At 39.7% G+C, this 72089-nt stretch overlaps 1 protein-coding gene across 1 annotated transcript; it reads left to right on the top strand.

Moving 5' to 3' along the window:
* The first annotated feature begins 46557 nt into the window (after positions 1-46557).
* On the top strand, positions 46558-69351 carry CDKN1A (cyclin dependent kinase inhibitor 1A). Its single transcript, XM_072137723.1, has 3 exons — positions 46558-46717; positions 63001-63330; positions 64845-69351. The coding sequence occupies exons 2-3, from the start codon at positions 63006-63008 to the stop codon at positions 64904-64906; spliced, it is 387 nt and encodes a 128-aa protein (XP_071993824.1). The 5' UTR covers positions 46558-46717; positions 63001-63005; the 3' UTR covers positions 64907-69351.
* Positions 69352-72089: the final 2738 nt, after the last annotated feature.

Raw genomic sequence — 72089 nt, 5'->3', positions numbered from 1 at the left:
TAACTATTTTATGCTAAAACTCACCTTTTTATCTAAAAATAATCACCTCAGCCTTCATGTTAACTAAGCGGTTGTCCCATCCGGACAGTCCCTTTTCTTATGGCAACAGCCTTTGATAAATGTTTGTAATCCGTATGGTAATCATCCAGGAGCTGGACAGCTGTAGAATAAATGGTATCCAAAATACCGCCAGAGATGGAGAACCATAGTTTGTAGCAGTGTTCTGTGTCCTAATAGGAGCTCAATGAGTCCCAAAATAATCATTATGTCATGTACACAATGGAAAACAAATGTTTATGTCATCATAATGACATTCTGTGTAACAGGGAGGGTATGTATTAACTATAAGGCCTCTAGAGGTCACTGCTGTGTGCATGATGATTCAAAGAGAGTTTCTTCTGAAAAGATGGACACAGCATCCGTTTATCCATTTATCGGTAGCGGTATATTTGAAAAATGATGTGCACCATCTAAATCTTTCTCTGTAACCTACACTATATATATATATATATATATATATATATATATATATATATATATATATATTAGGCAGTCCCCGGGTTACGTACAAGATAGGGTCTGGAGGTTTGTTCTTAAGTTGAATTTGTATGTAAGTCGAAACTGTATATTTTATAATTGTAGATCCAGACAAAAAAAATTTTGGCCCCAGTGACAATTGGAGTTTAAAATTTTTTTGCTGTAATGGGACCAAGGATTATCAATAAAGCTTCATTACAGACACCTTACAGCTGATCATTACAGTCTGGGACTATAGTAAAGCATTCAGAGAGCTTCACCAGAGGTCAGAGGGGTCTGTCTGTAACTATGGGTTGTCTGTAAGTTGGGTATCCTTAAGTAGGGGACCGCCTATACAAGCGGTCCCCTACTTGAGAACACCCGACTTACAGACGACTCCTAGTAACAAACGGACTTCTGGTAATTGGTAATTTACTGTACTTTAGCCCTAGGCTACATTAAACAGCTATAACAGTTATTAAAGGTGTTATTGTTAATCCTGGTTTTTATGACAGCCCAACATTTTTAAAATCCAATTGTCACAATAATAAAATATACAGTTTTGACTTACATACAAATTCAACTTAAGAACAAACTTACAGAGCCTTGGATGTAACCCGGGTATATACAGGGTAAAACAGCGGAATATTTCTCAAAATATACATCGGATCGAAAAACTAAAAGTATATGTGTCAAATATTTTTCAAAAATCTGTCCAATGATAACAAACTCATCCTCCTACCCCCAACCCCTGCGGATAGGGAAGGAGGTCAACTTTAAAATGTTAAATGGGAACCCCCATTTTTTATTTCAGATTCCCCAAGAAAAATTACATTTGATCTACAATTCAAGTTATTTTCATTGACAGATGGGAATGTAATCTCCAAAAATCAAAATGATTAAAAATTATCAAAAATGGAGAGATAATGGGGATTAATGCATTGATACTAAAGTTGACCCTGTATTTTAACCCCCTGGGGGTAAGGTGGAGGGAATCACTTTTTTTGGTAGAAACTACATTCAACGTAATCCAGGAACAACTGCGTGGAGTGGAGTGGTTTTCTCTTCTCTTTCGCTAACTGGTATAATGGGGCACATTTACTAAGGGTCCGTTGGATGAATTTCTCCATTTTGCACAGAATTGCCCCGGGTATTTGGCGCACGCGATTGGATTGTGGCTCATCGGCGCCGGCATTCATGCATTCTGACAAACCACGGAATTTAAAAATCAAATTGTGTCGCAAGATCACATGCATCGGGAAGAAGAAGGTGAACTCCGGCGGACCTCAGCGGGGAAGCGACACATGCAGGAAATTGGACGTACAATCTTAGTGAATCGCGACAGCTCTGAATCCTCATCGGACATCCCGGGTCGCCGGTGTCAACGGGACGGGTAAGTAAATGTGCCCCAATGTGTGTCCCCTGGATCTGATGTGTATTTATCGAAATATCCTCCTTTTCAACACTTTTGCACACATTTAGATTTTAGGAAATTACAGCGACAGCTGTCACCAGAATTGTCACTTTTTCAGGGGAATTTAAATCTGCAAATAAAAAAATGGGAGTTCCCATTTATACCCAATATTTTTCTAAACATATATACACACACAAATACACAACTGCCATGAAATATATCGGTATTATACAGTATACTGTATGTCTAGGGATTTAGGAATAGAAGATCACAATTTGCTTCAGGACTTTTTTACCAATCCAGTACCTTTTTCATTTTTGCATTTTTTTCTGTGGTAAAGATTTTTATCAAACACTTTCAGAACAGAAAATCCAATAACTTTGAAATGAAAAGGGTGAGCAGCAAAATAAGGGCATAATTCTGTTTGTTTTTAAAGGATGAATCACATATGTGGTAAAATCATTATAATTTTACAGTTATTATACTGGGAAGCTGTAAAGAAATTCCAAATGACCCCATAAGACGTCCCTCATGCTCTCTTATCAGCCACCTTCTTTTGGCGACCAAGATGCCGCGGTTGTGGAAGTTTCCCACACCCCATCCATTCCTGGTTTGCTGAAATAGAACTCATTTGGAGAATACAGTAGCTCCACTATTGATTCTTATTTTACATCAACGCTCTCCCGGATATATATGATTTCCTGAACACATAACCACTATTGTTACTTTATTCTGCTGAGTTACTGGCAATGTGTTATTACATTTGCTTATATGATAACTATCATTCTCGGACACAGCATTGGACTATTTTTGCATTGATATGTTTATTGGCATATTGAGTTGTCATTTTATCCCCCTTCCTAATCCCCTTAACGATGCGTGACGTATTACTATGTCACACGTCAGCTGGGGCTAATTGGAGAGGACTCATGGGCTGAGCCCTCTCCATAGCCAGTCAGCGTTTGCAGCATATTGCAGCAAACACCCACCAGTTAGCAAAGCATATGGTCACCGTCATGTTGACTGAGATCGACGTTTCCTGTGAGGTCTGACGTCTTCCCTTCTCTGAAGCTAGAAAAGAGTCAAATCACATTATTTATCAAATAATATAATCCCCTTTATTCACCATCACATGGCCAGTTACCAACTTATTTTTACTAAGATATTTAGGCCCAAGATATTTTGACCTTATCACTTACTTGTGTCTCACTCCTATGCCAATTCAATAAAACAGGATCATACATCATATATTCTCAGGGGTTGGTGTGATTGTTATGTGTTATATGAGGATTTAGAGGTATGACACTTTCAATGTGTAAACCAGAAATGTAACAGTTCTCTGCAAAATTTTACACAAAGTATTAAATGAAGTTCAACGTAGATTTAACATGTCTGTCATTAATTCTACATGTCCTTTCATGGAGTTATGGCTTTATAACTCAAGTGCTGTCTTTCGTAGTGGAATTATGTAATGTTACTCTCAATATTTTACCTTGATCACATTTTACAATTTGTCAGAAACTAAATAAGAAATGCTTGAATCAACATTAGAAAGGTCACCTAAAAATACAGTGGAGGATTCCTGTAAAGTAAGGATTGCTTAACTCATTAACACCTCTGAGGTGTGTCTTATTGGTGTGCAAACAATTAATTTCTTTACCAATTTGCAAGCACATGGTGATTTCCATTAACTACACAAGGTAAAGGAGCAGTCAATTAATGCACAAAGCTCATTTCAAGGAATTTGTTACATTTTAAGTGCTTCTGCAGGATGCTGCAACAAGTAGACTTATTAAACAGGCTTTTCTGTGCATTTTATACAAGGCCTGTAAAAATCTTCTTCCCAACTCCTCTGGTGATCCTTTTCTCCCAGTTGTCTCCCGTCATTGCCAACGCTCCTGTCTCGATCTCAGTCGTGCACCTGCTACTGCAGGTTTCAATGTGTAGAAGAGGAGCACCAACCTCTACAAACAAGCAGAGGTTGGCAGTGACAGGTGGACCTGTGGGTCACTAGGATCACCTTTTGAGGTAAAGCTATGGTAACATGCTGCTGCCAGACTGCCCACATGCACTGTGATTGTTTCAGACTGTGTAAAAAAATCAGCTGTGTGAACTATCAATAGGGTTGTAGAATGTGTAGAAACTTTATATGGCAATGAGGCAAACCTATGGCAGCCGGGGATGTGTTATTGCAATGCGGTACATGTTGACAGTGCTGAATTATGATTAAAGCTTCTGCTTCTCTTTCTGTTGAGGGTACGGCATACATGGCGTTTGTTTTGCATTTAGAAACACAATGCAAACACCCAGGGACGGGCTTGGCCCAATCTCATATGCGTTTCCATTGAAATGCATGTGATTGGTAACCAGCACCCTGTGTATTGTACAGTCAAGGCCAGAAATATTATATTTTCGCATGATCTGTTGCCCTGGGGTTTTTATGTGTGTCAGATGTTTTTATCACATACAGAAATACAAGTGCAATAATATTATGAGTAACAAAAACTTTTATTGATAGTTAGAATGAGTTAATGCAGCAAGTCAACATTTGCAGTGTTGACCCTTCTTCTTCAGGACCTCTGCAATTATCCCTGGCAGCTCTCAATCAACTTCTGGACCAAATCCTGACTGATAGTCGTCCATTCTTGCACAATCAATGCTTGCATTTTGTCACAATTTCTTGGTTTTTGTTTGTCCACCCATCTCTTGATGATTGACCACAATTTCTCAATGGGATTAAGATCTGGGGAGTTTCCAGGCCATGGATCCACAATCTCTATGTTTTGTTCCCTGGGCCATTTAGTTATCACCTTTCCTTTATGGCAAGGTGCTCCATCATGCTGGAAAAGGCATTGTTGATCACCAAACTGCTCTTGGATGGTTGGGAGAAGTTGCTCCTGGAGGACATTCTGGTACCATTCTTTATTCATGGATGTGTTTTTAGGCAAGACTGTGAGAGAGCCGATTCCCTTGGCTGAGAAGCAACCCCACACATGAATGGTTGCAGGATTCTTTACAGTTGGCATGAGATAAGACTGGTGGTATCGCTCACCTTGTCTTCTCCGAACAAGCTGTTTTCCAGATGTTCCAAACAATCGGAAAGGGGATTCATCAGAGAAAATGACTCAGTCCTCAGTCCTCAGCAGTCCACTCCCTGTACCTTTTGCAGAATATCAGTCTGTCCCTTATGTTTTTTTTCTGGAGAGAAGTGGCTTCTTTGCTGGCCTCCTTGACACCAGGCCTTGCTCCAAGAGTCTCCGCCTCACAGTGCGTGCAGACGCAGTCACACCTGCCTGCTGCCATTCCTGAGCAAGCTCTGCACTGATGAAAGCCCAATCCCGAAGCTGAAACACTTTTAAGAGACGGTCCTGGCACTTGCTGGTCCTTCTTGGGCGCCCTGGAGCCTTTTTGGCAACAATGGAACCTCTCTCCTTGAATCCCTTGTTGATGCAATAGATTGTTGACTGAGGTGAAATCTTTCTAGCTGCGATACTCTTCCCTGTTAGGCCAGTTTTAGAGATAACCATGGTTAACAGAAGTGAAACAACGATGCCAAGCACCAGCCTCTTTTTAAAGTGTCATCAACACCCACACCTGTGTAAATGGAGCAATCACTGAAACAATTGAAAAGTGTTAAGGGAAAAAGTTCATTTTCTAGGCAAATATTGACTTTGCAATTAATTGCTGTTAAGCTGATCACTCTTTATAACATTATGAAGTAAATTGCCATGATAAAACCTGACGCAGTAGACTTTGTAAAAATTAACATTTGTATCTTTCTCAAAACTTTTGGCTATGACTGTATTTAAACAATGCAAATAACCATGTGCACCACAATAATAAGCATTTGTCCTCTTTCTTTCGAATGTAGACTCCAATATAATTGTAAGCTGTAGCAGAGCAGTGTGTTGGCACTTTGTGATAAATAAGTAGGTTTTGGTTGTAGTTTGGGCTCTACAGTGTCTAAACAGTTTGCTATTAATGCTATATGGGCAGAGGGCAGCTTGGTGATGATTCTTCCTGCCTTTTGATATCAATGGAAAGCATTTACCTGTAATCAACACTAGGTGGAGCTCAGTGGAAAGACGTTTTAAGACAAAAAAATTCTCAATTTAATTTAAAAAAATTGTAGTTTTGGTTAATTTTCCGTTCATATTAAGTTCCATGGTATCTTTATATACCCACGCCACCTACATTCATAACCACTTAAGGTTTACATTAATTTCCAATTCGAAAAGTTTAAAGAACTCTTTCAGGTGCCACCCTGGGTTCGGCAATTGCTCCAACAAACAGTCCATGTTCTATGCACCACTAGGTAAATTCATACATATGATGCCTTACCTCTAATACTTTTATGAACATCAGCTTTACTACATGTTTAAACAGATCAACAGAAATAAAAAGAATAGGCAATGAATGGTTCCTTATTTTGTGGCATATCTGCACAAGTCCAGGCTAAAAATATAGACACTGTGACATTTTATCAGGGCAAGTCCCAGCATGTAATACTCATTGCTATTCACTCTGCCCGAGCCTACAAGTTCAGGCATGTCAGGATGCAGCTTAGACTTGATGCCTTTGCTCACAATCCCAGGACTGATATCATCATTTCACATGACCAGCTGTGAAATACTTGAGTATCAAAGTACAAATAATAAAGAATAATTTATGAATATTATTCTTAACCACTGTTGTGCATAAGTTTAATGGTGACTCTAAAATTACGTTCCATGCAGTGAAATGCCACACAAAGTTATTTTGTCTAACAATGCAGGTAGAATAAACAAACGCGCCACAAGAATGTTGCACACAAAAAAGACGCAGGATGTGCTAATAACAACACAATGGGGCACATTTACTAAGAACAGTGCAAACTGCTCTATGAGCAGGACTTTGCATGATAAATCTGGAAAATGGTCCGACTGAGCACCAGAACGCCTCCTTTAGTGCAGAAATTTGTGTCGGATGAAGCATAGTGCAGCCGTGGCACAAAACAGTCATGTGTGACACAATTGTGGCGCAGACACTTCTTAAATACCTGTGAAAGCAGTTTGCACCTAAAATAGCATGCAAAGTCCGACAGAAAACTGGCGCAAGCACCTTAGTAGTTTTCTATATTATGGGAGCACGATAGTCATAGGCATTAATATACATCATTAGTTGGAGTTCTCACATATTGTTCAGCTAGTTACAGTGCAGTGTAGAGACTACAGGGCTTGAAGCAGACACGGATAGGTTATTAAGTGTCAATCTTGGATAACTCCTCAATTATAATAGTGAGAACTCCTGATCTTGAAAAGAAATTTTTTACACTATAAATTTCTCAATCAGTTTACACTCCCAGTGCATATAGTAAACTGATCAATAAACCCTTATCTACCCGATGGAGGTCAAAAGAACCTCTGTTTCGGTGGTATTGAATGGAATACGTGACATTTGATCAGTTTAACATGTTCTTTGAAACTTTCCCTGTACATATGTTAAACTGAAAAAATCTTAGTGTAAAAAAATATGAGATTTAGCTCCACAGAGAAAGAAATGATTTATTTGCACCATAAAATACACAGAGCGCTGTCCAGAAAACAGAGGCAATGGCAGATGAAACGTCAGTAGAGCCGACAGCTGGGTCTCTCCCCAGCACAGCTAAGTCAGTTACACAGCAGCCCCATTTACAGTGGAAAAGGTAAACATATAGGAAAAAAATATAAGTATAGTACGGCGCGCGCCGGGTCCCGGTGCATGGAGAGGGCTCCCGGGCCGAGCCTTCTCCATAGCCGATAAGTCTTTGCTGCATATTGCTAGCACCGATCGTGGGTGCTTTCATGTCGATCGCCGCCGGCAATGCTGCCGGCGACTTCAAAAAGATGGCGGCGCATGGGCACCGCCATCATTGCCGCGGATCGTCGCTCCCTGATGACGTCACAGGAGTCTGAAAAATAGTAAAAGTAAAAAAAAAAATTATAATAAAAAACCTAAAAATTCAAATCACCCCCCTTTCCCTAGAACTGATGTAAATATTAATAAACAGTAAAAATCATAAACACATTAGGTATTGCCACGTCCGAAAATGCCCGATCTATCAAAATATAATAATGGTTTTTCACTGCGTTTAACCCCGTAATGGAAAATAGCGTCCAAAGTCGAAAATGGAATTTTTTTGCCATTTTGAAAAATATAAAAAAATTAATAAAAAGTGATCAAAACGTTGCACAGTCCTAAAACAGTCCTAAAAATTATAGCAATGAAAACACCATCAAAAGTCACAAAAAATTACACCACCCACAGCTCTGTACACTAAAGTATGAAAAAGTAATAGGCGCCAGAAGATGGCAAAATCCTCCAGGAGGTTTTAATTTTTGTAAATGTATGAAAACATTATAAAACCTATACAAATTTGGTATCGCGGTAATCGTACCGACCAAAAGAATAAAGTAGACATGTCATTTGGGGCGCACAGTGAAAGCTGTAAAATCCAAGCCCACAAGAAAACGTCGCAAATGTGTTTTTTCACCATTTTCACTGCATTTGGAATGTTTTTCCCACTTCCCAGTACACAGCATGAAATATTAAATACTGTCACTATGAAATGCAATTTGCTACGCAGAAAATAAGCCATCACAGAGCTCTTTATGTAGAAAAATAAAAAAGTTATAGATTTTTGAAGGTGGTGAGTGAAAATGGAAGTGAAAAAACTAAAAAAGTCGTTAAGGGGTTAAAAAGAATCGTGCAATTCTCTACAAAAACAATCTGCATAAATCACATCACTACCCCAAGCAATAAAAAGTAAGAGCCATTAGAAGACCATAGACAGAAAATGGTCAGGAAGATGCAAATTGCTTTGAGCATGTACTGAATGAATGTATAATACAGTATAAATATTCTTTTGTTTTACTTTATAAAAACAAGATGGCATCAAATTAAATTATATGCTTAGTTTTAACTTGACTAAAAGTGTATGTATTTTTCTAGTCCACCACTCTTGGAATTCTTCTGTGTAGCTTGGTCCCTGGTATTGACCATTGATCTGTCAGCTGACAGGTCAGGCAGGTAGCTGCTTTTTGGGCACTTACTCATAGATGCAGGCACATTGGGGCTTATTTACTAAGGGTCACACTGCTCACTTTCACTAGTTTGTGATCGGATTGTGGCGCAGCTGCGCTGGCTTTCAAGCAACAGAAATCGGGGGTCGGACCACCAGATGAACAGACTGATTTGGACTGAGTGCGGGATTTACGATTTAAATTGTGTCGCAAGACAATGCACTTACATGCACCATGAAGAAGAAGGTGAACTCTGTCGGACCTGAGCAGGGAAGCGACACATGCAGGATATCAGGCGCATGATCTGAATCGCGGCACAGTGCATTGTCGTCGGAGAATGCACTTACTGTGAGCTCCAAGGAATGGGTAAGTAAATGTGCCCCATTGACTGTGGTAATCTTCTTATATTTGTTATCCATGGCCTCCTTTCTCCTAATATCAACTTTTCCAGGTGAGCTGGTGGAATATGAATATTAAAAGTCACACAATGTCCAGAAACAGGGTATCAAATGCAAAGGAAAATAGCGCCCACATTTCCAAACACCACTTTTTACAGCATATTAAAAATGTAACAAAATGTGAACAAAAGTTCTTACAGTCCTCAAAAAGGTAGCAATGAAAACAACAGCTCATCTGGCAAAAAATGACACCTTAGAATTAAAACACAATAAACCTTTATAACTATCCTCGTAATTGTAGCAAACCAAATGTTATTTGGAGCACACTGTGAAACTGATAAAAAAAACCAAGACCACAAGAAAAGGGTACAAAAGTGATTTTGGAGTTTTTACCTGCTTTCCAGTACATGGCATGGAATAATAAATAACATCACTGTGAAGTGCAATTTGTTAAGCAGAAATAAGCCCTCACACAGCTCTGTATACAGAAAAATGAAAAAGTTATAGATTTTTGAAGGTGGGGAGCAAAAAATAAACTAAAAAAGGACTGCATCCTTAAAGGAGTATTCCCACTAAGGATAACAAAATAAAATATTCTCTGATTCACAGTTATTAACAAAAATACAGCATTTCACAGATATAATTCCAACCTGTCTCTATCAGTCCTGGTGTATACAATTTTGTTGCCACGGTATCTGACCAAGAATCTTCTGACTTTGCTTGGGTTCTTCTCATGAATAGCTTCTCTTGTCTCCACACTGCAATGCTCTCTGCCTCCTGCCCTCCACCTGCATTACAAGATCATCTCAGGCAGAGGCACTTCTTGCCGGCAAGCAGCAGTGTACAGAGACTTACTCTACAAGCTACAGACAGATAAGGTCTTTATCCGGTAGAGAGAGGCATATAGCAGAGCTGACTATGTGTGTGTTATAGTTGAGTTAGCAGGACTCAGAGTGTCATTGTGTGTTATATCCATCTCTTGGATCTCATCATCTCTCATCTCTGATCTGTCTCATCTCTCTTTTTCTATGTATCAGATACTAGTAGAATGTTCAGAAGTTAAATAAAGGTGTAGTTAAACCGATACCCTGATACTCTAAGCACATTGTCAGCATCTCATAGCACAGAAGGATCATGAAGTGTCTGCTTAGAGAGTCCCTGCCCACACTTTGGAATTTTACAATAGTGATGTGATGTAGCCAGGAACCCTTGAAAGATGATTTTTAAAAGATGATTTTTTCAAAACGAATATATTGGAAGCAAAAACATGAACTGATCATGATATTTTCCATTAGGCACTGAAGGTACTCTGCATCTTGTTGTGAAGAGAACATCCTCCGAATTAAATATCCTAAGAAAAATAATTAGGGTAAATTTTAAGAGTAAGGGCACAGGAATCATAGTATATAGTAGTAGATAATAGAGGTAAATACCCTATAGGAATGAGGGCACTTAGCTTTAATAATGTTAGAAGTAGGGATATAGGAAACCCTAGGACTTAAAAGTGGGGACATGGGTGGTCATAACCTTCCCCCTTCCCCACACCACCACAACAGAGATAAAGGGGATAAGTGCTTTGCAAAGGTATTTTCTGTTTATCCTGCATTTCCGTTGTGACCTGCTTTTCTATAAAATTTCCTTCCTGTCCTGTGCCTAGACTTTAACCATGCACAATCTATGCCTGTACTGGTTTTACCCCTGGTTTCATCCTTTGCAGCCTGAAAAGGATCTAGTGACCGGGCATTTTTAGCTAATTTTTGTAAGCCGTTTAAGGGCCATAACTTTTTTTGCGTGCTACCTCAAAATTTTTTTTTTTTTTTGGGACACATAGAGCTACTTAAAAAAGGAATAAAAGTTTAAAATTTTGTTTCATTTTTATTTGGAGTTAAAAGTGGAAAAAAGGCTTTTTTTGTAATTTATTGTCTTTTTTTAAAATTTCATATTAACTCATAATGAACATTATTAATGAATTCCCTATTTTGTTTTGGTCGGTTTGATATATAATATGTATAGTCTCAGGCAAACGGGGCGACTATGGCCATGCTTTTTGTGGTGTAATGGGGGATTATTTTAATTACCGTATATATACTCGAGTATAAGTCGACCCGAGTATAAACCGAGACCCCTAATTTTGACACAAAAAAAATATGGAAAAACCTAGTGCCTCGAGTATAAGCCGAGGGTGGGGAATGCATTGGTCACAGCCTCCCCGGTATATAGCCAGCCAGCCCCCTGGAGTATATGGCCAGCCCCCTGGAGTATATGGCCAGCCCCCTGGAGTATATAGCCAGCCAGCCCCATCAAGTATATAGCCTGCCAGCCCCCTGGAGTATATAGCCTGCCAGCCCCCTGGAGTATATAGCCTGCCAGCCCCCTGGAGTACATAGGCTGCCTGCCTGCCCCCTCGAGTATATAGCCTACCAGCCCCCTGGAGTACTTAATAGTAACTCAATGAAACACAGACGAATATTCAGTATTCTAGGATATTTATCAGCAGAGCTGAAACACTGATAGTTGCTGAGCCACAGCCTTATCTTTATTTTCCAGGTAGCAGAATTGTATGTTTAATGAAAAGGGGAAGTATTCACAAATGAAGATCATTAGACAATAGTCCTTCCTTGTGAATCCATGCTTTGTTAGTTTCTCTCTGCATTGCACATAACTGATGCCTGTGGCGGCTGGAGTTATCTTTTTCCCTATTATAAAATAAAGGTTGTAGTTCTTCATAAGCATTCTTCTAAACAGACCTACACTCTCTGGTATCATTTTGATTGTAAATAGCAAACATGTTTTTTTAATTATTCTGTCTTAATTTTCTGTAGTATAATCTCAGCAGGTCATGTTTCACTGTTATACAAGGCCAGAAGTTACTTGATGCTGCTTGATTCCTTTGAGCTTCCAGCTACGGCTGAATTTTTCATATTGGCAACCAGTTCAGTTTGTTACAATACAGTCTTATTAGCTAAGCAGCCTTGGGTCTAGTTGCTGCCAATGAGGAAGAGTGCCCCTGTGGGAGTAGTACTTTTGATACAATAACAATGCCTGCTTGTATGGCCAGACTATTTCCAGAGAGGGGAGTGCCAAATGACATTTCAGCAAGATACCAAGTGACAGAACCTTAAAATCAAAATATTGACTTTACAATTCATGTTCTATTATATATTTATATTAAACAAAGCTATATACACATAACAAATGGCAATTTCTTCATAAACAGATTTCTGGACCTTTGTACAAGCATTTCTACTCTCTGTGTTGTTACCCATTCTTCTTCATCGATTGTGAGCAGGGACCTCATTTCTATTGTTTAACCTGATGACTTTTGTATTACCCTGTAATAAATATTTATTATTATGATTATTACTTTCAGAAAATGTAGGTAAGAAGATGGGCAGTAAGTTTGAAGTTCTTTGCAGAGAAGAAAGGAAGTACTAGAGATGGTAATAGACCAGACACACAAAATTTGTAGAACCAAAAGAATAATAAACCATTCTTGGTTTCTACTGAAACAAAGAAGATGCACATGGTAGTGACTAGCTGGTGATACAAAATTGTAGAAACAATGCACCACTACAATGGAGCTTGATCAATCTACAAGTACATATTAAGCTAAACGTGTGGGAATGTTTATAAAATGTCGCACAACCTAAAAAAATCAATACAGACAAGAATGCTTTGCTTAGGGGTGAACATGACCGAGCCTGTAGGGGAAGAGGATATTTTTTTATTAACGACTTTGTAAAGGGTTTACAAAGTAGAGTAGAGTAGATTTGCAGATGATACTAAGCTGTGTAAAGCAATTAATATTGCTGCAGATAGTATAACATTACAGAGGTATTTGTGGGGATTGGAGGCCTGAGCTGACAAATGGCAGATGAGGTTTAAGGTTATGCACTTGGGTCGAGGAAATGAAAATTATAATTATGTGTTAAATGATAAATTTCTTTGTAAAACTGATGGACAAAAAGACTTGGGGATATTGGTGGCTGGTAAACTAAATTTTAGTGATCAGTGCCAGATAAAGCAGTGATAAAATAAATTTATGGGATGTATTAGATTCTCACTTAGCGCCACACTTTTGTCAGACTGTGCACATTCTGCTAAAACTGCTTGCACAGGTACTTAAGAAGTGTCTGAGTTACAATTGTGTCACATACGACTCTTTTGTGGAGCAGCAGGCAAGTGACAGATTCATGATTTCTGGAGCACGGTCTTAGTGAATTATCCTAGGCCTAGGCATTATACATGAAAATTAGTAGATTACTAAATTTGGGATTATTCAGCTTAGAAAAAAGACGGCTGAGGGGAGACCTCAATACAATGTACAAATACCTATACAAAGATCTCTCCAAATAAAACTTTTTGTTAGTAGTTTCTGCTGATCTGTTGGGCCTTCAAAATTGGTATAACAACCATGACACCTGAAGAGAGTCACTCCCATAGTTTTTTTTTATCCTTTTATTTTAATAACTGTCTTGCTTATAAATGTGTCTTTCATTAGATCATATTTGTTGCCCCCTCCCTCAAAAGAAAAAAGTTAGCTCCTTGTTACGTTATGTACATGCCCATACCCTTCAGGTGGTAAATCTGTCTTACTCTTTGGATGTCCTGTGTTATGCTTATAAGTTTTTTGACCATACAAAGCTTCAGGCCATCTTAAGTAATGGTCCTGTAATTCTGTGTAATCATACATTTGTGTGTGTTTTTAAAGCAGCTTGACTGTGAAAAATGCTTTATATTGGATTGATAGATAGGATTGTTAGATATTGTAACAGTGGGGAATAGTTGGGGAGCAGTTATAAAGCAAAGATCAGAGAACACAACAATTACAGGAAACTCCTGCAGTTCTCCAAGTCCAGCTACAATCCTGGAATATAAATGCATTACTATTAACATTATCAAAGATTCAGTTCGGCAATACGTAACACTGTCTGTATGGTCATAACTGATAGTTAGACACCCGTTAAGACATGCAAATAAAAAGGACTATTAACAACAATATAATTTGACTAATGTAATTTCAGAAAACTCAGTTAAGGATAGCATTTCAATCAACTACCATGTAGGCAGAACATAAAACTACCTTGGGGCCGATGGAGGAAGAAGGCCCTGTCCGGAACCTTCTTATCCTGCTTCCCAATGTTATTTGCTGCATTTTCAGGTAGTTGCCATTCAATCCAAAGAGATTTCCATTTCTGTTCACTGAGCTCCCACTATTCATGGCTGCAGGCAATTTTATCAATCAGTAGTGTATATGGGAGATTTATAAATGTATTCAGGGCTATTCTCCATATATTTTTGGTCTTCACCCCATATACTTATCTAGTTAGCAGGGCTCATCTGTTGACATTTGGTGGGTGAGCAGATGAGGGTGTGGTTGCTTCAATACTAATCAAATAGACAGGACTACTGGATTATTATCTCACTTATGTCAATAATCCCAAGAACAAAGACGTCTGTCGGCACCTTCTGAAGTTATCTGCATCTTGTTCTGTGTTCCCTGCCACGCTACCCAGTATAGTAGTAATCACATTTACAGTGCTGTATAAACACTTGTACTACAGAGATAAGTCACAAAAAGCAATCAAGTACAAAAAGGGAATTTCTGACAGATTATTAGTAATAACATTTCCTTTTAGGAACACGTTATTTATATATATGCATTATATGTCAATGAACTCCTCACCATGTTATATGACAGCTTTTTATTATTACAGTATGAATTTTGGAAGAAACTATGGGATACAGTAAAATACAGTATATTAGATTAGCTACCTATTTAGAAATCCATAGAGAGTTTAGTAAATAAAATTTTTACAAATGTTTACAAATTATAGTGGACAAATATGACAAAATTAGACACGTTACAATAATCATCAGTTCAAACAATAGGAGTGAGGGCACTGTTTAGGGTAAAAGTGCTTAAAGAAAATCTGCTCATCATCATGAACACCAGGGACACTTACTCATAGATTCATGAACCGTGACTGTGGTAATCTTCTTCTATGTGTTATCCCTTGCTTCCTTCTAAAATCAACTTTTAAAAGGATGCTTACAAGTCTGAGGGGCTCTCACTGAGGGTCTCTGGTAACACCTACCAAAGCCCCTCTGGCTCATTAGCATCATTTTAATAGTTGATTTTAGAAGGAAGGACACACCATAGATAACAAATATAAGACAATTACCACAGTCACAGTGTTTGGTTCTATGAGTAAGTGTCCCTGGTTTATCCGCTGGACAGCTGTGTACTGCAGCAGGCCAGCACTACTAGATGAAGAGAACTTACTAGTGCCGTCTTGCTGCAGTACACAGCTGTCGGCTTGTCGACCAAGACTGCTGTGAAGCTACTGTGCATGCCCGGTAACCGTCCTGATCGAGTAGGTATATGTGAAGTGCGCATGCGCTAGCTATGAGCGTTCACACACTAGTGACAGGTTCAGATAAGCCCCATTCTAAGCGCCTGCGTGGCCACCGCTGCTTTTCAGCATCTAGTGATAACAGAGGGCCGTTACTAGGGGGCAGGTAAGCGCCATTTACACTGTTATGGGAATAAAGGTAACTTTTTTAAAATAACAATGTATTGAAGAAATGTTTTTTTTGGGGGGGTAAGGGATGACATTAAATTGATGTACATAGTGTGCTCCACATTTATTATTTGTTTTACACACTTTTATCAGCATGTCTGAGAAGGACAAAGCAACCATGAATCAATATTCGATTTAATGTGACGAAATGGCACCTAGGCATCATTGTTGGATCGCCTCATTCTTCTTCCCGAACCTCTAGGGATATTTAGAAAGCGATGAGTAATGCAGGGTACATATAGTGCACAATTGGACATACAAGCTAAACATGCTTTTTGTTTGCTTTAGTGAATGTATGTTTATAATTAGGACACTACAATTTGCACATCTCCTCCTGCTCTATAAGCTGCATATGCCTCTGCAAATAGGATGTCACATACAATCTGCTCACCTATGCCTACTAGTAGAGGCTGGGCCCCATAGTAGACTTCTGCATTGGGCCCCCTTCCCCTCAAAAAATAGACATATTTGTAAATTCACATGTTTATACAATCACACACATTTATACACTTATAAATACAAACATTTATATATTTATATACACACCCATAAAGTTCTAAGCTCTATACACACATCTATGCATACCCACACTTATACATGTATACACTCATACTCCCACATTTATGCAGTCATATATATACATTTATGTCCTCATACATACTGTATATAGGCACACACAGTATATGGACATCATAATATACACAGATACAGTATATACGCACATACACTATATACACATCAAATATGCTGTAAAGTATATAAACATTATACACACACACATAGTATATATACTTCATATACTTAGACATACTGTAAACATACAAATAGCATATACACATATACATACAATATATATGTGTATATATCATACACACACATACATACAGCATGCACACATGTATTGCATATGCATACCTTGTACAGCGTATTCACTCATACATCAGATATACACACATACAGCAGATACACAAATACATTTATACACTCATACACATATCACATAAGTATATACTCAATGTCAGAGCCCACAGACTTGACTTTATGAAGTCCAGTAGCTTCTGACCACATCAGAAAAGTAGACAACAGGAAGCAGAGATGAGAGATTCCTAGTCCTGTCTGCTGTGCATTGGTATATACATGTTCAGCATATTATGTTTATAATAGTGCACCTCCTCCATTCTTTAGTATGTCAGGTTGGGTGCCCAGGCCCCTTCACTCTGCGAGCTCCATAGCAGTGGCTATGGCTGCTACCATTGTAGTTACACCCCTGCCTGTAGAATATCCCGAATATTTATGGCTATGGGTTCTTTGTAATAGGTTTGTCTTTATGAAACATGCACACGTGCTACTGGAAACCTGAAGCAGCCCACTGTATTTTCTGGAAGAACATAATCAGCTGATCAGGACTTTCTTTGCTATATATAGACTATATACTCATATTTCTGTCTTTCTATCAGGAAGAGCTGCTTTCTAAACTCCCTACCAGAAAAAAAGGTGTAGTGTTTGTCCTGTGTATGCAAAATAAAATCTTCCCCTGAGCTCAACCATCTTGTCTAATTGATGCTATCACATTTTCTGGTCTGTAAGCCACTTAGGCCCTCATCTCCACCATACAAAAATGTAACAATGACAGACAGAAATGCCTGTATTGTGCACATTCCAGCATAATATGGTACAAACAAAGCAATCCATTACTGCAAAACAATTCTCATTAATGCATTCTTCTACCCCATGTACCTGCATAAACATGGCTGATATGGCTCGGAGATCAATCCACTTTACTAGCTAAGTCAAATAAAGGCTTTTAAAGCATTTTCATGATCCTATCAAAGCTCAATAAAATAAATGATTGTTTCAAATAGAGATTTCTTAATGATTGTTATAGTGCCAAAAAATATGTGGTACCAATTTTCAGAAATGGGTCTAGGACTTTGCCAGAATCAGCCAGACATTCCTGTTCCATAAACTGTCCACAGGTGGAGGGTCGTGTGATCTCTAAGGGTACATTCACACAGTAGCCAGGTGGGCATACCGCTGTGCGCTGGAGAGGAGGCGGAGGTTACCACTCTCTGCTCCATAGAGAAAAGAGCGCACGGCCGCACACACAGAGAAAGATAAAGCATGCTCTATCTTTTCCCCGTGTACAGCGCGGAACATGTATGGCACCATACTGCTGCCGGGCCACCATTGCCGTCTATGGGGACGTATTTGCACCCGCATATACATCCCCCAGACGGCCGTGTGAATGTACCCTAACTATCCATAAACCATCGTCCTGCTAGGACCTAATCTTATATTCATGAATACTATCAAGGCGATTGCTCATGGACAGTTAGAGATCACATGACCCTCCATTTGTAGCCATTTTATGGACAGGAATGTCTGGCTGATGAGGTAGGCTTCACTTTATATATCAGGAAGGTGGAGCACAACTTTTAATAGATGTATATTGGTAAATTACCTAATATCCTGCCTCCGACATTTACACACATTACAAAAAACATAGAAAATATGGTTTATTCTCAGGAGGAGCTCAGGAGCTGGTCACAACAGAGAAGGGCCTAGACTTAGACTAGTACAGGAAAATATAATTGATGGTTATGTTGTCATATACAATAGTGCTCCCTTTTATCCATTCTCCTCAGCCCCTTTCCATACCTCGCTTGGTTGTACTTGATGGACATACATCTTCTCTCGACCGTACTAAATATGCAATATGTGAGTCCATAAGATACAATCAAAAATACTTTTCTAATGTCTAAGGGCCAGCAGAGTGGAGGTATCAATCACTGACCTGTGCAAAGGTCCTGTATGGGGAATGTTTTCTAAGAAGATCACTTGTTTTAACAGATGGGTACAAGTTAAGAGACCACCAATTGCTAGAAGATTGCAGCTTCTAAATTGCATCTTTATTATGTAAACTAGGAAAAAATTATTGAAATGGGCACTCAATGTATCCTCAAAAACCTAAGGTTTATTAACAGTAATAAAAATAATCTTCATGTAAATGAAGATATTCCAGAGCACTTTACAATTTGTTATAGGCACACAAGATTAGACAAAACAAAATAATATAATACAAATGGAGTGATGGCCTGCTCAAAATAAAATTACAATAGAAAATTGTAAAATCTGAAAATTTGTACTGCCCCACCGTAATAATGTAAAATGATGGTATATGACCTATTCTTTGTTCTAAGTAAACAGGTTAGTTGTAACTAATTTAATTGTAAGGGGAGTGCTGTTAGCAAAGAATCCTTAAGACCAGTAATACCACTATTACATAATGAGATGACAGGCTGCCTTTTTGGGATTTTAACCAAATCCTTAAAATACGCCATGCCTAGATCACTTTATCAAGCTTCAGTAGAAAACAACATAATGAGGCAAATTTAAGAAAACTGTATAAGAGCAAAACTGTCATTACCCACAGCAAACTATTGAAGCACATCTTTCATTTATCTTCATTTATCTTAGTTCCAGTGTTTTAGTTCTATCTATGAGGTTATATTGGTTCTGGTGCTGTATCTATGTAGTAAGATTGGTTTTAATGTTCCCATGTAAAACACTTAGGGGCACATGTATCATAGTTTCAGCTAGCCAAAATGTCTGATTTTAGTGACTTTTGCTATTTTTACGACTTTTAATTGTGTTCTTTTTCGTTTACGCCTTGTTTGCACCTTTGTGGAGTGTGCCTTATGTATCTTTGTTTTGCAGATGCTCCGTGTCACTTTTCACTGAGGTTTCACTTTTTAGCGCCTTTTTTGCGATTTTTTTAGGCGCAAATCTGCACCTGGTCCAGGGCAGGTGCAAAGGAAGTTTTTTTTTTCATGGACCCGATTTTAACATGTAAATTGGAATTATTTCACATTTTGCACAGTAACCTCTTTTGCATTTTTTCTATTGGTTACTTCTAAGGGTGAGGTCACACGTAGCGGATTAATTGTGTTTTTCATGCATTTTGAAACTAATTCCAACAGCTTGGGAGAGGTGATTTGCCTTATTTCATTACTGTTAATATTTGTGTTTACAAAATGCAATATAAACGCTGTGTTAACACATATGTTAACATTGCGTTTACTATGCGTTTTGTAAATTCAGATGTTAAAAGTAATGAAATAAGGCAAATCACCTCTCCTCAGCTGTTGTAATAGGTTTCAAAATGCATTAAAAATGAAACATGTTAAATCCCAAATTAACAGTAGTGTCCATTCCTGAATATAACACCCTTAGCTTATGTCCATGTGGATTTGAGACATTTTCAACAAAAAGTCTCATAAAGAAGCCAAAATTTGCGCCTGCTAGGAAAGGAAAAACTGAACACGTACCACAAGTAAAAAGACAGGATCATACATAAGGTGCAAAAAAGAGCTGAGAAATGTCTCTAAAATTCACCCCAGCAAGACCAAACTATGATACATGTTTCCCTTAGTTATATTATAGTTTCTTTGTAACGCTTTTTATAAATATTTATGTTTTTATTCAATAAACTTCAGATAATTTAAAAACTATAGAAATTGCGGAGGCCCAGACTCTCTTTACAGCTCAGGGCACATCATAATAGTAGTAGTCTTAGACCTATGTATCATCAGACAAATGCTGAAAGCATTCAAGATTTAGGGTGCAGTCACACGTTGCAGTTAAAACTGCATCACAATAAGTTTTGAGGTAGTTTTAGGTGCAGTTTTGTCAATTTTACAGGTGAAAGACATGAACTGAATGGGTGAATTTGATTTTGAAGGAGAAAGCTGTTCCACAAATGTCATTCACCTGTTGATTTGATGTCTTTCACTTGTTAATATAAGTAATACCACCTAAAACCACCCCAAAACTAATTGTGATGCAGTTTTAACTGCAACGTGTGACCGCACCCTTTGGTTACTTGATGAGTTTGAAAGTGCATTTCCTCAACTTCCATCTTGCCTACTTACCCGAAAATGTGGCAGCTGTGAGTGAAGAGCAGGGTGAATGATTACACCACGAGATTACAGAGATCGAAAAAAGATTTAAACATTTAAAGTATATGAGTTATTATTATGCTTTAGAATAAATGCTGATTTATCATGTAGTTTAATCATATTTTTGAAGCAAATATTAACATATTTGTATGTGCAGTTTAATTTTTCATATACTAGTGTCATGTATCTACTACATTGGCAATACCACATATGACAATGCAAAACTATAGTTAATGGTAATTACTAAAACAGATGCTTTTAATCTCCCAAGCTTGTTAAAAATGTCCGGACCAGCTGGACCAGTTTGAGTGAAATCAAAATAGGTGGCAACCTAAAGTGACATTGTAGGATTAATCTTCAATGCAAGGTGTGTAACTACAACAGAATTACACAAGATGAGAAGTAGAGGTTTCAATGTGTGACAATAAAAGTGCATAGTTTCCCTTATATTAACAAACTGAATTGCTTTTAGCTTCATTTCTATAGGCAGTGCATACTTTATATACTGTAAGCATTAAAATATAACATATAGGTACATTACATTACATACGTATATGATAACATACTCACTGTACACATACGGTATATGCACATATTTACTTTATAACTTCAATGTGCATGTACAGGCGGTCCCCGGGTTACATACAAGATAGGATCTGTAGGTTCGTTCTTAAGTTGAATTTGTATGTAAGTCGGAACTGTATATTTTATCATTGTAATCCCAGCCAGAACTTTTTTGGTCTCTGTGACAATTGGATTTTAAAAATGTTAATGTTGGCTTGTCATAAGGATTAATAATAAAGCATCATTACAGACACCTGTGATATCTGTTATAGCCGATTATTGTAGCCTAGGACTAAAGCACAATAAATTACCAATATCCAGTGGTCCGTTTGTAACTAGGGGTCGTATGTAAGTCGAGTGTTCTTAAGTAGGGGACTGCCTGTACATCTGAATATCAATATATACCTGTATATTAACTATAATAAATGTACATAAACATATAAATACAGAATGTAAAAAAGAGTGTGAGAACATGTCACTATGTCACATGCATCATTCAAAGCCAGCCCTGAACTACGATGAAGGATCGCTTCGATCTGAAATGCATCAGTTTTTTCTATTTTTTGTTATGGCATTATAGTTATGTTTTTAAAATTATGGAATAAAAGTTATTTTCATTTCTATGACCTCAAGCATTTGGCTGTATAACATATATAGATATAATATCTATTTCTCCATTCAAAGCCAGTGCCTGAAGCTGAATAGTATCAACATAGTATTTCCTTTGCTACTTGGCTATACGGCCTGGCTAGTGTGATCGGAAGTAGAAAAGTAGCCTTTTATGTATTATTGTGAGATTTTTGAGATGTGAAGTTTCATAGTATCCTTGGCAACACATAACAACCACTTATAGCTGGAATTCTAGTACAATGTCACTCAGCTTCATACTTACTCTTGGCACACTTCTTCATATTTCATTAATAGAGAGCTGTTAATGAGGTTAATGGAAGAAGAATAGGAGTTCCTCTACCTTATTTGGATTAACCTATGGATAAACATGCTAAGATATCTGAAAACTAGCCAGGGGGCAAACAACTGCTCAGTTTGTTAATCTTCCTTTGCACTGCTACCCTAGCAGATCATCACAAAAAGATTAGAGCTTTCCACTGCGACTAGTAAAAAAGATTTAGCATAAGATTGCAACACTATAAGACCTAACGTATTTTTCGGACTATAAGGCGCACCGGATTATAAGGCGCACCATCAATAAATGCCTGCTAAAACATCTAGGTTCATATATAAAGCGCACCTTATTATAAGGACAAATGACCAGCAGGTTGCAGACCTGTGCACAGTACAAGGCAGCTGTTGTCTGTACGGTTCAATATATAATTTTTTGCGACTTTTGATGACGTTTTCTTCCCTTTTTCCATTTTCTGCCATTTTTAGGACGGTATGACTTTTTAATCACTTTATATAAAATTTTTTATATTTTTCAAAATGGCAAAAAAGTCCCATTTTTGACTTTGGGCGCTATCTTCTGCTACGGGGTTAAACAAAGTGAAAAAACTTTATTATATTTTGTTAGATCGGTTTGATAGATTTTTGGATGCAGCCATACCTAATGTGTATAATTTTTTACTGTTTATTTATATTCATATGACTTTTAGGGAAAGGGGGGTGATTAGAATTTTTATGTTTTTAATCTTTTTTTACTTTTATTTATTTATTTTTTTTACAAATTTTTTAGATTACCTAGGTACTTTAACCCTAGATTGTCTGATCGATCCTATCACATAATGCCAAACACGCATGGCAGTATATGGGGATTTTCCTCCTCATTCATTACAATGTGCAAATCACTACCATCTGTGTTACCATGGTACAACCTTTGTAGCCAGCAGCAGGGTCAGTGCATGTATGTGCTGCACAGTCAAACACCCCCCTCACAGGAGCCTACGCTAAAGGAAGGATAGAGCCACCACGGGAGAGCAACAGTAAACCACTTAAAAAAAAAAAACACATCTAAGGATACTCACCTGCGCTCCTCTTCAAGTTGATCCCTGCGCTTGTCTTTGCTAAGCTTGCTACGCAGGGATCACCTAGAAAAGAAATGTATAATTAGCAGCACGCAGCGCAGGGACGAGATGTCCAGCGCTCTGGGCTGCTAAATATGCATGCACTCGCACCTCCCTCTTTCATGCTGGGAGCAAGGGAGAGGAAGGGGACGTCACACAAGAGCCGAGAATTTGGGAGCATAGTACATACATTTATTGTTGGGGGGTAGGGCGCTGCTTGAGTTGCTGCTATATATATAATATTATTATTTGGAGCGCAGTGTCTCAATTATTATCGGGGGAGGGGGTTAACTGCTTGGGGCACAAATGTTACGTATACCAATTATAGAGTACAATGTCTGAATTGACATTTCCTTTCCTCTCATTTCAGCCGAGTGTGCATGCATTTAAGTGTGTGTCTGGTAATGTGGATGGGGGTAGTATCAGGGTTGGCTATAGGTTTCAGTAGGTCACCTGTTCCCTAAAATATTCCCTAGTTTATTGTACAAAACAGCCCTCTCGTGGTTATTTTATATAAGCCCCCCTCGCACCCTATGGATTCATTAGATACAGCCCCCATGGATAACTTACGAACAGCCTTATGTGGGCCCCCCAGCAGCTCTGGGCCCTGGCACTTGCCCAGGTATGCCCAGTGCTGGCGTTGGCCCTGGTTAGTATGTTGGAAAGAATAACTGTTTACTAAACAATAGAAATCCTGAGAAGACCCCTTCATTTGTTTTTGGAAATAGATAATACTCCTATACCTTGCATGTTGCACTTATCCGGTGACATCTGCCATCAGTCTGATGTTTATGTTTCAGGGCAGCAGCTATCATGCATAGACATAGTATAGATAGTAAAGCTGTAGAGCATGAGAGAGTGATAAGTGGATGTCAGATAAGGTCCTCATGCCTTTGCAGGACAAAGCAGAAAGAAAAGGCAGGCTGTTAACAATAACTAGTACAGTATATAAAGTCAGATTGGTCTGTCTATCTGCGTTAGGCCTGAAATTGAAAATATACTTGATGACAGGAATGTTCTTCTCATATGACCCAACCATTAACCACACAGCCCTGTCCTTAAATCACCACTTCAAGACCTAGGCTCTCCAAGTAAGGATGTGTCAGCAATTGTGGTAGGAACATCTTTACATTATGATATGTGGAGGTCTCCTAAGGTTATAGGCAATTCTGCTTTGTTTAAACTCTGTGCAGAGGAAAGAAGTCTAAACCATATATGATAGCGCAATATCTATTAATGGGATTATATAGTGAGTAGTTTTGAATGGCTTTCCCAGTGCTATGTGCTCAATCCAGCATTATGGCTATATAATATAATGCTTGGATAGATGCTGGTACAAATGGTTTGTTAAATAGTCATATTTCTAGTGTATGATATTTATTTTTATGATAAAGGGTCTACCTGCTTTAAGATACTTATAACTTAGTATAGGTTATAAATGTGAGGTTGGTTGGGACATATGGCACCCCCGCAGACATCCTCCACCCCCTGTGTGGTGACCATGCTGGATTGCTGTTGCTCAACTACTACTTTATTGGAAAACTGAGGTTCACTAATCAGAATCAAGAATCTAAGGATCTCCGGTAGCTAAATCCGGGAAAACCCACTTTTATTAGCTGTTTCCTGGGGGATATCAAGACCAAGGGCAGCCGGGTGAAGAAAGAAATAATAATAAAAAAACTCGATGATAAGCAGGAGGTAACAATAAGTAACACAAATTTAGGAAATGCAGAAAAGACACAAGTTTATCATTTGATACAACACACAATGGAATGTTTGAATGACAGAATATGATACATTCACTGGTATTACTGAATCATGACAAACCCAAGAAATGTTCCTTTATTCTTTTATTGTTCACATTGCATGGCACAGAGTGCTACACCAAGGTGGATCTCAACAGCAAGTTCAGAAGGAAGGTATAAATGACAATATGTGATGGCAAGCAGCTACATTCAGTCAAAGGGGCAGGCACATTTACTTACCCGATCCCGCGGAGTTCACTTAAAGGGCATCTACCACGATTCATTAAGATTGTGCACCTCCTGCATGTGTCACTTCCCCGCTCAGGTCCGCCAGAGTTCACCTTCTTCTTCCTTATGTATGTAAGTGCATTGTCTTGAGACGCAAATTGAAAGTTAAACTCTGCGGTCAGTCTGAATAAGTCAGATCATCCAATGGCCCGCCCCCAATTTCTGTTGCATGTAAGTCAGCGCAGCTGCACAACAATCCGATTGCGTGCGACACAATCACAGCGCAAACCCCTGTCAGATAACGGTCAAAGCTGCGCAAATCCCGAAAACCGCTAACAGTCCGACAAAAGACTGTTGACACACCACACTAAAGTGACAGAATCATTTTATTAACCGGTTAAGGACCGGACCCTTTCCTGTCTTTTCATGTCCATTTTTCACTCCCCACCTTCAAAAATCTATAACTTTTTTATTTTTACACGTAAAGAGCTGTGTGATGGCTTGTTTTTTGCATAACAAATTTCACTTCATAGTGATGGTATTAAATATTCCATGCCACGTACTCGGAAGCAGGAAAAAATTTCCAAATGCAGTGAAAATTGTGAAAAAATGCATTTGCGCCATTTTCTTGTGGGCTTGGATATTACGTCTTTCACTGAGCGCCCCAAATGACATGTCTACTTTATTCCTTTGGCTGGTACAATTAAGGAGATACCAAATTTGTATAGGCTTTATAATGTTTTCATACATTTACAAAAATTAAAACCTCCTGTACAAAAATTATTTTTTTGATTTTGCCAACTTCTGGCGCTAATAACTTTTTTATACTCTGGTTTACGGAGCTGTGGGTGGTGCCATTTTTTGCGAAATTTGATAATATTTTCAATGATATCAATTTTAGGACTGTACGACCTTTTGATCACTTTTTATAGATTTTTTTATATTTTTCAAAATGGCAAAAAAGTGACATTTTCGACTTTTTTCGAGTTTCTTTTTAAAGTATTGCATTAAGCTCATTTTCCGTTACGGGGTTAAACGCATTGAAAAACCGTTATCATATTTTGATAGATCGGGCATTTTTGGACGCGTCGATACCTGATGTGTTTATGATTTTTACTGTTTATTTATATTTATGTCAGTTCTAGGGAAAGGGGGGTGATTTGAAATTTTTGGTTTTTTTATTATACATTTTTTTTAAATCTTTTTTTATTTTTATTTTTACTATTTTTCAGACTCCCTAGGGTACTTTAACCCTAGGTTGTCTGATCGATCCTATCATATACTGCCATACTACAGTATGGCAGTATATGGGGATTCTCCTCCTCATTCATTACAATGATAGCTGATAGTACAATATGCAACAAAGACTTACCGGCTATGGAGAGGGCTCAGCCCGAGACCCGAACTGGTTAATAACACTTTTTAATATAAAGAAGAAGCATGTTTTATAGGCTGGAACTTCACAACTGGACACAGTGGGACACATTTACTTACCTGGTCCTGCGCAATCCTCAATTCAGAATGTCCGACGATGATGCACTGTTCCGCGATTCACTTACATCGTGCGCCCGATATCCTGCATGTGTCGCTTTCAGGTCCGCCGTAGTTCACCTTCTTCTTCCTGGTGTATGTAAATGCATGGCTTGTGACACAATTTTAAAATTAAATCTCGCCCCCTCTCTGATTCAGTAGGATTTTCCAACTGCACATCCCCTGATTTCTGTCGCATGAAAGCTGGGTCAGATTCGCCAAAATCTGATCGCATGCAACACAATCGCCTTCTAAATCCCTGTCCCAGCTGCGCGATCCCTGAAAACATCAGAAAATCCGACGGAAATTCGGCCGCGGGAACCTTAATAAATAAGCCTCAGTATGCCAGATGTGCTCTGACTAGAGCTGCATCATAATCTGACTGGTTCTATTGGTTATAACTCCATAGCATAAAACTCTCTCCTGCCAGACAAACTGCTGACTTATGTCCATGATCCCACTTCATCAAAGACTTTTGTGTCAAAAAAGGAAGTAATGTTTAGTAAGACATGATCTCTGTTCTATGTGGTTTGGGTATAAAAGGTCTTTTTTGTTAAAGGAAATCTACCATTTGATTTGATGCATTATGAAGCAAACATACCTTGAGAATGCTGTAGCTACACTGATGCAGGATCATATATTGGTTAATCCCTGAGAGATGAGTGTTTTTTCTGATAAAATAATATAATAATAATAATAATAATATTACAATATATAATTATTAAAACGTTATAATAAATAATATAACATTATGATAATTAAGCTCTGCCTCTTCTATGGCTGCTTCAGCACTTGCTTCCGCACTTCACATAGCAGGAAACTTTTTCTCTGCAGGTGATGATGATGATGACTTTTCTCCTAGCCAGACTGAATAATCAATTGCTGCACCATCCCCCAGCTGCTGTGTATGAGTGATCCAGCTCAGGTTAATTAGTCATGCTTGACTAACCGCCATTTGTAATTCCAAGCTCCCTTGTGTAATGTGTTGATCGAGGCAGCCAAGCTGATCCACCTTTCCCAATGTCCTGAATGTTATTATAATAGCTTTTTCAGCAAAACCACTCAGCACAGGGATTAACCAAGATATGATCCTGCATCAGTGTAGCTACAGCATTCTCAAGGTGTGTTTGCTTCATAATGCATCACATCAAATGGTAGGTTTCCTTTAAAGGGGTTTTCACTTCAATATTCCAATTTACTTTAATAAGAGGAAGACCGGAAGTAACGGTTCCTGCAAAGGGACAATTCACAACTCTGTTAAGGTCTTCAGTTATTTTCTTTACTTATTTTGAGCAAAAACCAGGAGTGGTGGAACACACTGAACAGATGCAAGTCTTCCATTATACCTACCTCTGTATGGAAAGACTTGCACCTGTTATTTAGGTTCAACCACTCCTGGTTTTGACTCCAAAAAACTGAAGAAAATAACTGAACACCTAACAGAAATGGAAGTTAATGTGAAGTGAATGGCTTCAGTATTTGTGTTTACTTGTCCAAAACAGATGATTGAAGTACAGGCGAATATCGTCCTTCCAGCTAGCAGATACTGATGGCCTATTCCTAAGGACAGGCCAGCAAAATATATTCCTGGAAAACCCAGAAATGATGCTCTTTTTCCAGGAGAGTTTTCTCCATGTTTTCTAGTATAAATGTCAAAATGTCTACCCTAATACTCTTCTTGTGGATGGAACATCACCTGTGAGGATATAATTAAGGTAATGCACAAAAATGTTATTTAATTTAAATAATGATATTATTTGCTACATTTCTAGATGTAAAAAAATGTAAAATGGTGATTGAAAGTAAATAAACATGATAAACAATTGGATGAATAGAATGTGCAGTAAAGAAAATATGGCAAGCAGATAACAATAAAGGAAGCACAATGATTCATGAAACTCAAAATTCACTTATAAATGTACAATGCATCATTAGAAAGCAATGCACAGAGGAGTGTTCAAAGGGCACCTCTAGATACATGTTAAGCACAGCAAAGTCAAACTATAGAAAACAATGAATTCTTCATTAAGGTGGATCCTGAAATATATAAGACTTAAAGGGGTTGTCAACTTTAAGCAAATAATGGTCTGTATAAGGAAAAGTTATACAATTTTCTTATACTTTCTCTATCAATTCGACATGCTTTTCTAGATCTCTGCTTGCTGTCCTTCTATAGGAACCTTTTATGCTTACCTCCAGTGGATAGAAATCTGTCCCTGGACACACAGGTGCACGGCTCGTTATAACACACAGCTCTGATTACTCTCTGTGATACTAACGAGCCGTGCACCTGTGTGACATCACATGACCATGAAGAGATTTCAATCCAGTGGAAGAAAAAAAGAAAAGCTTTCTATAGCAAGACAGCAAGCAGAGATCTAGAGAACTGATACAGAAAGTATATTGGAAAATTGTATAACTCTTCTTTGAACAAACCATGCTAGTAGTGTAGATTTGTACCGTGTTAGCCACGGAGAGCAGAAGAAGAGTGAAGAAATCAGGCGATATCTTTTTGAGGCTAACTGAGTATATTTGATGGTGAGCTTTCGAGAATACTAGTTCTCTTCGTCAGACATGATGTTATGCATGAAACAGAAAAGTCACAGCATTTTATACACACTAAACAGTGATCATCAAAGGATATTAAAAAAAATATTAAAAAAACCCTATAAAACATCAGATTGATAACAACAGGGACATCTTATTTACAACAGGATGGCAATAAAAACATTAAAAACCTATGAGGCGAGACACATGAGCCCTGGCTCTTATCTGCTTGTGGCCTCCAGGTCAGAGGTAGTAGGACATGAAGCGGACATGAATGTTAATATCATTTTGCAAGGTATTGAATCTCCTCATTAATTTATACTCCCATTCTTTCCTTTCCCTTTGTGTGTTTAAATGTCCCATTAAAATAGTAATCTGCAAATCTTCCATAGTGTGGTCCTCTCTGGAGAAATGTGCAGCCACTGGGAGATCTTTCCTTTCATTTTTAATATCAGATCTGTGCAAGTTCGTACGTTGATGGAGTCTCTGACCTGTTTCTCCAACATAAAGGCCTGTGGTTGGACACTGCTGACACATAATAAGGTAGACCACATTAGAGGACCTGCAGGAAAAGGTCCCCTTGATCTGATGTACCTGCTGTGATTGAGGTACAGGTACCTGGTCACCTGTGCGAATGTGCTGGCACGTTTTACACCCGCTTTGCAGGCAGGGTGAGATACCATTTCCTTATGGAGGTCTCAGGGCACTCCGGACAGTTGTTTCAGGTTTGTTGGTTGCCGGAAGGACAGGAGAGGAGGGACTGGAAATATTTCTTTTAATCTTGTGTCTTTATGCAGAATCGGTTGGAGTTCCTTGGCAATGTGACGTAGGATCTCCAGTTGTGTGCAGTTGTTCTTTTACACAAACCATATCAATTATTTGCTGAAAGTGGACAACCCCTTTAAGCCGGCCACACACATCACTGTAGATAGGGTCCTCTCAACCCTTCCTTGGGGATAGATGTTGGGGTAGGAGGTGAGAGATTTCTAACCAAGTTTTATGTCAAACATATATTTTTAAACATATTTTTTTAAATAAATTTATATACATATTTTTTAACTTTTCCAATGTGTTACTATCTATCTTTATTAAAGAATGCTATATCTTCAGATTTCATTCTGGCCATTAGGCTTAATAATTGGTCTCACAACTGCTAGGGATTTTCTATACAGAAGTTTCCTCATTTACATCACAGGTTAGACATATACAATAGAAGACTTCATCACAATAGAAAACACCATTATTGACTCTATTACTAACAATAGATTATTCAGTCTCTCTATCAGCTCATAGAGCATTGGTTTATAAGGGACTGGTCCTGTCAGACTAATCTGATCGGGTTCTATGAGGAGGTAAGTTCTAGACAGGACCTGTGAGGCTGTGGATGTTGTCTATCTGGACTTTTCCAAGGCATTTGATACAGTGCCCCATAAAAGGTTGGTAAATAAAATGAGACTGCTGGGACTAGGGGAAAATCTGTGTATTTGGGTAAGCAATTGGGTTAGTGATAAGAAAAGTTACCAGTGGAGTGCCACAGGGGTCAGCATTGGGCCCCCTCCTTTTTAATAATTTTATTATTGATCTGATTGAGAGTATTTTCATATGATACAAAGCTCTAGCAAGTAATTAATACCGAGGCAATGAGTATAATGTAACAGAGGGATTTGAGGAAGCTGGGGCAATAGTTAATGAGGATAAATGGTAAATGAAGTTTAAAGAGAATCTGTCATCAAGATTTCACATTTTAACCTAATGTCAGGTTCCCATAGCCTTTTTAATACTATTACAGAATTAACATTCTGCTTCCACTCACTTTGATCCCTGCCATTAAACGGCATTGAGTCACAAAGTCTTCTTCATTATCTGCAAATTACATCTCACTTCAAAGTTGATTTTTAGGATGATGCCAAGACACTGGCCATGAAAGAAGCAAGACCTAAAAAACTGTTCAGGGGCTTGACAACATACTGGCAGTGGTTTACTTGGCCATATTTTGATGACAGATTCCCTTTAATTTACATAAATGAAAGATAAAGTTTTTATTTAGTTAGATAGGGTGAAAAGATTAGATATAGACAATATAAGGCTTAGAAGTGTGAAAGGAATCTGCCATCAGGAATACCTCAGTTAGTGTAAACCTGTTAGGTTTCCTTTGAAGTGTCAGCTTTAGGTGGAAAGATAACAAAAAAGGGTTGTTTTAGTCAGAAGCCTTCTCTGCCAGCTTGGACTTGTTTAGACCAGGTCTGACCTGGCAGAGATCTCAGCTATAGTCTCCGATTGCCCTCTACCCTGCTCCAAGCCCAAGGTGGTGTATAAAACCAAGGACACTGATGGTAATGGGGCTTACTATAGGAAAACTGTCAGAGAAGGCATAGTAAATTCCCCTCACTGGGGGAACATAAGGTAACATAAACCTTAGAAAATATTCAATTTATTTTGATGTGCAACACCCTTGCCAATGCATAGGCAGGCTGGTAGTTGCAAATAGCGCCCTATCCAGGCCAGGAACTGTTAGTGGGGGTCATGAAACATGATGTTTCTAGAGCTTGGAATGTTGTGTAATTGCAGCTGTAGCTACTGCCTGGTAAGGCAACCGTTAACATTGTGATATGTGATTGGCCAATGATGTTCTTGCAATGCAAGCTGGAAGGTGATTGGAGAGGTGCTACCACCTGACCAGGGAGTATATAAACCCCTGCTGGGCGGAAGCACATGGTCTGTCCTAGCTCTCTGTTCAAAGCATAAGAGTCTGCAGACAGAACCAGACCTCAAGGTCGGTCTGCCACAGCCACTGTCCTAACTCCAGGAACTTCATGGCATGTATCCTATAATCTATTATTATGTTATGTGTGTCCCTTTTTATTTCTTAATTTATGATTATTGCTGCTGATGTACCTCATATGTCTATTATCAATTCATATTATTCGTCATCCTGCTGGCTTTTATGCCTGCCAGTTATGATTTAACCAGGTGACATCACTGCAGGAAGCTGTGTCTTTAGGCCTTTTTTACTCAACATGTTAAAAATAACTTTTTGCCACACTGCTCTGTTAAACCTTGTACCTTATGACATGTATTAAACCCTGATAGGCACACCCAATCGAAAATCTATTTGCTGAGTGATATAATTGCTTAATTCATTGTTCTTTTTGGAGGGGAAATTAAAGCAAGAAAAATGCAATTTCAATTTTATTTTATTATTATTTTATTATAATTTTGTTATTGGTGTATTGCAGGGCATTGTTAATAGTTAACAATTGTGAAAAATCAATTTATATAATTTATCGCCATCTACACTCACCGGCCACTTTATTAGGTACACCATGCTAGTAACGGGTTGGACCTCCTTTTGCCTTCAGAACTGCCTCAATTCTTCATGGCATAGATTCAACAAGGTGCTGGAAGCTTTCCTCAGAGATTTTGGTCCATATTGACATGATGGCATCACACAGTTGCCGCAGATTTGTCGGCTGCACATCCATGATGCGAATCTCCCGTTCCACCACATCCCAAAGATGCTCTATTGGATTGAGATCTGGTGACTGTGGAGGCCATTTGAGTACAGTGAACTCATTGTCATGTTCAAGAAACCAGTCTGAGATGATTCCAGCTTTATGACATGGCGCATTATCCTGCTGAAAGTAGCCATCAGATGTTGGGTACATTGTGGTCATAAAGGGATGGACATGGTCAGCAACAATACTCAGGTAGGCTGTGGCCTTGCAACGATGCTCAATTGGTACCAAGGGGCCCAAAGAGTGCCAAGAAAATATTCCCCACACCATGACACCACCACCACCAGCCTGAACCGTTGATACAAGGCAGGATGGATCCATGCTTTCATGTTGTTGACGCCAAATTCTGACCCTACCATCCGAATGTCGCAGCAGAAATTGAGACTCATCAGACCAGGCAACGTTTTTCCAATCTTCTACTGTCCAATTTCGGTGAGCTTGTGCAAATTGTAGCCTCAGTTTCCTGTTCTTAGCTGAAAGGAGTGGCATCCGGTGTGGTCTTCTGCTGCTGTAGCCCATCTGCCTCAAAGTTTGACGTACTGTGCGTTCAGAGATGCTCTTCTGCCTACCTTGGTTGTAACGGGTGGCGATTTGAGTCACTGTTGCCTTTCTATCAGCTCGAACCAGTCTGCCCATTCTCCTCTGACCTGTGGCATCAACAAGGCATTTCCGCCCACAGAACTGCCGCTCACTGGATGTTTTTTCTTTTTCGGACCATTCTCTGTAAACCCTAGAGATGGTTGTGCATGAAAATCCCAGTAGATCAGCAGTTTCTGAAATACTCAGACCAGCCCTTCTGGCACCAACAACCATGCCACGTTCAAAGGCACTCAAATCACCTTTCTTCCCCATACTGATGCTCGGTTTGAACTGCAGGAGATTTTCTTGACCATGTCTACATGCCTAAATGCACTGAGTTGCCGGCATGTGATTGGCTGATTAGAAATTAAGTGTTAACGAGCAGTTGGAGAGGTGTACCTAATAAAGTGGCCGGTGAGTGTATATTGCAGCATTGTAGCTGGAACTGATGTACTGTGAGATCTCGACCCCTACCCTACCCTTAGTAACTGCTGTATTTATCGGATGCCTGTTACAGCAGGGTCACATAACAGAGGGCAGGGCCTGTGCTAAACAATCCTAGAGTATAAATGCATTTTTCTCAGTTCTGCCGTACCAGAACACACATGAGAGTATTATTATACTAGGACTGCTACCTAAAACTGTCTGCAGCTTTGTATTGTCAAAAAGGCTTACAGAATCCCTTTAACACAAGAATTTGTAATAAAAAATGTAAAGCCCAGTTTTTAATAATGGTAGGTAGTGAATAGAAAACATTCAGACTAAAAAATTATGTAATTTCCAAACATTTTCTTATAAAAAAAACACATTGGCCAACTTTCAAATAATCTCTCTTTTCTGGGTGTCTCCAGAAAAAGTCTTTAAAATATACTACTCTCTACTTCACTGCTGTCCTCCAGATTGTATGCAGATTGACTTTGGCTAAGTTTTTTGCTTTATTTAGGATACAAATGCCATAAGTTAGTGGCATGTTCTATAAAAATTGTGTGATGTGCAAAGTGTGTACATATACATATGTCTTGTTTTTCACAATGATATTCCTTCTTATAACTTATCCACGATATTGAACATACTGCAAGATTCTACCTGTTTTTCACCTTTATAACCAGGCTATAAGTTTTTTTTGGGCCAAATTGTAACTTTTAATAGCATAATTTTGGGTTTTGTATAGCTTGCTGATGACATTTTTATTAACCACTTCAGTATTACATATTTTTTGTAAAAAAAACTGTATTTTGAATTAAATTTAGCTTCAATTTTTGTGCAACATGAAAATCATAAAAACTTGATTTGCACAATGAAATCCTATTGAGGAAAAAAACCTTGCTTTTCAGGAGCCATGTGTTATGGCTTATTTTTTCCATAAAAACCTGTAGTTTTCATTTTTGCAATCTTGGGGTTCATAAAGCTTTTGGATAACTTTTAATATTTTTTTGTGATGGGTGGTTTAAAAATGTCAATTCAGACACAAAGTTTATTGTTCTACAGGATAAATACAATCAGTGTTCTTATGTATTAGAATTTCTTTTCTTACATTTTTTTGAGGGGAATTTTTTTCTATAAAACATAATTTTTTTTACAGTATATATTTATTTTGTGCCACAATGGGTTACTGACGAGATCATTTGATCTCTTGGATAAAACATGAAGTGCATTATTGTCATGCACAGGCATTCTTATAGATGGCCTAATATATAGTATAGTACAATATATAATATAGTATAATACCATACAGGTAGCACTGGGATGCCTCAGAGGGCCCTGGGTGGCCATGTGACACCATCAGCACCTGCAGTCGCAATTTTGCAGGATGCCAATGGGTGACAGGGGAAGCCCTGTCCCTCTATAGCCTCTATTGACCTCTTTTAACTAATCTGGCACTGGCTGCAGCAGGACATCATGTCCTGCAATCTTGTTCTGATGCACCACCAGGGAAACCCTCAATGGCCACCTTAGAAAAATAATAATTTGGCGATCATTAAGGGGTTATACGAGAAAACCAGTAAACCTGGTTATGTATGATGAGAAAACTAAATACCTCACTTTTCCTTTAAGAATCATATACACATATAGGAATCTTGTACATTTTTCTGACATGCAAGGAGTTCACCTTGTTCAAAACATAGCAAGAACTGAAGATGGATTTTTTGGGGCTGGGACTGAGCAGTTTTTCAGCAAAGTGATATAAATAATAAACTTCATAGGATGACTCATGAACAGCAGATCAGTGGGGTTTTGAAGCCTTTAGGGCCCCCACCACTCAGCTGCTACTGGCTGCCTTTGGCACCAAAAACAATAAGGAGAAAAAAGCCAAAAGAAAAACCAATTCTCTCAATAGTGGTTGAGCTGTTCTTTTGAATAGGAGCAGAGCAGCAGTTACCCGCTTCGGCCACTACACAAAATAGGGGTGATACTTATTACCTTATCTATAGAAAGATTCCCAACTCTGGCAACTACACAGTTGTTCTTTCAGCTTAGTTTTTGTCACTATTTTGTTGTGACTTACAGACGACCCCTAGTTAAAGACGGACCCCTCTGCCCACTGTGACCTCTGGTTAAGATCTCATAATGCTTTATTATAGTTCCAGGCTGCAATGATCAGCTGTAAAGTGTCTGTAATGAAGTTGTATTGATAATCCTTGGTCCCATTACAGCAAAAAATTTTGAAACTACAATTGTCCCTGGGGCAAAATTTTTTTTCGTCTGGATCTACAATTATAAAAGATACAGTTTCGACTTCAGCTTAAGAACAAACCTATGGAACCTATCTTGTACATAACCTGGGGACTGCCTGTATTTAGGTTTTCTACAAGTGTGAATGCATAACAATAAATGAATGGCAGCTCACACATGGATGAATAACACACTCCTACTGGGGACAGTAATACAAGAGTTGCCAAGGCGCTGTTTCAGCTGACAGTATACACTGAAGAGAATAGGTCTGGGCATGTTCTGCAACACTACATCATCGTCAGTGTAGTAACTTATCGTCATAGGCTAAAGATAAGGAAATGAGTCTCACTGTATAACAAGCAGAAGGCATTGGACATATTCTTTCATTTTCTTTTCCTAATGTGGAAATTATTTGTACAGTAGAAACTTATAATCTCCATAGTGCCAGTCTTGTATATGTCGGCATCTTTCTGCCTCTTACCTGCCTATTAAAAGAGGACCTGTTATATCTCCTGCCTTCATTAAATAATTGTATTCTCCATGAAATAACGATTCACAATCATCTTTTCTCATAACTGTATTATATGCCATTTATTTGGTATTTTTGTCTAGCAATGATTAGTGTGTCTACGATAACACCCCCAACTGGTAACGCTATAACTGGGACCTTATAAAATTCTCAAAATGAAATTGAAACCCTATACTTTTTATTTCAATAATTAAATCAGTGTAGTATTTTGGAATCTCTACTGCAAAATAGTTTTAGTTGAAGAAATCATATTTATTGGCATATTTTATAGTCTGCATGGGAGCTTCAAATCTGATTTCATGATTTAGCTACAGAAACTTGGTATTTACTAGACGGATTCGGTTTAGGAACTGACACATGAGGGAAGAAATCCTGGCATGCCTCACAACTAAGTGTGAGGTGCAGAGGGAGAACTATAGAAAATTTTACACAACTTTTATTGTTTTGTGTAAGAGAAAACAGAAGATACATTTTGCTATGTAATAGACAATTGTACACCCCTACTAGTGATACGAGGAAAATAAACAGCTCAGAGATATGTTCAGGACATGCTAAAGCCGTACATGTTACCTCTCATAGAAGAGACTCCAAATGGCATTTTCCAGTAAGATACTGGAGCACATTTACTAAGATCCTTGCGCCAGGCTTCTGTCGAACTTTGCAAATTCTTTTCAGTGCAAACTGCTTGCACAGGTATTTAAGAAGTGTCTGAAATACAATGACACATTTGTGGCGCACGCTGCACCAGGCATCATGCAGCGACACAAATTAGGGTTGTTCTGGAGCTTATTCCGACTGTGCGCCAGATTTATCATGCAAAGTCACACATAAGTGTGTTGCAAGCTGTTTGCAATATATGCCTACAGCGGCCATCTTGGACCAAGAGAACCAAACAACGGCCATTTTGGATCAAGCTGCCATTTTGGATCAAGCGACCATTTTCGTATTAGCCGGGGGTCATGCCGGGGGCCAAACACTGTCCAGCTAATGTCATGATTCAAACTTCATTTTTATGTAACCTGTTTGCCTGCCTCCCAGCTTCTCCTTGACATTTTATTACAGATAGTTGTCCTTCGGCCTGTTTCCTTCTCCTTATCTTATTTTGGTTAGCAAGAAGCTGTTGGAGCCATTCTCTGTACATTTTGTAGCTAGGATAATATAAACATATCTGTGAGAAAAAAATAGTTTATGATTTATTAACCTTTTCGAAGAATGTCCTGGTAAATTCATTATGGCCAATAGCATTGCAGTATTCTATATCCTTGTCACGCCCTGTTTGCTGCTGATGATTTTGTGTTTGATATATGCGCTTGCTTATGAATAAACTGGGGATTCTACATTTACTAAGAGACTGGTGTGTCTTGGGTTTGTGCTCTCGTCCCGGTACCAGGCAGGCATGAAAGAGTTAATATGAAAGTCACCTTACAACATGAAGGACTGTTTTGAGTCTTAGATAAAAATATCTATCACAAGGCCTATGTTAAAGTTGCAACACAAAAAAGATGGTGAACTCTGTCGGGCCAGTGCAGGGAAGCAACAGAATCTGGTGCACCCTGCATTATAAACAGGCGAACCCAATTTTAGTGCAGTGCGCACTACTCTTAGAAAATGTTCCCCACTGTTTAGCAGCACAAAGCATTTGTCTCCCAAGAACTAATATATCTCCACCACATTGCAATGGTTTATTGGTTTGCCCGGGTAGCAGATTCATTGCCAATGGAAACTTAAAAAGGCTTATCTGTGGAAACATGTGCTGCTTGATACCATAGGGACCCTGCATGTCTCCATGTCCAAGCATATCTCATGTTGTGTCCAGGCAGTTGGGTCTATAAATATTACGCCTATAAATTTTTTAAATTTTTTAGTAAATGGAGTGCTTCCTTAGAAATCACTAATAGTATCACATAGACTGTAAGCTCTAGTGAGCAGTGCCCAATCATTCCTATTATTTCATCTTACTATGTTAGGCTCAGTTCACACTACCTTTGGGATTTTCATTTCTAGTTTCCGCTTTAAAAAGTAAAAAATGGAAATTGAACGAGTCCCACCTGCATCTTTCTAAAAAATGGGGGAAAGCCGACCCCCTTCCCACGCCAAATGTGAATACTCATATTTTAATTAATACCCTTTCAATATGGGCTCCACACCTGAAAATGCTTCCACTCATTCTTAATCTCTATGCTGACCACCTAGCATTGTCCCCTCAATGCCCCCTAAATGTGGCCTCCTTCCTAATAATTCCCACTGAAAGGAGCCTGCACCTAATAATATTCATAATGTCCCCTTACTGAATAATGTCCTTGTAACAAATACCTCTGCTAAAGTCCCCTCAATTTGCACCCCTACTGTATAATAAAAAAAAAAAAAAGATTAATACTCAGCTCTCTTTTTCCTCCTGATTCTTCGTTCTTTGCAGCACAAGGTGTGATGAAGTCACTATCTTGCGCCTCCTTCTCCAGGTCATTGTAGTCAGTTGCTTGAAGCTGGGGGTGCAAAATAGTGATAATATAATCTCCTCAGTGATATAGTGCAACAGTGTGGGCTCTGTAGTGGTACAGGGAGCTGGTGGCACCATGCACCGAATGCTGGTGTCTGTGTGAGACTCCAGGCTATGTAATTTCTGCAGATTTGTACAGCTATATTACAGTACATGGTAGGTACAATCAAACCCTATAGGGTTAACGTACCCTCGGGGGACTAAATATTATGTAGAAAAGAAAATAGATCTAAAAATTCTAATCACACAGCTGATATTATAATAAACAAATACAATTAGAAACTTGTTAGGTTTCGCCGCATATCAAAAGTCCCGAACTATAAAAAAAAAGGTTATTCCTTGTTTGTATTTGTCATAACATCCCGCAAATATGACAGCGCACTACACCAAAGTTTGCAAAATTATCACATCATGGCAAAATGGAAATTTTTCTTTGCGTGCAAAAAGTTTACATTTTTTATAAAATCTTTTAAAACTTAATAAAACCTATATAAATTTGGCATTTCCATGATGGTACTGACCCAGATAATTTAGGGGAGGTGTTATCTGAACCGCACAACGAAAGCTGTAAAACGGAGCCCACTAAAAAGATGTTGCAAATGCGCTTTTTTTAAAATAAATCTCCATGTTTTGTTTTTTTCTAAATACATAGACACATATGTGGGTGGAGATTTATTATAGGCAGTGTGTGCCAGTGTGTTATATAAATCCTACCCACTGCGACACTGCCAAAAATTCTACGACAGGTCCTGTCCTTACACTATAACATGTGTAACAGTCGCAGCCCACTCTGCTACCCAGCATAGCCCCCTTCATGGCCCTCATGAGCACTTGGTGTTGAGGTTGCATGAATGGAGAAATAATCACAATTTGCCATGTGCACAGTATTGTGGTTTTTTCAAGGCTTGTATGACAGAAAGCTGGCACAGAAGCCCTGATAAATCTCCCTAACAGATGCATATTCACTGATAAATGTACACAAGCATGTATGCATGCATAAACACATATATACATACAGCTTATACACGCACCACTGTATGTAAATCTTCACGTAAATGGGAACCTGTAGAAATTGACCTAATAAACCACAACCAGTATGTTGTCAAGTGGCTGAACACATTCCAGATCAGGTTTCTTTCATGATCCAGTGTAGTGGCCTTATCCAGAAAATCAACTTTAAAGTGAGTATGAATTGGTAAACTCAATGAGGTGGAGATTCTAACACTGAATTCAAGCTCTCTCTTACTCAGAATGCCGATTTTATTGTAACTGATGGCCCTGCACCAAGAGAAATCACTAACCAGATCTCCTGAAGTCCTGTTCATGATGTAAGTCACGCGAGGAGGTGTGTCTTAGGCACGGAGAGCTTGACTTCCATGTCAAACTCTCCGCCTCCTCGTCTTGTACAACCAATTTATATCTCTCTTTGTGGTGATGGAAACTTGCAGGGCTATGTAAGAAACATGATCTGGAAGGTGTAAAGCTGCTAGACAACATACTGGTAATAGTTTATTAGACAAATTTCTGATGACAGGTTCCCTTACTATTTTTTATGAAGACTAATTGTAAGTGAAAAATCCTCGGCATTCTATTGCAGTAGTGGCTGGCATATAGCGCTGAGATTAAAGGGGTTATCCAAGGGTTCATAAAAATTTTACAGTCTCCCGGCGATAAGGGACTGTAAAAACAAATTCTTACCTCCTTTGATGCTCCCGTTGTCCTGTGCCGTCATCCTCTTTGTTTATAGGGGCAGGCACGTCCCGCTCTGGCACACCGGCCCACTGCTTTATCAGGTGTTGTGAGAAGTTGTCAGGCGGGCAGAAGTTGTCAGAGTGGGACACAACACAGACGGACAGCAGTGCCATATAATGGGAGCACTGGAGGAGGTAAGCATAAGTTTATTTATTTATCATTATTTTTTTACAGTAAAACCCCTTTAGTGACTGCAGTAATCCTCCCTTTTCCTCCTGTATCCACTGCTATATCACACTGCTTGTGGGGGAAGGGCCGCAGCTGATGAGTGGAGAGCTAATCCCTCAGTGGCAAGTCTGTTACACTCCACAGAAGGTAACAAGTTCTTCAGAAGGCCCAGGGGCTAGAGCTAGAGACTTGCTGATTTCCTTCTGGGAACAACTCTGTAGCCTCTACCTGGCGAAAGCAAAGGAATCACTGACCAAGTGTAGGAGGGTCTCCCCCGACGGATATAGCTAGAGCTGTTAAGGACTTCTACGCCTCCTTATACCTCACAGACCCCCCACGGCACTGACATTCAGACCTAACTGGAATCAGCGGGCCTCCCCAGCCTAACATCAGAGGAAAGAGAGGCATTGGAAGCTCCTATTTCTGTGGAGGAATTCAAGACGGCCCTAAGCTCCATGCAAGCGGGAAAATCCCCAGGCCCAGATGGTTACACAGTCCCCTATTATAGAAAATTTACCGGCCAGCTGATGAACCCTTCCTTGCAGCGCTTAATGCTCTATCTTCAGGCTGCAATATCCCTCCGGATAAACATAGGGCGCACATAGTGGTGATACTGAAAGAGGATAGGGACCTCGTTTTCTGTGCTAGCTACAGGCCAATATCTTTGCTCAATGTGGACCGAAAACTTTTTGCTAAGATATTGGCCAAACGTCTGGTTACAGTGTTGCCGTGCCTGGTCCACTTTGATCAAACTGGATTTGTGCCCTCATGGGAAGCCAGGAACAACACTACAAAGGCCTTAAACATGGCCAATCTAATTAAAACAAGGTCTCTCCCAGCGGTTATCCTATCTACAGATGCTGAGAGGGCATTTCATAGGGTGGGCTGGCCTTTTTTAACTGTGGCCCTGCGATACCTGGAATGGGAAGCCATATGATGAGGTGGATTGGAGCATTGTACTCCGACAGCGTCTGTGATGGTCAACGCTCTATACTCTGATTCCTTCCCTATAAGAAATTGAACGCGCCAGGGATGCCTGCTGTCTCCCCTCATCTTTGCCCTCACAATAGAAACTCTCCTCCAGAGGATTAGAAACAATCCAGATATCACCGGAGTGACAGAAAATAGGAAGGAGATAAAAATTGCGGCCTATGCTGATGACTTATTATGCTTATTATTCTTCCTTTCCATCCCCCCAGGTGTCCATCCCAAATCTTCTTAAGGAACTAGACACATTTGAAGGCTGTGTCACTTTAAAATCAACATGCAAAAGCCGGAAGCAATGCCTCTTAATATCCCCTTGGACCGGTGTGTACACCTCCGTCAGTCTTTTAACTTTAAGTGTGCCTCCAACTCTAGTAAATACCTGGACATCAATCTACCTGCCGATCCAGAGCAGGCTTACTCTGTCACTTTACCTCCATTGCGACAGGCCCTTAAGACTTGGAAAAATGGTCAAAGGGGTTCTTTTCATGGTTTGGTAGGATAGGAATCCTTAAGATGAACGCTCTCCCCCGCATTCTCTACCCATTCCAGGCCCTGTCCATTAAAATCCCTACCAGTTTCCTAGCTTCAGTTCAACAGCTATTTTCCACTATCACATGGGCGGGTAAGCCTACCAAAATACAGAGGAAGATCCTGCACTTATCAAAAAGTCAGGGGGCATGGTGCTCCCAGACATCACCCAATACTACCTGGACTCCCATCTGAGCAGGGTCATTTACTGGTGCAGACACAAGACGGTCAAAGCTTGGGTCACAATCGAGCAGCACTTTACCCATATCCCACTGTCCTGTCTCCCTTCGGTGGAAGGGAAGCAGTGGCAGCAGCATCTGCTCACCGTACTATCCATGCTTTACCCTACCGGCCTTTAAACAGTGTAGAGTGAGGGTTACAATCTCCCCCTACAAATTCCCCTTGACCACGATCCTGGGCCATCCTGTGTTTCTTCCTGGATCCACGTCTCAGATTTTTTAACAGAGGTTTGCGGCTGGGCACTATCGAGTCTGTCACTTTATGGTAGACTGACAATGACGTATGAGAGTGGACCTACTAGCCCCACCACAGGCGACGATGTGGGGGGGGCCTCCAACTAACTCACTAAAAAGGGTCCATCCCATCTCCTTCTTCATATGCCCAATAACCCAATGCCCAATAACCCCCCCACAAGGCCACACTCCACAGTACATGAGTAAATGGGAACGAGACTTGAGTTTAGATCTCACTGTGGAACAAAGAGAGAAAATATATGAGATGACACATAAGACCTCACTGAGTACGGCCTACCAGACGACAAATTACAAGCTGCTCACCAGGTAATATCACATACAGAAAATCCCTACTGTGTCATCTCCTTAATGCGGCAAGGGCCTGCATTCTGACCCGTTGGCGCTCCTCTGAACCTCCCTCCCAGCACCAGTGGCTGGGACGTGTCTACTACACCGGATGTAGAGGCTCATGAATACGGACCTAAAGAGAGCTGCACGTTCTCAAAAAACATTGTTCCACTGGACCTCCTTTGTTGCATCTCCTCGCTATCTGGAGTTTTAATGAGCATGATCCCAGTACAACAACCGGAGTCTGAGACCACAGAGACTTGAGTTTCAGGAAGGGGGAGACACGACTCCCTCTCCCAAACTTGCCCCTCCCTCCCCTTCCCCGCTCTCCTTCCTCCGCTTCCCCACTTCTTCATACTTTTCTTCTCCAGCATTTTGTTTAAGTGATAACCTCATCTGAGAGGTCAGTTAGGATGTGAACAACCGATGCTTCATTTAATTTGTAATATGTGCACAGGGTCCAGACTGGCGCCTCATATTGTGTTTGACCCAAGATACTTGATGTGTTAATTGCTGAGGTGCTGAGGTGCATCCTTTTTTCCTCTCTCCCTACCCCCCCCTTTTTATTATTGTTGTATGTTATGAATTTGTTTGTTTGAAAAACCCAATAAAACTTTGATACGGAAAAAAAAACCTTTGTCTTTGGCGATGGTAGATCCGCCTCTCCTCTAGGTGTAGATGATGCCCCCTTGTCCTGGTCACAGGCCCAGGTATAAAAAGACCTTTGAAGAGACCCTTGTACTAACCATTCAGATATTTGTGCATTGTAATGAAGTTTCTCCTCAGTTTTCTTTTTTTTTTAGCTGAGAAACCCCATATTTAGTAATCTGTCATTGTATTCTAGTCCCCTCATTCCCCTAATAATCCTGGTTGCTCCCTTCTCCTCCTATGTAATTTTTATACATTAGTTCCCAAAACTGTACACAATATTCCATGTGCGGTGCGACCAGTGATCTGTAGAAGGGCAAAACAATGATTAATCCTGGCTTTCTCTTTATGGAGATAGTGCCCCCTTCGGCCATCTCTGGGTCTATTGTACTCCATGTATTTATGCTACTTTAGCGTTTATACGTAGATTTATGCTTGACTTATTTTTGAATCTTTTTCTTTTTGCCGCTATAATATATGATTTATTATTTTTGTACCCTCTCCATATACGTTTGGGAGGACCTATTACCATGCTTGCATTTTTTCCTTCTGAGATGCATTTCATCTCTTTTAGATATTTTATTTTTACTTTTCACATATAATAAAGATTATTTATATCACTATTCTTTGTAAAGCCTTGTTTCTTGGTCCCTCTTTTGCTCTTTTTTGGTATTCTTTGCTATATTCTGAGAGGGTATTTGGCTCCCCTGGTTTCTATTTTAGTCACATGACATATTTATGTTGTTACTTTTTGCTCACCTTCTTAGTTGCCTGTTTATTCACACCATTATAGTTAATGTGGTAAATCATTTTATTGCAGTTTCATTTCATATTTTTGTCATGTTTTGATCAAGTAGTTTTTGTCAAACACTTCTTCATCTAGATTAGGGAATTGAAAAAAATGACCTGTCTCTTGAGGGTTGTGTACATCTGAACTGTTTGCATTGTGACAGTATACAAACAAAACGGACATACACTTTATCACCCAGCTTTCCCAGATGACTTGTTTAGTTATGTAGTGACAATCCCCTATTTAACCAGTAAAACATTCCTTTCCAGTGCCTGGAAAATATGGATTACTACAGTACTGGAGTGCCAGTGGTGCGAGAGAAGACTCTGATACCCCGATCCAATACAGTTGATACACAATATATAATTGCAGCATTGTGTGTTATCTATTATCTCCTCCATCACTGTCCTCCAGAGTTTGTTACTAAACTTTCCTAGACTTTGGATTTGCCTATTCATGTCAACTAATCCATGATTATCATATCACAGGAAAAAAGTCAGTTTAGGTAACCAGGATCATGGGAAAGCTGGATACTGATCCTGTTTAGTGTAAAAGAAAATGCTTGAGACTTAATGTGCTTCCATATTGCAGAATATCTAGACAGATCTGCCATCCAGGATGCCGGTAAAGCTAAGCAGCTGTCAAATAATAAATCTACCCAAATAAATCACATTTCATGGTCCTAACTTGTACCATAACTTATCAGATTTGCATTTTCTGCTTCTTGGGAAAGGAAGTTCAGTGCTTATAAATCTTCCTTAATATACCCCTCCTGGGCTGTCAAAATATACCATAGCTATGCAGGTTTGTTCTTCAGGAACCTGGGAAAGTTGGGTGACATACACAATAAAATATTTGTAAGGTATTATGACTTGATTCCTCCTTCATATGTTTTTAGTTATGGTCCTGAATGGGTTAACAATGTATCACAGCGCTCAAGCCCGTTTAGTGAAAATCGTCCGCCTGCTCAGGAGAGTCTGCTGTGATTGGCCGGTTTGATTATGTGGCGGGAAGGGAGTTCATATAAACTGCCGGCTCAAGGTTATGGGTGTCAGCGTTACCAGAGGCATTAACCCCCGCCTGCTCACTGCCTGCCTTGTCACAGTGTCACACTGCTTTTTTTGTTATAATAGTTGCTGTGAGTTAGGAATATCACGGCTGAGCTGCTCCAGGTTATGTTCATGGATATAGTATCTATCAGTGACATGGAGTTACTTTGTAACAGCAGTGAACCATCAGGTTTTGCTTAATGTTAGGCAGAAATCAGACGTAGTTAATGTGCAAGGAGACAGTCGCCGTTGTCACTTCCTTGCTCGTACACTGAATGTGTCTGAGGCATGTCCTGGCATGTAATGCAGTAGTAATGTTATAATAAGGCTTCTAGTGATGTAGTGTAACGATGAGTAACACGGCCAGTATGGACACCCGCCCCATCACAACACCGAGCTGTATACATGGTGAGTAGTGCTGTGTAACCAGCCGTCACAGCAGACAGGGAGGAGCCGCACTCAGGGGTAAGAGACCAAGCCCACAAACACTCCAGCCCTCCCTGGGATCTCCAGTTATGTGACGTAACCCCTTAAATAGCCTGTGCATGAGAACATCCACACAGAACCTATAGCAGAACCCAGGGAGAGCTGCTCAGGAGATCCCTGTGGATCGCACGTAGACTGACGATCATCTGACAGGTAGGGAACAGCTCCCGGGCTGATGTAATAATGCAGAATGCTGACACTAGGCAGTCATGGCATGTGAAGCTCATATAGCTGCTGGATGTGGTCCTCAGCTGCAGGGAGGTGAAGATGTGATACTTCTGGACCTGACAGTGCTGGTACCGACTGGATGTGCGTAGATGGTACCGACTGGATGTGCGTAGTTGGTACTGACTGTATGAGCTGCTCATGAGGTGGATTGATGTGCACATGTATTAGCTGAGAATTACCCCTCAGTTTCTGCCCTTCTTATGATGATGTTTAATGTTTCCACCGCGCCTGGCGTTGCCCATAATTCACACCTTACCTCGGGCTGTCATTTGTGCCCTGCATACCAGTCTCTGTGCCCTGATTTCAGACTGTTCTTCTCAGCCTATCATTGATTTTTACATCTCTTTTTTTCTGACCCAGAACTGTTATCCTGGCTTCTACATCCAGACCTTCATCCTGGAAGTATTTTCTGTCCCTTAAGCCCAAACAGATTTTACCACAACTAGACCCCTGGCGGTTTTTGCTGCCCCTTCTTCCCTGAAAGTTCTTGCTACCCCTTCAGCCCTGAAAGTTCTTGCTACCCCTTCAGCCCTGAAAGTTCTTGCTGCCCCTTCAGCCCTGAAAGTTCTTGCTGCCCCTTCAGCCCTGAAAGTTCTTGCTGCCCCTTCAGCCCTGAAAGTTCTTGCTGCCCCTTCAGCCCTGAAAGTTCTTGCTGCCCCTTCAGCCCTGAAAGTTCTTGCTGCCCCTTCAGCCCTGAAAGTTCTTGCTGCCCCTTCAGCCCTGAAAGTTCTTGCTGCCCCTTCAGCCCTGAAAGGTCTTGCTGCCCCTTCAGCCCTGAAAGGTCTTGCTGCCCCTTCAGCCCTGAAAGGTCTTGCTGCCCCTTCAGCCCTGAAAGGTCTTGCTGCCCCTTCAGCCCTGAAAGTTCTTGCTGCCCCTTCAGCCCTGAAAGGTCTTGCTGCCCCTTCAGCCCTGAAAGGTCTTGCTGCCCCTTCAGCCCTGAAAGGTCTTGCTGCCCCTTCAGCCCTGAAAGGTCTTGCTGCCCCTTCAGCCCTGAAAGGTCTTGCTGCCCCTTCAGCCCTGAAAGGTCTTGCTGCCCCTTCAGCCCTGAAAGGTCTTGCTGCCCCTTCAGCCCTGAAAGGTCTTGCTGCCCCTTCAGCCCTGAAAGGTCTTGCTGCCCCTTCAGCCCTGAAAGGTCTTGCTGCCCCTTCAGCCCTGAAAGGTCTTGCTGCCCCTTCAGCCCTGACAGTTCTTGCTGCCCCTTCAGCCCTGACAGTTCTTGCTGCCCCTTCAGCCCTGAAAGTTCTTGCTGCCCCTTCAGCCCTGACAGTTCTTGTTGGCTGTTCAGGAGGGGCAATTACTTCTGCAGCAGGCACAATTCTTGCTGCCTCCTTCAGCCAAAACCGTTCTTGTTGCCCCTTTCTGCCCCGATAGTTCCATAAATCTGGACAATTGCTGCCTGGCCAGTTGTTGAAGTCTCTTTAGCCCAAACACTTGTTTCTGCTCTTTCAAAACCGTTCAGTTGTTGGTGCTGCTTCAGCGCAGCTATTGCTGATACAGATGACAGATACAGCTCAAGCCGCCCCTTCATCCCAGACAATTCTTGCTGTGGCTTTACTCTGGACAGCTCTGTATCCCCATCAGCTCATACTGATAGTGGTGCGTCAATGTCAGTACTAGAATAATCTGCTTTACCCATCAGTTATTCAGATTTCTAGACCAAGCCGGATGTCATATGTTTAGATCAATTATTCATGATCTATAGGTTATAAACCCATAGGTTTTATAAGGGTATACTGCAATGACATTAAATCAGGTAGAGCGGTTATTTAATATTTTAGTTTACAATTCTTGGTAATTTTTAGCCCAGGTTAAAAATATTTAATAATACACAATAATTGCTTAATAAAATATTATGTTAATTATGTTAATATATGCATAAACAGCAGAACCATGGATCTATAGGTAAATTGAGGCAGGGGAGGCTGCTCAGGGTGCACTGGTTCTTGTAGTTCTACAAAGGGAGATGCAGGATTTGCCTTGACTTGTTGCAGGCTACATACTGCACATCAGCAAGATAAAGCATAAGCTAATTCTATCGTGCTAGTTCCAGACCTGCAGTAAACAGACAGGTGGAAAATGTTACTGCAGTAGTAATGTGCTGTACATTAAATACTCAGGTATCAGAGTTGAGGTCAGGTAATCCCACACCTCGCAGGTTGCGTGACGAGGCATTTCAAACATTCGGTCTGTAAGATAACAATATGTCTAGCTGAAAGCTATTATGACTTTATTCCTCTTTTTGCTTGTGCGCTATGTCAAATCAAAGGTTAACAGTTTTTTTCTGCAGCATATGAGCTCCTGCTCACATATAGATTTCATATATCAGTATGTTAATATTCTGCCAAGTATTATATGAAGAGTTCAGAACTGTATGATATTGATAATGATATTTTAGGTACCTCTAACTAATAACTAATAAGTGAGTAGAGAATTGTGCCAAATCAAACTTTATATTACACTTTTCCAAAAATAAAAAAGTGAATAAGACTTACGTTTATGGAATCAAATTTGGAAGATGCATGTGTAATATCATTGCTCGTAGACTTTATGTCCAGCCTTGAGGCATGTCTTGGCATGTCACTATGATGTCTTATTAACATTATAATACGGTAAAAAAGGTTGAGCTTTAGGGGATGTTACCTTGCTGCCTAAAAATAAATCAGTGATTCCCAGCCAGTGGTGAGACACTTGCCTCAGTCGCAACAAAGGTTGGGGGTCAGGAATGGGCATTGTCCTACACAGAACCTATGCAGCTGCAAAGAACCCAGGAGATAAGAGGGGGGGGTCTCTACCCACAAAAGTATCAATGCTGCTTAATAGATAGCAAATACTGTACTGGTGTTCCCAGACTTAAGGACACCCGACTTACAGAGGACCACTAGTTACAGATGGACCTCTCATCCCACTTTGACCTCTGATGAAGGTCTCTGAATGCTTTACTTTAGTCCCAGGCTGAAACGGTCAGCTGTAAGGTCTCTCTAATGAAGTCTTATTATTAATACAAAATTCACTGTTGTTTCTTGTCACTGGGACAAAAAAATATCTGGAGCTACAATTATAAAATATACCAGTTCTGACTTACATACAAATTAAACTTAAGAGCAAACCTAAATAACCAATCTTGTACATAACCCCGAGACTGCCTGTATTACATAACTCACAGGCACTGGCTGGTTGGGAGAGAAACTTAAGGGATGCATTTCATTCAATATTGCAGAGCAAGGTCCTGTTTAGGGGCCATCTATGGATCTACTGGCCAAACTTTCTCTTCAATACTTTGTAGTACTATCATTACTCTACAAGCAGGATGCGATTGGTTAGAAATCACTGCTATGTTAAACTGTACCTGGTACCTGTAGAGGTCAGTGGCAAATCCTGTGGATTAATGGTGGCATTTTCCTCTAAAAGCAATGCTCCTGTGGAGACACACTGGGCTTACAGAAGCATTATGGTGTGCCACAATGAGAACGTCATCCTGCCCACCAGCGCACCCCCACTACACTCTCTTGTGAAACCGGAGTTATGTGCATGCGCAGAACTCCGGCTTCACACGAGAATGCCGTGAAGAAGAAAGGAGCGGGCAGGGATGTACTGATAGGTGGGATTCTTAGCAGCTACAGGGGCCTGGAGTAGTCTTTACTCACGCTCCAGGGCGCTGATACTCCATGCCCACGTAGCCGCGGCCAATAATTTGCTTAAATATAAGCTAAGTTTTTCTTAGGTTCTGCAAAATTCTTATATTAGCCACATACAATATGGGGATGAGCTCAATAGTAGGAACCTACCATCGGATCTACCTTGTTAAAAATAGATGGTACACACTTCCTGAGCAGTGCAGGGGGCGGCAGATAATTGAAGACCTTGCGCCAGTATCCAATAATCTGGCGCACTCTGCAGATTCCTGAGGCATACTGCACTTGGTACACGTAGAGCAGTCTGCCTCACTATTCATAAATCTAGGCCAGGGGGTATAATGATGCCATAGCACAGAAATGTTCTTCCTGTCCTCTGGAAATGAGTAGGTTACAGGATGAAAGGTTGATTTTGATTCTTCTGCAGGTTAGGAACATACCATTATGTCATGTCTCTGAGACTTCTTATAGTCTCTGCGGTTTCTGTCCCTTGACATGCAACCTCTTCCACTTTTCCTTCAAGTAAGCAGATATTTCCCAGTCTTTGTCTTCTTTTCATGTATGCAGAAAAATGAAACCTTTACAGGTCTCTCATCCAGAGCTACGAACATCTCTAATTTGCATTAAAACCTTAGACTCTGGTAATAATAACCTATAATTTCTTTAGGTGGGGGAAATCCTGCATGGCTATACAAAGTATTAAGTGGAACATAAGGAGTGGCTGTGGCAAGCGCCGAGTCTCCTGTGGCTTGTAGAGACCTAATAGTAACTTATGCATAAGCCTTAATTAGGGGTGACACACCAAATTATTGTGCACGCCATCATAAACATGTCATTTAAAGCTTTGCAGATCGTATCTGTGAGAATGGGAAGACTAGATTAACAAGGCAGTCTCCTCCCTAGTGATGCTGATTTCCACATAATGGCACAATGTATTCATTATATATCCAATAGACCTCTAATAGCCAGCAGTTTTACTACTGCACATGTAGCTGGATTGGCTTCCTCAGGCTAGGGCTGCACCTATACTTTTTCTTCTATACCTCAGAACAAAGAGAATAAATTCAGGAATTACAAAAAAATAAAAGTTTATCAAATCAAATTGCTAGCAATTCACTTGACTAGAACAATTAAAAAAAATATATAAGGCCACTTAGTGTGTTCCTATGGACAGTGAATTCAAAGTATTTTTTCCAGTACGCAATATTGCCAAATTTACTGTGTACTTATAACAGATCTCCGTACTATATGTATAATAAGAGCTGGGATATATGTTTGGGCATGCCTAGACTGTGTCTCTCACCCCGTGAAGTGTGACTGGAACCCAGATGGCAGTGGTTGACGCCGGAGTGTGGCCTGCAGCTAGCTGACTCAGCCTTTTACATATACATGGGAAAGCTCCCTTCTATAGGAACTTGAAAGTGCAGCAGTCGTATTTGGATGTTAACAGGGGCTAAAGTTTTGTGCCATATATCCTCTAATTTGAAATAGAATGTCCTTTTTTAATGCCTTTATACCTTTATTATGTAATTTTCTCTTCCTGTTTAGTAGTTGTAAAGTAACACTTTATATTTTATTGTATTATATTTTAGTAAATAAATATACATATCAAGCCAGGATAAATCTTAAACCGCTATAACACTGTTCACTGAGGTTTGGTCCAAACTTCAATTGGCAATATGTAAACCCAGGGGTATGTTATGCCCCCTTTTTACTCACAGGAGAGCCACACTTGATGGCTATAGAAATACCACTTTTACCATTACAAACCATTAGAAATATATAGCAGGGGTAAACGCTGGATTGATTTACATGAAGTTTTGCCAGCAATATTAATCAGAATTTCCTGATTATATCTATTTAGAAAATTAATTGATTTAACTTTACCTTACCTTACATTAGGTGGACTGTCAATTTGTGATCATTAAGACAGCAAAAGAGGGTCACATTAAATTCCCAATCAAGCTCATCCACTATCACTCACAGAACTTCACTGTGCTGTTGGTGGAAGCGCCCACTTTAGAATGTAATTACTGGAAAATCTACCACATTGATGCAGGGTTGTACACCATGCACACTAACAGCTGTGTAACCCTTGAAACAGATTCCGTCTTTCCTTCACATTCTAATGGCCTAGTTTTGGAGTTAAATCGTCTTTTAAAATTATGCAAATTAGTCTTAGTTAGTCCCACAAACTGTCACCAAACTGTTGACAGGATCACAATATTGTCCCTCTACATTCTGGGAGATTCAGCATAAAACACAAAAATAATTTTGAACGTTGTATGCAAATGAATTTTGGAGTCATAGGGAAGGAGAAGTGTCACTCTGGCCTGAACCCACTGACTTGCCTAATGTCCTATACAACAATTATCATCATTATATACTAACTTGAGCTGCAATCGTGGCCATGTAGCCTTAGCCTTATGATCAATATGTTGTCTTCTAACATAGAACTACAGTATGTTACTGGGTCCACCAGCACCAGCCTCTCAATAGTGAAAAATACAGTATATTAGTTTTAATTCAACTTTCCATTGAGAATGATATTTCAACAATCGTATCCCTGTATAATATGCTGCATTTCTAATGTTGCTATATTTTTTAATAAATCTTTAAATTGCTTTATATGCAGGGGTTTCAGTTTCATGATTCCTGGCAATGAAAACGTGATAGTGTTATCTATTCTTAAGGAGTTAGCATATAATGGAATACACCCTATTGTTTAATTTCTTGAGATAAAAGTCAACAATGGGCAAGGTGCCATTGCCATGTGGATTACCTCATATTACAGAGTTAGTGTCAATAACCCTGTGATCCTACAGTTTAACCCTTTCATAATCTTGTATTATGCCACAGTAGCCAGCAGGAGTGGTACAATTACTGCCCTAGGTTCCTTGCCAAACCCAAATAATCAGTTTTTGTGATAACATAATTATGGAGAACTTGGATCCTTACCAGCTCAACAAGGAATGGGTGTAAGAATTCATTGCAATGAAAGCAGCACATCTTATTTTTATTATTTGTATTGCAAATATTTAATATTAACTGTAAATTCTAAACATTTTTTGGTTATGTAGAGCAGTGGTCCCCAACCTTTCTGTATTTGGGAACCATCTTCATCCAAATTTTTCTTCCAGGGACCGAAAACTTGGTCCCGGGAAAAAAAAATTTGTGTGCCCAGCAAATACTCAATATCTAACCCCAAGCCATATACAGTGTTATTTCCTGTAGCCCCCTTTTATGTTTCCTCTGCACAGCCCCCACAGTAAGTTCCCATGCGCAGCCCTCGTAATATCTCCTGCCCAGCCCTCATTGTAGTGTCCCAGGCCTAGGCCTCATAGTAATGTCCCTTGCACAGCCCTAATAGTAATGTCCCCTACCCAGTCCCTACAGTAATGTCCCCTGCCCAGCCCCTACATTAAAGTCATCTGGCCAGCCCCTACAGTAATGTCCCCTCCCCTGCACTGTATAAACTTTCTAGCCAGGTATAATAGTGTGAGGTATAATGGTGTAATGGCTCCTCCATGTGCTTCCTAGTGCTGGCGCCGCCTGCAGCCTATATGTGTATGGGAGAGATACAACAGCTCCAGGCAGCCATGTTATAGCAGAACATGTCAGGTACTTGTGTAGCTGATGTCTGTGTCTCTCACATGTGTATTAGGAGGATGCAGCATGTCAGCAGATAAAGCACAGACACCACCAATGCTTTACTATACATTAAACACAGACATGAGCAGGGGGAGGAGAGGGGAGGGGTAACAGAGGTGACATCACTGCCTCTGTCCATGTGACCAGCCTCATTTACATAATGAAGAAAATTGGATTTTACAATGATTAATGTATGAAATAACTAGATAAAGGCTGGGATGGGATCCTTGTGCGCTGCTCCAACAGGTAGTGGTGACAGGACAGAGACCTGAGGACAGGTGTCCTTTAAAGTATATCCTTCCATGTTGTGACATCAGCTGCTATTCTGAACTTTGCTGTCTATGTATTTCTTTCCATGTTTTTTTTTTGTTTTTTTTTTTACCCTGAAGATGCATAGATCTGTATTAGACATGTCTACAGACTTGTACTGTCAGGCCGGGGCTAACGGATTTCCAAGTCTGTATATTTTGGTGGTATTTCATTCTACTAAATATTGTAAACAAAGGTTTTTCGTGTGAGGGACACTATAATAGCTAATGAAGACCTAGCCCACTGTATGCTAGTTGAGTGATATACTTTTCATACCTCTGTTGCAAGCAAAAGAATCCATCTGACCTCCACTTACATAACATAAGAATAAAAAAGAGATGTGAACGGAATCTTAGATGAAGCAATAATTAATTGCCCACAATAAGAGGTTTAGCTCCTCATATACAGCCCCTTTAATCTCACAGCTGTTGTGGTGATCGGAGATCTGTCACAGATCCATCTCATATAACAGATACATTGCTAGGGAACCTCTTATCTCCCCTACAGTGACCACTACTGGGGGAATGCAGAATTACACACAACCAGGCAGAAGGTCTACAAATGTAAAAATTCCACTATCCGCTAAGAGAGCAAAATAAGTTCCATCTTCTTTTAATCAGATCATTTATATTAATCACCTAATCTAATTTTCCATTTTAGTTACATCTTTACATTTTATTATGTTTAACAGTTTTTTCCACGAATAGCAGGAACATTTATTAAAGCCTTTGTTCAAGTACTAGACAACACAATTTAACGATGCAATTACCATGAGATAGTGTAGGAATACCTCTTAAGGAAAGAAAATTTTGTCTAATTGAACATGGCAATTTGTTCTGATAAAGTAACATATATAAAAAAACTCTGTAAAATATATAAAGAAAAAGTTTTAAAAAAGCTTGCAGTAGTGGTCACAATACAGTATACAGAGTTATACATCCATTGTACCACTGTTGAAAGTCAGACCACCGAAACCATTGATACCAGATCAGGGGCATAACTAGGAGAGTCAGACCCTACAGCAGGCTTCTAAATGGGGCCCCCCTTCCTACTTAAAAAATACACATAATTGTATACTCACACATGTATGGGTAACAATCGCACATTTATACACTCATGCGCACACCTACAAAGCATATACACACATACAGTGCCATATACAGACATACAGTATATATAAACACATACAGTACATACACTGATCATACACCGTATACACGTATAGATACGATATATACATTATATGCTGTGCAATGTGCAGCATAATACGTATGTAGAGGTGAACTTCCTACACTTTTTAGTGTGTCAAGTTGGATGATGGGGCCCCCTGACACTGCGGGCCCCATAGCAGCTGCTATGGCTGCTACCCCTATAGTTACGCCCCTGTACCAGTCATCACTCCTCTTCCATAACTATCCTTTACTGATGTCCTGAAAGTGTCATCCCAGGTCATTGTCATAAATCACTGAATGCAGAGGAGCAGTAAAGCTCCATAATGGCTGTCACACACAATGTGTTATTACTGTAGGTGACCGAGGTGTGGAGCTCCCTGCGTGGCAGCAGTTAAGTGTTTGGAGTCCAAGGTCAAAGTGGAGATAAGAACATATGATTTGTTGTAAACAACAGGAATCCTACCAGTCTCTTTCTTTTCTTCCTTGTTATGAGTTTATGATCTTATCGAAAGGGAAATTAATTTTTGCCTCTATTTGCAGGATTAGGTTTTCTGAAAAGTTTTTATTTTTTACAATAAAATGGTAGAAAGTAAAACAATACAATTTCAGACACAATTCAGAGAACAATGGTCTGACCTGGTGACATCATTGGGGCCAGTGTGAGATAATGAGGATATCAAATATATGTATAATAATGATGTAATCTGATATAATGCCGTGATTCAGTCTCCTACATTCAATTGCTGTATGCGCTTTACTTGTGTACTGAAGGTTTGCATGTTTATAAAGTGCTGTTTGCAGAGGCTTTTTGAGGCTTAATGATGTTGGTATTTGATCATAATATAAATAAAGGAGGTACTTTATCAATTAATATAAATGCCTATTTTTTGTATTTTGCTACAATATATTGCCATCTTGTGGGCAAAGTAGGATACTGACATCTGTAATCAGAAACATGACGCGTCTTTCAACAGAAAAATAGTTAAATCTGGCTTGTCGTACATGTGTACCCTTAGTGTATTCAGTTCCTTACTATCCTATTGGCTTGTACTGACTTATATCTTGCCTCTTTCTATCACTAAAGTGTGATAAGAAGCAGAAGGAAACATCTACAAGTTTATGCACTTTTGTTATATTTTCATATTCTGTGTGACATGGCATAAAATGCAATGTTGAGATGCATCTTCACAATGGTCACAAAGCAAAGTAAACTGTGTGGGGTTTCATAGTTATTCAGCTTGCTGTCATTGGTCATACACCAGTTTCGAATGTGTCCAATTCATTATGGTATTGTATCATGCATAAGACATGTTATTCTCTTTCTTTCTTTACTTTGGGATGGCTCATCTTGCTGCTTCTACGCCTGTAGGGCACCAAAGACGTTTTGATATAAGAAAGTCTTAAATGAAAAAATCTGGCACAAAGCAATAGAATAGATCAGTGATGGCGAACCTTTTAGGGACCAAGTGCCCAAACTCCAACCTAAAGTCCATGTAATCATCGCAAAGTGCCAACACTTCTATTTAGCCTAAAATCACACCATACCACTCTATAAGGGACATATAATACTGCTACATGATGACCATTACCAGTACAACAAGATAAATACCACCATACTGATAATAAACAGACCACTAAAGAAAGACCAACATCACCAATTATATCACAAAGAAGGAGCAAATACACCGGAGAACACTACCCCCATCCAGTGAGGAGCACTACCTCCATCCAGTGAGGAGCACTACCCCCATCCAGTGAGGAGCACTACCCCATCCATTGAGGATCACTCCCCCCATCCAGTGAGGATCACTACCCCCATCCAGTGAGGAGCACTACCCCCATCCATTGAGGAACACCATCCCCATCCAGTGAGGGACACTACCCCCATCCAGTGAGGGACACTACCCCCATCCAGTGAGGGACACTACCCCCATCCAGTGAGGGACACTACCCCCATCCAGTGAGGGACACTACCCCCATCCAGTGAGGGACACTACCCCCATCCACTGAGGAACACTACCCCCATCCAGTGAGGAACACTACCCCCATCCAGTGAGGAACACTACCCCCATTCAGTGAGGAACACTACCCCCATACAGTGAGGAACACTACCCCCATACAGTGAGGAACACTACCCCCATTCAGTGAGGAACACTACCCCCATTCAGTGAGGAACACTACCCCCATTCAGTGAGGAACACTACCCCCATCCAGTGAGGAACACTACCCCCATCCAGTGAGGAACACTACCCCCATCCAGCGGGGAACACTACCCCCATCCAGCGGGGAACACTACCCCCATCCAGTGAGGAACACTACCCCCATCCAGTGGCAATATGAAGGATTGTTGAATTCGGCAGGGGGTGTGTAGGGTAAAGTGTATGTTGTAGGGTGGAGGGTGGAAGCACTGAACAGCAAATCTACATGGAATCAGGCAGGTGAATTTACCATCAAATCACCACATATGACATGTGTGTGGCCACACACACACATATATATACTGCCCTTGGTCAGGAACTCTGGGCACCTGTGCCATGCTGTCAGCGAGGGCAGTGTAGTGCACCCTGGGGTCACTGGCAGCATGGCACAGTGACAAGAGATCTGGACCAAGGGCAGTATATCTGTGGCCACAGACGTGTCATACAGGGCAGTTTGGGACACTAAACAATAAGCACCTATAGTTGTTTAGTGCCCCAAAGCTGCCTGCCTGCTGCCTGTGTAATGCACACAGAGCAGCTCCTGCCCTTCTGCTGCACTTCTCTGTACTCACTGGGCGTTCTGTAAGCTCGGGCAGTTCTCTCTCACTCTCCTCGTGTTCCCGGGCTGAAGGGGGAGGAGGAGGGAGTGGAGGGGCGGGCACTGACCTGCTGCTGTGTCTCTAGGCAGCACTGTTGAGCACAGAGAAGGTCTGATGCAGCCCACAGTAAGAGAGATCGCTGGAGCTCTCGGCGATCGGCAGCTTTTCCTGCCTGGCAGTGGAGATGGTGCGCGTGCCCTCTCTGGCACGCGTGCCATAGGTTCGCCACCACTGGAATAGATCAATCATACCTAAAGGCAGTGGTTGATTGTTCAACGTATGGGTCTATATTGGTGACTTTGAAAAAGTCTCTGTCAATTTGGGGCAAAATTTGGAGAAAATTTGGCACAAAAAGAGGATGCTACAAATATATAGAAAATGTAAAGATACATCACCTCAGTATATTGTGATGTCCTATGCATAGGGACATATTTGTATTTGTCCTCAAATGAGGGATTGAAGAGACATATTTTGAGCTTTGATTTGAAAATGGGATTAAATGTATATCAGAATAGATTCCATAGATTGGGAACTGCCTCAAAATTTTTTCAAGTGGATACTGCAGATGTACAGATCATATTTTTTTTGATCAAACCATTATTATTGAACATTTTTTTAAAGACAAAAAATAACGTATGGAAAACAATCCCTCCCTCCCCCAATTACTCCAAGGGGATGGACTGTTATTTGTGCCTTTGGTAAGTAGTGTGAGGTTTCAGTAGTTCTATAGTAGTTGAGGCCTAGGTTGTTTATGAATATGAAGCAAATATAATAGCTAAAGGCCTATGTTGAAATATGAACATGAAGCAAGTTTTTTTCCATTTTAAAGGATTCCAGTGCATAGAGTAGAGGATTGGGATAATGGGGGTCATTTATCATATGCCATGCCCTGTCTGGCATAGAATTGTGCCACTCATGAAAGTTTGCTGGCTGTAGCAAAACTTTATACCTGCCATCAGTCGCGGCCCCCTTCATGACCCTCCACACCCACTTGCTGTGGAGTTGTGTAAAGAGGACAATACTCGCAATTTCTGTCATTTTGCAAGACATTGGGGCACATTTACTAAGGGTCCGAATGCCGCATTTCCGGGTTTCAAATTTTTTTCGTTTTGCCCTGAATTGCCCCGGGTTTTTGGCGCACGCGATCGGATTTTGTCACATCGGCGCCGGCTTGCATTTTTTTTTTAGCTTTATATGACCTTTTTAAAAGGCTTTATAGTTTATGTGCCTGAAGCCCCTCATATAAAAAAAACTAGGGAATAATTAGCTAAAAGAAAAGTGGATCCTGCCAGAGGGGGCACACACCACTATGTCATTGTCCTTGGTTTACAATCCTTCATCTTGGTGGTTGATTTCCTTCAAGTGCCGACCTCCAACTATAAGAATTTCAGTTTTGTTTGGGTTCGGTTTTAGTCTGAAGTAAAGTATCATGAGGACCAGCAGAAATGTTGTCGTCCTGAGCCTCAAGCAGCTGACCATACAATTTATATCATTTGGTAGTGTTTTAACCTACCCAATCTCCCCCAACTCCATCATCAAGGAATGCAGCACTAGAGAGACCAGCCAGTGATTTGCTGTTTGTGTAGAAATCATCTCCAGGGCCTGATTATTACTACAGTGGTCCTGCTGTCCTACAGTACATCAGAGGACAACATTACAAGAGCTACAGAAAGAAGAATAGGTAGAACAACTAGTTTTAGAATGGAGGTGATCTTTATTTATAGTGCATTCCAGAAGACTGGTGCAGCTTGACAAAAGTCATGGTGAAGAGAGGGGCGGATTAGATTACAGAGAATGTTAATCTTAGATCTCTAGCAGAACACAGAAGATGGATAAAGTAGTAGAGATGAGGGAGTAGATGCTAGGGAGGTGCATTATTTGGTGGATGGACAGCAAGTGCAGACTGGAGGCATTGATATAGAACTTGGATTGATAGAGGAGTCTGGCTGCGGCACTGAGAATAGACCAACAAGTGAATATACTAAGGGAGTAAGCAAGGCAAGAATGAATCAGGGCACAATGACATCATTAATGCTACAGAAAGTTCCAGTTTATCATAGATATCTATGTCAGTTTTCCATAGATTCCAACTGCTTTGGATACTATAGATATAAATAACCCTGGACACATACAGCTCCTGACTGTCACATTTTGTATTGCTTCTTGTACAAAAATTCTTGTTTTAGGGTGTTGTATATAATCTGCTATGAGGGATAGAGATCACTGTGAAATCAATGCCTTAGACATGAATATTGATTCTTGGATTGAATGTTGATTCATAGACTTGCATTAATAATGCCCTTATCTGCAGCATATTACTTATATTATTCATTGTATGTGTTATACTTCTTTGCATGTATGATATTATATGATCTTACATGCTAAAATAGGAGGAAAGGGAGGCATACTTCTTCACTGCATAGGTAGCTATGTTGCATAGTTTTTCTTGCAAACTATCATATTTTAGTAGACATATATGTATGATAGATAGATATATTTTCATGACATTTTCACTTCACAGAAACAAAACAAACTTAAACAAAATTAAAGTATTGTATTCTATAGATTACAATAATCACCCAGTGTAATTCAATGTCGTGTGGGCCCAATAGGCGAAACCAGAAGAACATCACATTATTTGATGACAGTACATTAGGGCCTATTGATTTGAGAATGACCCCACATGAGAGTATTACAAAAGGTTCATTGTCTGTCAGGGCGCCTCTCTGTGGAGGCCAATAAGTAATGTACATGGCCTGTGGGACAATGTGTAGGGCACCTTTCAAAGTGGTCAATGGAAAAAGTTACACAGTTGCTAACATAGTAGGGGCAGATTTGAGACCCAAAGCTCTGTTGTGTTTTTATTTTTTCCACCAACGCGTGTGGCTTCCCGACATCAGGGGCCCCAAATAATTAAATAGATTTCTATATGGGTGAATCCTCCCCTGAATAGAGGAGACTGCCGGGAGCTGCAGTACTGTATATATACTCTTCATATGTTTTGGAAGCCGATACAAGGAGTGGGTATTGAGAGAGCGGAGAAGTAGTGTCTGTCTGTATCTTGTAATGAAGCACACATGACTCCTGATCAATACCTGAACATGAGATTAGGCGCTGGATCTGTGTGTGGTTGTTGAAGATTACTGACAAGTTCCTTCAAGCGTGAGGACAAGGTGCATGTTTGAGCAAGCTGGGACATGCCTGACTCACTGTGCCATGATGTCAGCACGGGACTGGGTGGGGACAGTAGTAATACGATACAGGCAAACAAGACTATTTATATCACGTCTGTTTTCCTTCTCTCAGTGATGAGCTTCATGGCATGCAGTTTTGTATTCATTTTTTTTTTTTTACAAATGGGCTAACCTAGCTCACATACAAACATATGAACTGAGAACACTATTAGACTCAGCCCTGCTTCTTGGGGTTCCTGCAGGGCTCAGATTTACATATGTATTTGCCAATTCAGCTTTGTGGACAGATGTAGAACTTTGGGTCTCATTTGTAATCCAATGTTTATTGTGGGAATAGTAACTTTCTAGTATTCTCATGTTATATAATTAAAGTGGTTGGCCAATCGCTTACATAAGTTGCCAATTTTCCTTTACTGCCCTAATAATAATCCCTGAATTTGCAAGTGATTCAACAGTCATGATACTTACTTTTATGCTGTCTACAGACCCTCTCTGATTCTTTGTTTACATCTCTGAGCATTGACGAATAGGAGGGGCTGCAGCAGCAGAGTTATGAATCATCCTGCTCTCCTGTGTCTGTCAGGGAGAATAGACTGTGAAAGGAAAGACACAGTGGGAGATGCCATGAGGATGGCCCACTGTAGTGAGAGAGAAGAAGTTGTATGTATATGCAGAAGGCAGAATAGTGAGAACAGAGAAAGGCTGAAGCTATTAAAGGAGGCAAAGGCACAGGTACTTATACATGCAGAGATAAGTCGAATAGAACAGATTTATTGAGAAGCGGCCAACCCCTTTGACTATTATATAAAACCCTCATATAGTTCCCATTATAAGCATAAGTGCAAAATAAACCAATATAACGTTTTGGTCACACACTGGACCTTCTTGGGATTTGGATTGAGAACGCTGTATAAGACTGCAACATGTTTCACTCATGTCCCTCAAGTGTCAGCCTCGTGTGTATGGATACATTTCAAAAAGTACATTATTTTTATGTAGATGAGTGTCTTGGAGCACTGGGGTATGTTCAAGTCTGCTATTACACCTGTTTCATTCTTTCCATTGTATCAAGCAATGACTCTGACACAACCATACCTCCATTTCACTGAGAAATGTATTTACATAAAGATAAAAAAGTGAATTTTCTGTAAAATGACATAGTAGTCATCGCCCATTTACACAATGATTGGTATTAACTAATTAAATAAGGTGCAGAAAGAAGCACATTTACCTACAGATAAAATATTTCTTAAATTGCAGGTCTCTGACAAACAGGAAAGATTTGTATCTAAAGTTTATAATATGCCCTTCAAAGTGCTGTTTTACTAGGTGGTTGGTGTGGGAGTTGGTAGATGTCTTTTAAATTGGTTGAGTTGATTTTTTTCTATTGTGTAGTATTATTATTCTATGTGATATCTAGAATTTTCACAGCTAATTTTGTTCTGTTTTGCAGAGAATATGTTTAATGCAAGGGCCATTTTACGGGCTAATGGCAGCACTGAAAAGGTGTGCCGGAACCTTTTTGGAGAAACAGATCATGAACAAATTAAAAAGGACTTTAAAGAACTAATGAGCACTACTTTGGAAGAAGCAAAACGAACATGGAACTTTGACTTTGAGACTGACACACCACTGGAGGGGAATTTTGTGTGGGAAAGAGTGGATGGCCAACAAGAGGAGACTAGAGAAGAGGACGGTGACAAGGCATCCAAACTTGTACCCCTCCAGGAACTTGAGAGCAAAGAATCAATTTCTTGCAAGAGAAAGCAAACAGTTATTACTGGTATGATCTGCTTATATACTATTATTTTCAAAGAACAGTTTGGGTTAATCTTGTATTCTGTATGGTGGCTACGGTATAATCCCAAAAGGTCATCATTACAAGTACCATAAGCACCTTACCTGTAAAGCTAATCGTAAACTTTACAGATGGCCTTTGGCCCAATTGACCAACAACTATTTTGGCGTATCCACCCTGTATAGAGTGCATGTGTATTGAACCACTGCCAGACTCCTGAAAGTAAATTCTCTCCCCAAGAACAAAAAGTATCAATTGTTATCCAACTACCTGTCCCACCATTAAAGCAGTTGTCCGGGATTTTAAAAATGCTTTTAATCACTGGGGGGCATTAAAACAATGAAAAAATTTATACTTACATCCTCTAGAGTTCACGTATACCTGTGGAGCCATATGTCACTGCCGTGCCTCTGTTTTTTTTTACAGAGACGTAGTAGACAGAGTACGTATGCGGCACGCTTAAACTTAGGCCTCATTCAGTTATGGGGCCTTGAACTGGTCACATGATTTGAGACCAGATCAGATTGACTGCAGGTAATGACGTGGTGATCACACATGCAGCACGGCACCGTGAGTGAGATGGGTGGCCGCGCCGCAAAGTATAAGCTCACCTCTCCCACCGCCTGCTCCCAGGCCCTGTGCTCACCCAGATCCAGTTTTTGCAAGCAAACGGATATGGAAATGAACCATGATGCTGTAGCAGGAGTGCGGCTGTATTTGAGACAGCACTGCTGGTCTGGGTCACTGACATGCAGCACCGTGGGTGAACAGGAGCAAAGGGGAGAATAAGGCCCCTTCCACACCTGCGAGTGTGATGCGCTGAACTTGCATCTCACTCGCAGCAACTGCTGCCTGGATTGCCCGGCCCGAACGCTGCAAATCGGAACTCAACTTAGCATGTCAGTTCAGTTCCGGTTTGCAGCGTTCGGGCCGGGAGATCCGGGCAGCACGCTTTGCGAGTGTGATGTGAGTTCAGCTTTTTACAAACAAAATCCCGGACAACCCCTTTAACCATTCATCTCCACCACCCCTGCAGTCAGTGAATATATATGAGAAGGCACAGTAAGGACAACATATGTAAAATGTCCATCATTACTGTTCAGGATTCTGTACTGTGGCATTAAAACCAATGGGCGGAAAAATCTTGTAAAAAAGTGTCACAGAGGTGGATAACCCCTGGTCTCCTAACCCCATTTTCCACTTGGATAAGTGGTCACCTTCTACAGCCAGAGAATGAGTGAAAAGCAACATTTCAATAGGAACTATGCATATAGCTCCGTGGGTTCACGACATCTAGGCTGGTTTGTCTGCAGCGGATTATGCAGGGGTGTAACTACCGGCATACAGATTGCAGTCACACCTAGTGCCTGAAGGGGTGGAACATAAAATATTGCAGCTTATGATAATGAATCTTTTCAAAACTTTCTGATTTCATGTAACAACTGAGAACTGAATCCCGAATTTATAGTGATTTCTGTTTTCTCTCTTCTTCCCCCTAGATTACTATCAAGTAAAACGTCGCTGTTCTCCACTTCCTTCACCATGTCAATGTAGCCCATGATTGGATTGGTTCCAGATTATACATACTGTATATTCTTTTCCAAGAGTCCTTCCTCAAGACAAGTCAAAACTTTCCGTACAAGTATCTCAGTTTCAGGAAGCAAAACTTTACTTTGAAGATCCCTAGACATAACCTGGAAAGTAAGAAAGGTGGAAATGTTGATGCACTTCACAAGGGCCCTGGGGAGCCATTAACCACTTTAGTTGCCATAGCAACCACATCTGACTCATGAAGAGTCTATAATTTTTTTTTTTTTATGAAGGGAATTCTGCTTATGGATATGAGTTGTATCTATGTATATATTATATGTAATTTAAGGAAACATAGAGGGTTGTGGAGAGACTTAGCAGCTCTGTTTTTGATAGGACAACCTATCATTATTTTTGGATGACCTAAAGACAACTGCTGGGTGATGGTGTGGTCAGGTGTCAATCCAGTAACCACTGCTCGATCTAAGCCCTCCCTGGATGGGCAAATGGGAATGTACTTATAAATGGTGGAGGGGGCCGTTCAAAATCACATCATGGCCGTGGTTGTTCCCTGACGTACCCTCTTTGAGGATCGAATGATAAGTAACAATGACTGGGATAGATGTGTCGTAGCCAAAAACCACTTTGTGGCACTGTTCAAAGGGAATGTCAACATACTATTCAATATTAAATCACTGACAGAGAAATGACACCACCCGGCCATATATCAGCTAATCCAGGACAACCCCTTTCATGTCTATAATCTGGGACTGGAATTGGTACTCATAATGACACTAAAATCATATATACAGTTTTCATTTCTTTAATCCAGATATGTAACTGTCCTGTCTTCCATGCATTTTGGACAGTATTAAAAAAATATATGAGAGAAATATATTCAAAATACATCGGAATTTGCATTGTAACTAAAGATGAACTACCTTTGCATTATCAGGAGGACATTATAAAAGGGGCTTTCCAGGACCTCTGATCTAACCACAACAGAGAAGTGAAGCATCGTCCAGGATAGAGTTCAGTTCAAGAAACTTGTTCCATGCGCTTGTATGATTTCCCAGACCAAACCACAAATCACTGAACTGAACGGACATACTGGGGCACATTTACTAAGGACTTTGCACCAATTTTCTGTCAGACTTTTAACTTCCTTTTAGGTGCAAACTGCTTGCACAAGTATGCAAGAAGCGTCTGAGACACATTTGTGTCGCATTCAACCCTTTTGTGTCAGGGCTGCATTATTCTTCATGCAACACAAATTTCGTAATTCCAATGGGCGTTCAGGTGCAGTCGGACTGTGCGCCACATTTACCATCAAAGTCCGACAGAAGAGTATTGCTTACACCATGTGGAAGGAGCACCAAAAAAGTTGATGCACTCTGTTGGGGCAGTGCAGGGAGTACCAGATTTATGCAGAACGTGTGCCCGAAATCCTGAATCTGGCGCCCTCTGCACACTACACGGACAAACTGCACACCGTTTTTAGTAAATGTGCCCCACTGAGTTCAGTTCAAAAATTCTAAATTCTAGCAAGTTTCTGAGGCTGAACTCACTCGTAGGATGCAGACTTTACAGAATAGCTCTCCCTTCACATCCGTGCATCAGATTTATTATTGTGGTTGACATCCAGGCCTACATTTTACTCCTAGGTTTGCTCTGCAGGTAACCAGTGACCTACTGCAACTTACCCTAGTGATGCCCAAACCCACAATAAGATTTTCAGCTTTTAGTTGTGTAGCTTGTTCTAAAACTACTGTCTAAACTGTCTGTGTACTGTACCTTGTCCTGTTAAGGCAACTTATTTATAAACTGGAGATTTCTGCAAAGGGTAATATTTTGGAGCTCATGCTAATATATGGTAAAAGGGGGTATATTTTATTAAAAACAAATATTAATTTAATGAAATTGTGGCAGCACTCACAAGAAATGGAATTATTTCCTACTCATACAGGTTCTCAAATTTGAGATACTGATTTCTAAATTGCTTGTAAGGTGTGGACTATGAAACATTGCTTATTAAAATGCATATTTCATGGCCATCTTACCTTCTATGGAGAAGGAATGACAGCTGGAAATAGACATTACACATCATAGGCCTTTGATATGTATGAAGATCATATTAAATTGCATATTGTTATAGCAAATACTGAAGTCTTTTATCATCTAGAACCAAGCCAGTAACAAAAGATGAGAGATAGTCTCGGCCTGTCTTTGTGTACAGGTTTTTAATATTTCAGTGTCCTTTAAGGGGATGGGGGTTATAAACAGACTAATGAATGTATACAATGAATACTAACAGTATATATATATATATATATATATATATATACTGGCAATATGTGTGTGCGTATTCATTGTCTTCCTTCTAAATCTCTTTGCTTAGCTGAAATAATTGGCCAACCAATTGTAACCAGACAATCCTGGCAGTTTGCCATAGGAAAATCTGTGTCAAAATCCTTCTACTATTGTAAGAGGCCACCAAAACTTTTTTTCTATTCAAGCTGCATTCATAATGAAAGGCATGTGCAGGCTGTTCCCGAATTAAGAATGACCAACTTACAGACGATCTCTAGTAACAACAGACCTCTCTGCCCACTGTGACCTCTGGTGAAGCTCTCTAGATGCTTTACCTTAGCCCCAGGCTAAAGTGATCAGCTGTAAGGAGTCTGTACTGAAGCTTTATTGATAATCCTTGTTCCCATGATGGCACAAAATTTTGAAAATCCAATTGTCATAATGACAATTTTTTTTATCTGGGGTTACAATTATAAAATATACCATTTACTGCTTACATACAAATTCAACTTAAGTACATACCTAAAAAAATCTACCTGTTACGTAACTTGTAACTGCCTGTAGTGTCTTTTCAAGTGCAGAAAATCCCACCTGCAAAAAAAATAGATAGCAACATTCCCTATATTCAGAGAGATTGCTGGGTAAATAATGCTGTAAATATAGGGCAGATAATACTTCTGTAAATATAGGGAAGATCTGTCAAAAACAACATTGCAAAGTCAAACTGCAGATTAGAGTATTCGAAATAGATTTTCCAGATGAAAATCTGTGTCAGGAACCGCTGTGGGAACTGCTAGATTTTCCCTGGATCCCAGGTGTCTGGCTGGATCCATCTACCCTTACTTCTATCAACCAGCTATGACAATGACAAGTTTTTGTTTCAGTCATAATTTAATGTACATTTGTCTAACTATTGAGGACTTTTCTTTCATTTTAGCACTTTATTTTAATAGGTCTTAACAGGGTTTTAAAATAATTTTTTCTGGCGCCAGCTGTCCTAAAACGTCAAAATAAATATTACTAAACTTTTTCCTGGTACTTACTGGCTGCTGTGAGCATGTGCTGTGACACCAGGTGCCCCGTGGGAGCTCCACTGCTGGATCACTGGGGAATATTAAATTGATGAGCAATATTTAATTAGTTGTTTTAGGAAATTTGGGCCAATTTAAAAAAAAACAATTGGACAACCTCTTTAATGGCTATATACACTACAGTGCAATATAATGTTATGCTCTGTTCACATCCACATCATGGTTTCCTTTAAAAATGTAATAATTAAGTACAGTCTTATACATCATCTAATAGACACCGCTGATTTATAATGATGTACCCTGGGTTTTGTCATGGTGTCTCTTCCATTATCTGAAACAAATAGCCCCATATGCGGCAAATGGAACAGAACCTCAGATATGAATCCAGCTACAAAAGGCTAAATCTCATCATTTGTAAATTAGATTTATTGATTAAATAATCTCAAGAATCTCATTGGAGCAAGCAATGTAGAAGTGAAGTTCTCATATTTGGGTGTGGATCTCAGGAAACTGCAGGAGTTTGGCTACAGTTGTGTGGATCCCTATTGTTTATGTCCACTCTATTCAATCTCACGTTTCATTATATAAAAAGGCATTTACCTCTTCCTTCATAGGATAGGAGGATTTGCAGGATTTTAACTGCCGGGGGGGGGGGGGGGGCAACATTTTTTACCTGTTTACTAAATTTGGCTTGTCTATAGATATTATTCCACTTTCCATGTCAATCCCTTTTGGAAATTGTGGCAATCTTTCATAGTTTTATAGAGTGTCATTTAATTATTTTGGCATGTTAGGATAACCACAATGCCTTTTTTGTGTGTATATATATATATATATATATATATATTTGAAATTTGAAACAGTTTTTTGCACAAGTCAATCCGAAATGTTCCAAAATCCAAATTTTGTGACATTTTGAAGCCAGAATTTTGGAGTACATGATCGATAAATGAGAATGCTTTTCTCTTTGGAGTTGCTGCCTCCTGCAGTCTTTTGACGTCCTTGTTTACTACAAAGCACTTTGTATGCCACGTTGTTAGCACTAATATTATGTTGTAAATAAGCAGAGTTTCTAAAATAAACGATATATGATTTATCTATTTATTGCAAATAAAGAACTATAAGTACCTACCTACCTTGTTGTGAATTGTATTTGTGAAATACTTTTTTATTTGTGACACTTTATGTGTGAAAAATGTGTTGTCAATAATAGTATTTTTAAAAAAAAAAAAGGTAGCCATGTTTTTCTCAGCTCTGTAGTAATAACTGCATTTGCAATCTGCAAGGATATTCTTCCAAATTAAAACCTGCTGTCAGAGCAGTTGTAGTAAGGTGTGTCTACATTTCTAGATTGTCTGGTTTTACGTATATATTGTTTACAGAAACAATGATAAAGTACAATTAGTCAGAAGCTTTGAAGAAAAGCCAGAGCAGTGCATGTCTTCACTTGAATACTATGAATACGTACAGGTGCATATATATATATATATATATATATATATATATATATATATATATATACATTCCACATACTCTAGTTACCTCTGTTTCTAAATGACTGTTATTTTTTACGTATTATTATATTCAATTCATTATTTCTGCATTATTAGGGTACACTTTGTGATGTGGTCATCTTGTGGCTGAAAATGGACAATGACTACAGTATTCAAATAATTCATAACAAACTTATTGTTTATCGGTATTGCTTGTTTGTGTAGGCTGCAAAACCAACATTGAAAAAGAAACTCAGTTTGTAATAAATTTATTTGAATACTTATTTGAATAATCACAACCGCTTGAGGCCCTCATCACAACAAATTGTACCCATATACTTCTAGTTAGCCCTCATACACACAAATGTTTTTGTCATTTCTATAGACTCATGTACACACTGGTGGTGGTGTAAGGGGAAAAATAATGTCTAGGAAAAGCGACTATATTTTGCTTACAATCTTTGTTAAATCCCCCCCACTCAGTCCTATATTGCTGGTTCCATTTTACTCTCAGTCAACCAGTAACTTCTATAGCATTCCCTATGTGTCGTCATTGACAGGGACTTAATAATTATCTGAATGCCAATATTAGGGCATTGATAAGGTTGTGGACAATTTGTGGATTAATTTGCCTGTTTCACTTTTTTTTACACCTTACACCTGTTAACCACAGGTGGATAAGTGAACAGAAGCTATTTGAGCCTATATATGTATTTATATAACAATAGCCACAACACCAGGATCAGAGAGAAGAGCAGCACAGGGGAGTGGTGCTCAGGAGTCTAGACATCTAAGCTGAGTATTCACAGATACAATGGGAGGTCAAAGAAATATCACTGATTTGGAAATCCTCTGAGATACATCCTAGGAGGGGATAGTACTTTTTTCATTTAATCAGCTTTATAAATGATTTAGGTTCCAGGCAATTTAGCTGTGTTTCACCAATTTCCAATACAAAGACTCCAAAAACTATCCAGTTTTGACATGTCAGTATTTTAACCGGTAGGGATCAGGGACTGAGAAACCCACCACTGGGAAAAACACCTAGTTGGGTTCTACTCTACTGGGTCCTCACTTTAAGGCTACATTCACACAAATGTATGGGGGACGTATATATACAGTTATTTCAGCTTCCCCCCACTCACACAATAATACACAACTAGATACTTATATTTCATGCATAACATTAAATTTACCTCCCCAAAACTGATTTTATATTCGCACGTGCCTTCGAATATTAAGAAGATGATCTCCTAGTATAAGATATATTTTGTACCATAAAAGTGTATTAAAAAAGAGAAATTTACTCGGCTTGCTTAAACATTCACAGCCAACACCTTAAACACCACACCTACCAACATACTGCGCTGGCAAAGATCTGTTTTTCAACAACAATTTTGGAGCACTGACATCACTGGGCGTTACAGAAGTTTGATGGATAATGAAATGATTCATACAAGGTGGGCCCATTCAGATAAGACCATTTTTTGCACAAGTAACTACTTTACATATCTATTTATATTATTGATAGTTGTACAGAATTAGATCACAGCAATCTTAGAAGTCGGTGTAGAATAGAGTGACTTGAGATCTGTGATATACATTCATTCTTAACCCACTCTCTTATGGGAGGTGCTTGGTCCAAATGTGTATAAATTGTCAAAAAAAAAAAAACTGGAAAAAAAATGAAAATTAGTATCCTTTCCTTTGTATTTTTATATGTATTGCTGAAACAAACAGCCCCAAAAGTAGATCAGAAATTGTTAGGTTATTCTAAGGCTTCCTGCAGATGAATGTGGCGAAGCGCTGCTGTGAAGAATGAGCAATTTGCACCGACTTTTCACAGATCTGCTTAAACTATAGTCAATAATTTATCCATGAAAAATGGTTGTGACTAGTATATTCTCCACATTTTAACAGATCAATTGCATGGCACGTCAAGGAAGACGTGCATGGAAGACGTTTGCATTTAGTGCAAACGTCTTCCATCCGTTCAAAGAAACTTACGGCACAATTGACTTCTGAAAGTCCATTTCAGAGAGAAACTGCCAACCACAAAAAGCTGGTAAGAACAGCTAGTTTCCCTGTCTCTACATTGCAACGATTAAGATCCAAAAACAGAATCTGCAGCAATATTTTCTTTTTTCTATGTAGCATCTGGATGACTTTTGTATTTTTCCCTCCCACTATACTGCTAAATTGCTTTTGGTTAGCCCCTGCAAACTACTCTACCTGTAACCTCAAACTAAGCCCTAAATATTACCAATGCAAATTTGGGAATAAAAAAAATATCTAAACAGTTATAAAACCAACCTGACATGTCTATATCTTATGGGGAAGCTATGTACTCATATGTTGGCACTATATCAAGTAGAAACAC

Source organism: Engystomops pustulosus, chromosome 2 (assembly GCF_040894005.1).
Source record: "Engystomops pustulosus chromosome 2, aEngPut4.maternal, whole genome shotgun sequence".
NCBI lineage: Eukaryota > Metazoa > Chordata > Amphibia > Anura > Leptodactylidae > Engystomops > Engystomops pustulosus.
This window is presented reverse-complemented; position numbering and strand designations above follow the sequence as displayed.

Bases quoted from the DNA above. Each gene is read 5' to 3' on its own strand.
- CDKN1A (XM_072137723.1), top strand. From the start codon at position 63,006: ATGTTTAATGCAAGGGCCATTTTACGGGCTAATGGCAGCACTGAAAAG. The intron at 63,331-64,844 runs GTATGATCTGCT...TCTTCCCCCTAG, and splicing joins AAAGCAAACAGTTATTACTG to ATTACTATCAAGTAAAACGT.